Source organism: Parus major, chromosome 8, assembly GCF_001522545.3.
Source record: "Parus major isolate Abel chromosome 8, Parus_major1.1, whole genome shotgun sequence".
Lineage (NCBI taxonomy): Eukaryota > Metazoa > Chordata > Aves > Passeriformes > Paridae > Parus > Parus major.
This window is the reverse complement of record NC_031777.1, coordinates 31,148,060-31,209,007: the sequence shown is the minus strand read 5'-3', so window position 1 is coordinate 31,209,007 and position 60,948 is coordinate 31,148,060. Positions and strand designations below refer to the sequence as shown.

General features: G+C 43.9%; 1 protein-coding gene across 1 annotated transcript; it reads right to left on the bottom strand.

Moving 5' to 3' along the window:
• Positions 1-670: 670 nt before the first annotated feature.
• LHX8 (LIM homeobox 8) lies at positions 671-13,083 on the bottom strand. Its single transcript, XM_033516406.1, has 9 exons — positions 12,968-13,083; positions 12,321-12,483; positions 11,954-12,112; positions 9,130-9,251; positions 7,485-7,705; positions 6,883-6,986; positions 4,131-4,226; positions 2,923-3,106; positions 671-2,217 (listed from the first exon to the last, which is right to left on the bottom strand). Exons 2-9 carry the CDS (start codon positions 12,399-12,401, stop codon positions 2,141-2,143), a joined length of 1,044 nt encoding a protein of 347 aa, XP_033372297.1. The 5' UTR covers positions 12,402-12,483; positions 12,968-13,083; the 3' UTR covers positions 671-2,140.
• Positions 13,084-60,948: the final 47,865 nt, after the last annotated feature.

Below are 60,948 nucleotides of genomic sequence, written 5' to 3'. Positions count from 1 at the left end.
TTTAAATGCAGTCTGCATTTTCCCAGCCCCACCTGTAAATATCTGCTCGTGCAGTCAATCATAGCAAAAGATGAATGTCCGTGCTTCCATTTTCATAGGAAAATAGGAAAATCGCTCCCCATGTACTTTAATCGTGTTCTGACTTTGGAACTGCACCAAAAGAGGCATTTCATAAATAAGCTTAAACTTGTTTTTGTTTAAGGCAACTTGAAGCTACTCAGTTCTTCAAATAGGAGAGAAGTTTTCCTTAAAGGGGCTCAGTGCAAGCCAAATTGCATTTTAAATTACCAATTTATGTTAACATCTAAATTAACATTACTTAGCATTTAACTGGTAAAACTTCAACATATCAGACAAATGAACAAAAACTAGTTTGTCTACTGCTGTACATGCACTGTGGTAGCATGCAGATACATGAAACTAGCTTAGGTACGGAAAATGGCATCTGGAATTCTATCCAGGGCATTTAAGTTAAAATAAATTAACTCAAATAAAATGTAAGGTCAGTCAAGTTTCACTACAGCCCCCATCTTGAGTGTTTTGTGAAAAAAGAGAAAAAAGGGCAGGATAATAAAAGCCTTGACAAACCTCTGTGCCAGTGCAAGGAAATTGCTTTGGATACTCTGATTAGCTCAGATACCTATAAGCAGCATTTAAAACACAGCCAGCATTAAACTTATAGAACTTTATTAATTCAGAGCTTGCCATCAAAGTTCTGCTCACAAAAGTCATCAACAGAGAACACTACCTTTTCTAAATTGAAATGGTTTGACCAGCACCATTAAGGAATTTCACAGAATATTTTCTCCTCATAAAAACATTATCAGCTGTAGCAAGAACAATTTACCAAGTTCTAACCGATAGTTGGGAGAGAAAAGAAAAGGGATAGGGACACACACACACCCTTCTGAAGTAGGGTTTCCTTCTGATGCAAATAAAGTTCAAATGAGCAAGGGAATCTAACTGTCTTAAGTCATTGAAGAAAACTAGTCTTTGAAGACAAAAATTAGCTGAGTTTATAGTAACCTTTGTGCATCCAATTGGTGTATCAAAACTTGCTCTACTAGTAAGTCTTAGAACAACAACAGCTCTAAACACAGTAGACTGTGGTACATTTAACTGAATTTCAGTCATTGTTCATATGCAGTTTGATATTGGTCAGTTAAAATGCCAAACTAGATTTTACTTTTAAAAAGCAGACTTTTTAGGTATTGCCTCTTATTTATTATCCTACCTAACAAAATCACAAGATAAAAGCACAGAAAAAAATGAAAGCTGAAGTAAGAAAGATCCAAAATGTTAAAGCAGATGTGACTTCAGGTTCTTCCCACTTGCCAAGTCCTGTCCTTCACATCCCCAGTTTCCCTTCTCCTAGGTGTGCACCCTCAGGAGCAGCAGTGCTTTGCATGTACCCACCCACTTGTATAGCACATATCTGGAGTGTTTCAAGACCCATCTAAGTCCATTAAATGATTTTTACTACCAATGGAAACAGGTGAGAGCCCTCCTGAAAGATTTCAGTGTAATATTCCTCAGTATACAAGGGACCATCTCTTAAAACTGAATATTCAAGTTAAGCACTTGAAATGAGCACAGTTCAGCCATAAACAAACATTTTTTGCTTGGCATGCTACAGCAGAAACTTTATTCAGGTCTTTTTGAAAATATTTGCAACCAAAACTAATTTTTGTAAATTCACAGAAATAAGCTTTAACATATAGGCTGTATACAACTCAAATACAGGTAATACTTTCAGCAATAACTTACAGATACAAACTAATGATAAACTACAGTTTCACAAAGAATTGTAAACATTTTGCACAATTGTCAGTCCTTTCTTTTAGGCAAAGTGCTCTTTTGATGACAAATAAATTAACACACACATAACTAGAGCAGACTACTTCCAGACAATACAAAAAGATGTTTAATAAGGCTTGTAAACAACATAATAGTTACTTATGCAGAATCCATAAAAGTGTCTTGCAGGTTAAATAGATGTACATACCTGGGCAAAAATTATCTTGGAATGCTTTGGGTGTTAAATAAAAAGTTCACATTAATATATTTCCAATTATATTTTCAATGCTACTAATACCTTAAGGTTACATCTTTAATAGTTTAGATCCCTGATGAAAAGGAATTAGGTGTGACTTAGTGGCAGTTGTGTCATTGAATGGGGTATCAAAGGCTGAAGTCCAAGAGCTGTAGGTGAATGAGCTACAAAAACAGAAATATTTGCCAGTCAACTTCATTGAAAATAGCAAAAGATTATAAGTCAGTAAATTCCACTGGGTAATGACAGTTCACTGTCCCAAACCTGCAGCATCATGTTCTGTTTTTCCTAACCCAGCATTTGCACTTCCACCCACAGCCTACCTTAACACCACTTCTCTGGAGGAAAACAAGCACAGGCCACACATGCAACTCAGCCTGGTTCTCCCAAAACCTTCACAGTCCCTCCTAACCACAAATAGGAGCCAAATTTGTTGACTTGCTGGGTCAGAAGACAAACAAATCCTGAAGTACTTTGGACCATCTGACTCGCCCCTCCAGCCCACTGTGTGTTACTGTGAGGGAAGCTGAAGCTCTCTGAGAATTTGCTGGATTGAGCATAGTCACAGTCCATGAGATAAAAGCAAGGGAGCAGGTGACAGTTTTATTAAAATTATGTATTACTAAAATATGTGAGGTAGATGTTTAAGTATTTAATTTCTTATTCTTGTTTTAACAGTCTAGAAGAAGCACAAATAGCTTTCAGCCATACTATTGCAGTGAAGGGCTACTGCTTTCTTAATGAGGTGTAGACAGCAAGTACAGTATTGATATATCATCAGGTTTCTTTAATCAGAACTTGGTAAACTGTTCTTGCTACAGCTGATAATGTTTTTGTGAGGAGAAAAATAGCAAAGCTGTTATACCTACCATCCATGTAGCTGTGCAGAGCAGATAGCATAGTCCCATCCTGGGGTACATAGGCAGAGTATGCCATTTCTTCTAACATGGGTGGAGACAACCTGGAGGGCTGAACTGCTGTGACAGGAGCAGTAGATGAATGATTAGGACTAACATGTTTCTTATGACGTGCTCTGCAATTCTGAAACCACACCTGAAAAGGAGGGAAACGTACATCACATGGATAGAACGCATTCAATACTACCACAACAACAACCTTAGAGCTTATCTTAAGCTGAGTTTACATAGTTAATTGGGCCTTTGACACAATGCTGACAGTCCAAATGGAGAAATATCCATTCTAAACCTACAAGTGTGGTCAGGTCAGGAATGTGTCCTCAGTACCAAGCAGCCCACCAAGGACAGGGACAGGCACAGTGAGGGGCTGGGCATCTCCCAGAGCTGGTGTCCCCCCAGGCCAAGCAACATCACCTGCAGCCCACCTCAGCTCAGCCCAGACACAGGGTTCTCCCTGCCTGGAGCTTCTGACAGCAAAGCATACTTTTCATATGATACCCACTTGCCTTTTCACATGGAAAAGCACGCAAGATTTCTTTTTGTTTAAGAATTATTGCAGACAGATACCTCATTTCCATAGAAACACTGTCAATCTTCCAGACTAAAATGAGCCAAGGCAACTCAATTTATTTTTATTTATATTAACATATAAATATATCATTTGTATTACATTTTAAAATCACATTTACATATAAAAATGCATCCATATGTGTGCTGAGAGACATCTTCAAGAAAAGATTCCAAGTTTTTGTTTTAAAATATATACCCGTGCCAATCAAAATTAACTCTGCTTTCTAGAACAAATGCCTAGATATTCACTTGCCCCTTATGTCATACCACAACATGTTTTCCAAAAGAGTGAAGGTCTTAAAAAACAGACTACTACAGTCAGAAATACATACTTGACCAATTTCTGTGCTATTTATGCTGAGAAGTTTCTTCCTAGAAAACTTAATCCTCTACGCAAAGTGCAAGAGGAATACAGCAAGTTTTCCAAATTATGATGCTTGTTCTAGACCTATTCCTGACTAAATGTGTTGTCTGAAGTTAAAACAGATTAAGATCTTTTTCCATGTTAGAATAAGCTCAGAGAAAATTGTGACTGAGCATTTCCAATGGGTGAGTACCAGACTGCGGGTCAAGTAACTTCTTGCCGTTACCTGTATAACACGCCTGCTCAAGCCTGTTCTTTCTGCCAGTTTCTGAAGTGTTTGTGCATCTGGATTGTTGTCCTGAGCAAATTGTGCTTGCATAACCTGAAAAGGTAAGATATGAAATTGCAGGAGCATTTGTGTTGAAAGCCACATTTGACAGTCTTCTCAGGCTATGGTACTACTCCTTGCCTGTGTTCAGGAAATCAGGGGTTTTTTGTGATCACTAGTCCCTAGAAAGTACCCAATAAATTTAAAATAAATAAATAAAATTTACGTTTTAACAAATTAATAAATCATTATTAAATTATATTTTATTAAATATATAATATGAATATAATGTTAGAAACATAGTATATATTATTGAATTATCTATTTAAATTATTATTAAAATATAATTTATTTAATAAAAATAAATAAAAATTTTACAAAAAAAAAAATCTCACACAGCCAAAGTACAAGTCCTAGTTGTGACATTTTCCAGAACTAAAAGAAATGCATTCTGCTTGGCAGTAAAAACTGGAAGAGGTCCTCTGTAAAATCGCATTAGAAGAACTGTAGGAGAAAATTCACTGCAAAGCAACTCAAATATGCCCAATAAACACCTATAGCAGCAGACCACAGCATAAAAATAAGACATGAGCCACGATCCACCACTCTGAACTAGTCAGTCGCTATGTGCACCCAATGTTACGTGGAGTAATTGACCTTTTCATCTCCATGGAAGATGCTGGAAGACTCTGTGTTTCCTTTGTCTTTCACCAACCCAAGAAACAGAGGCTCCACCTTGGCTGACCTGACCTTTTTGATGGTTTGGTTACAAGTCAGCACTTCTCTTAAGGATATAAATTACACTCTTTTTGAGGAAGTAAATGTCAATTTGGCCTGCATCCTGAGGACTTCCACTGGCTTTAAGGATTTTCCCCATTTATGAAAGTAGTGCTTTGTGGATTTTTGCAGGGTATGTTCAGCAATTTCAAAGCATTATTTCCTTTTTTTTTGGATTTTTGACTCATCAAACTTTGCCTGGCTTCATCTTTGAAGATTCAGACTACTACTTTCCACATTCAGAAACTATTTACTTTTGTAATTTTTCATAGAATCACAGACTGGTTTGGGTTGAAAGGGACCTTAAAAGCTTATATTGTTCCAACCCTATGCCATGGGCAGGGACAGCTCCCACTGTCCCAGGCTGCTCCAAACCCATCCAGCCTGGCCTTGGGCACTGCCAGGGATCCAGGGACAGCCCCAGCTGCTCTGGGCACCTGGGCCAGGGCCTCAGCAGCTTCAAAGGGAAGAATGTCTTCCCAATGTCCCATCTCTCCCTGCCCTCTGTCAGTGGAAAGCCATTCACCCTTGCCCTGTCACTCCAGGCCCTTGTCCAAACTTGCCTCTCCAGCTCTCTTAGAGCCCCTTTAGGTCCTGGAAGGTGCTACAGAACAAAATCAAAAAAGCATGGACACTCGTTTGTACAAGTACTTTGTGTGGTAACTGCGTGCTGCCTCTCTGACGGTGTACTTATCCCTACAATGTTTCTCTTGTTGGAAGTAAAGTCTTATATGGGCAGCCTGGAGGATAGGTACTGAGGTGCAACAAGCAGATAGGAAACATCACTAAATAACAAGATGCTACAAGACCTCAAACACGGGCTAAAGTATGTCACAATCTACTTTAAAATGTTACAATCTAAATAGAAAAAAAAAATATTATGTGGACGTTTCAGCAGGATGTGGCAGCATCTGGGAAAGAAGCCCTGAATACAGTTCCCATCCTAATGGCTGGTCCTATCTCCCTTTCAGCTTCTGCTGGGGAAAAGTTCCCTTCTGCTGAAGCTCAAGCTGAATGTCCAGAGCCCTTGCCCTGTGCAACTGGTTGCATTATTTCTTACATGATTGTTTTGTGTTAACACCACCTCCAGTCATGACTATAATAGGAACCCAAGCTTTAAACAACCCTATGTCCTTTTATATAGCACTGCTTTAACACCTCACATGTTATTACACCTCAAGATGAGTTTCTCAACTGCTCTCATTATGAATAAGAGGACAGACCAACAAAACAGAACTCACTCTGTGACCAGAAATTCAAAGACCTGTTAAACTGAAGGCAAGGATGTACAGCCAGGATTAAGTAGAAAGTCACAGCTTCCTTCTCAATAGAGGTTAAAACTTCTAAATCTTGTCTCACTATCCCCTTTCATTGGAAACTGGCCTATCTTAGTCTTAGTGTTTTTCCCTAGAAAGCTAATTTAAGTGAAGTGAAATAGAAATAGAATGAAATAGAATTTGAAATAGCTCTGGACTGTCTCAGAAGTTAACCCTTGTCAAGACAATAAAAAGACAAGAAGTCTGGAAAGCAGAGGAGATGCAGGCATTACAACTTCCAACCTATTAATGTCTTGAAGTCACATGCAGTACTCATCTTTGGTACAACTTAACACATTACATAATCTAAAAACTATTTTGTCTTTATTATGCCTGGTGATGTAAATGGCTGATTAAATAGATTTCATCAAGCAGTCAGAATAGAACCATGTTGGTTTTTTTTCTCCACTCTTCAGAATTACGATCTGCCCCCAGGGAAATAAAGAGCTTGAATAGTTTCATGTTAAACCTCCAGAAACATGCTGTGTCTTGATAGTTTATTAAACAGTTTAAAAGTATTCAAGCTCTTCTTTCCCCCTGTATGCATGAAACCTATCAGTTCAGTGCCCACATCTGGAATAAACCTGAGTTACACAAGTTTTTAGCACTGTCTCTACCTGGAGTTGATCAGCTGTGAAGCTGGTCCGAGCTCTTTTTGCTGGTTTTGGATGATTAACATCTTGTTCTGTTAGTAATGCTCCTTCCACACTAATTCCATTACCTGAAACATTAAAAAGAAAACAATACTGCCTTCTAAACATTCACATTGATGTTTTAAAGTCAGACTGTTCTACAACAATAACCAACAGCAGCTGGTCAACTGAATTTCAGCATAAAAAAAACATTCTATTCAAAGTTAAATTGATCTAGCACCATAACACATTATGCCCTAAGCAACTTCCTTGCAAGTGAGGGAAGAAATAAATCTAACATGATATTTTATCAACGGGATATGCTGTTACTTTCTTTTCCTTAGGATACAACACAAGTTCTACAGACTGAAAAAAAAAACCACACCAAACAAAACAAAACAACAAAAACAAACCAAACAAAATCCCCCAAATGTGAAATAACTTACCATTTTTTTGGTTCAAGAACCTGTGCTGCCAGTCTTAGTAAAACCAGTCAATTATCTCTCTGTATGGAAAACGAAGTAAACCCCAACAATTTAATTAAATCTGAACCACAAACATAGTTCTTAGGACAAGCAGTGTGTTACCATTTTCAACTTCTCTTTTCAGATTATCCAACATGCAGTCATAATGTACTCTGCAAAGGACTTTCTCCTCCACCAAGGCGAACTCCTCTCCAGTTGAGAGCTGTCTCTTGCAGGAGAAGCAGGCGAAGCACGCCAGGTGATAGACGTTGCCCTTCGCCCGCCGGACCCAGTCGGTGGAGTGGATGTGCCGCCCGCAGCGGGAGCAGCGAGTGCCGTAGCGCCTGCAACGAGAAGGGCAACGGGGGGGCTCAGACACCGCCTCGGCCAAAGCCGGGTTCCCGCAGGGCTGGAGGAGACGGGGCTGCACAGCTGAAACCCACGCTATGGCTGTGTTGGCATCGCAAAAAAAAAAATAAAAAAAAGAAATCAGCAAATTTCTATATGATAGCTTGAGGCAAGACACTACTGAAGTACAGAGGTTAGTACTTTCAGAAGGCAAAGAGCAAAACGGGCATCTTAACTGCTACACGAATTCATAGCTCATCATCCTTTTGTAAAGAAAATTACTCTTAAAAGCTGCAAGATGGAAACAGCAGACTGTTCGAAGTTCTTCCAATTTTTCAAATGTATTTGATATTACCCTAGTGGTAGTCTAAGCTAATATTTAGTTACATTACCCCTTTACTAAACTTTCAGCATCTTCAGGAGAAGGGGGTAAACCTGTAATTTCCTCAATTCGCATCACATTATGATTTTTAAATAAACTAAAAAATTTGCACTTACGTTATTACATTGGAAAATTTCTCTTTGAAGAGGAAACTAGCCACCAAATTATGCTGATTATTTAGATCAGAATTTGAACATCTTTGCCAACCAAATTTTTTTTCAAGGCACACAAAATTTAGTTTTTTCAGAAGATTACAGCACTCAGCTTGCCCCCTCCCACTTTGTGTCAAACTTGACTTGCTGGATATGATCTATTCACTGCACAGCTGAGAATCCCAGAAGTAGTTTGGTCTAGCAATCAAACTAGAGAAGTACTAGCAATCACATCAAAATTAACAGCAACCATTTTTTGCTGCTTTCTGGATCAAACACTTTGCATCCTGAATACTACATCACCAACACAAATAATATTCTTTCTTTCAAGATTAGCCTATAATTTTGAAAGAATCACATTCTAAATCAAACTGATCACAGAAAGGTAGGACTGATGAAAGATTCTTTTAAATATCATGGGATTTATTCTGGGTTGATTTTGCAGCTCCTTGTGATGCCTTAAGCTGGATGCCAGTGAAACACTACTCCAAACAGATAATCTCAATTTTACATTGCATTCTCAGCCAGCATTACCCAAAGATGATTCTTTGGACATACAATGGCTTTACAACCATACAACATACAACCATAAGGCAGGGACTCCGACTTTTTTCCCCCTTGGTGCATACACAAGTAAGTGTATGGTATAAATACAGCAGCTATGCATGACAGGGGAAGGGCAGAAGGGAGACTTAGCAGATCTCATTACACAGATTTAGGGTCCCCCCAAATCCCTCCTCAAGAAAAGTCAGAGTTTAAACTGCTGAAAATAAACCTAACGAGTGAAAAAGAAAGAGCCTCTAGTGAATTTCAGATGTGGCTGAAGTGAAAAGTAACAAGCAAGTATAACAAGTTATCTGATAAATTATATTCCTGGATGAGATACCTGAAATAATCAAGTTTGCAGAAGATATCTTTGTCTTTGATGTAGCAGCTGGTGTGCCTTCCCAGGGACGTTCTGCAAACACTACATGAGAGGCAGCGCACATGCCAGCAGAGGTCATTTACCTGCCAAAACCCAACAGAAAAATACCCCTCAATACTTTTACTACCAATATTGCATTTTATATTTTACAAACCCTGATTTTTCCTCACATAAAAGTTATCTTGAATGCAGAACATTTTCCTTATAGAACTGTATGCATATTGAAGGTTAACTAATTTGATTCAGGTCTTCAGAATAAGCTTTCATGGATTTGTAATTAAAAGCAGTAGAAGAGGAAGAAACAGATACAAGTTCTATGCAGATATTTTGTGCCCAGTTTGGTTCCCATAGCATTAGAGTAAGACAGCAAATTTTGGCCTTACGTGACCTTGGCAAGGCAACTAACTTACATATCTTTCCTAGTCTGCATGAATTCCTGCCTAACCAAAAGCAAACATTACAAAGTTATTTAAAATTTTAAAATGTGAGTATTGAAAGGGAAAAAAAATAAGTCTGTCAAATAGAAACCCACCATGAACCACTCCTCCATTTGCTACGTTTCTGTTAAAGCAAAATTGGTGAATGGTATCCGAGTTTCAAAACAGCATCAGGTGTTTTAATAGAAAATTCAATATTTCTTTACTATGTCCATAGCAAAACTAAACATACTCATTGAATGCAGTAGAAATCAGCATTTTGAAAACTCATATATAATTTTGGGGCATATAAAATAAATAAAATGAAAGCAATTATTTTAATTTCTGCTTTCCTATCAAAAGAACTCTTGATAGACATTGTGTATCACCTCAATAAATCATTTGACAACCCAAGACTCCCAATGACCACAAAAATTAAGTAATAACCCTCTGTATAATCCCATACTGTACAGGAGGAATTCTGATAACCAAACAATGATTAAATTTAGATATTTTTTTTTTCCCCCACTGAGCCAATTTCTCATCTCATACCAAACAGTCCATATATTACCTATGAGAAAGCTGATTTGAGGCAATTCAGGATATGCCTTTCATCAGAGCATGACCAGACAAACCACAGAGAAGGTAAAGCATGGACTTCAACACTCATGCTGGGGTCACTTGTTTCAGTCATTCTCCAGGCTGTAATATTGCAGTTTGCCCAATGCTTTTCCAGCCCTTATCCTTGTTGGCAGCCACCTTCCTATGCTGACAAGTAACACCACAATATATGAAACTGTTGATGATAACAGTTGATAGCTGTCACTAAACTTACCCTCCTCCCAACCATCTCTTAGAAAGGCTGCAAAGTGGAGGGGCAGCTCTGAGCCAGACTGAGCCTGCCCCGCAACCAGTCCTGCCGTGCCAGGGCTCCCTGGGCCTCCCCAGGTCCGCAGCAAGCTCCGGCACGCAGCTCTGCACAACGTGAGCTGACATCCCAGCCACGCAGAGCCCACTGTGTGATCTTCAGAGATCAACGCACTTCCAAAGAGCAGGACACCAGCAGCTTCCCTAGTTGTCCCGTTTGATGTCATTTGTCGGTGTTCCTCCTTGTCAATTGATGGGGCTGAATGTGGAAGGTGTGCTGCTGCTGGACAATAGCATACCAGCATCGATTCTCCTCTGCCTACACAAGAAGCAGTAACAGCTAACTTAAACTCAAGGCTAAATAATTCATAAGTATTTTGCTCCAAGTTCCGTTATCCTGGTGTTTCAGACAGGAGACAGCAGTGATCAGTAAACTATAAATGAGCTGCCAAAACACCACGGGAGTTCACAGAACCGAAACGGACTTCAAGTCAGTTCTGTTCTTTGTTCACCCGCCCATTCTGTGCCAGCCCAGGCTACTGCAAGGGGGATGGGGTCACCCGAACCAGGGATGTGTGGCACTTCCCGCAACAACTCCATTTTAACTGATCACCAGCCCCCTCTGACATTTTCCTTGGACCTCTACACCTCAACAAGGCCTAAGTGGATGGTTTAATAACACCACAGATATGCTTCCAGAGGTGTCACCCACTATCCCTTTGCAAGCATACAGTAACTTCGTTTAAAGCTGATGGAATCAACCGACTTCTGCCATGATAGCTACTCTCACTTTTGAAAGGAAAAACGGCAAAAATCTGACCCAGAGTGATTTTAACGGCTATAATACAAAAGACAAATAAACTCCCCCCTTGTCGTCTCCCCTGCAGTAACACTTCATGTTTAAAGCCACTGAGTCTTGTTTGTTAGTTTTTAAATTATTTTACTCGGTCCTGATTGCAAAGACAAGAAAACTGCCCTGCACACAACTCAATATTCCTTCAAATATATTAGTTGACTACCTTTTGCAGGAATAACTTATTTCCACATTCTTCGATAGACACTTTTGGCTTTGAGACTCACGACATTCTCCCAAACCTATTTCAGAACAACGCGGGTCGCGCCGCCGTCACTGACCAAGAGCGCGCGGCAGTCACGGCGGTCGGGACCGCCCGTTCCCGTTCCCTTCCCCGCTTCTCCCAGCGGCTCAGGAACACTCAGCCGAGCACAAGTAGCGTCACCTGAAACACCGACAGCATGTAGGGTTCCCTCACTGACCCGAACACGGCGAACACGCTGGAATTCTGCACTCCCGTGTCCGCGGCAGCTCCTCGCCGTCCGGGAAGGGGAGGGTTGTACCTTCGGATCCCACCGGGCCCTGTTTCCCGAGGCTCTCCGGGCACTGCCGGCGGCCCGGGTAGACTCTCCCTCAGTGGGCCGCCTATCCGGCCTCAGCGGTGGGAAAAGTCGCCAGATGAAGGGGTCTCCCGATCGGGCGCCCTTACCTTGAGCAGGTACTTGTCCACAATCTCCAGGCCGCAGCTACTGCACACGCACTTGCCGGGGCCGCAGCCCGAGCCTGAGGCCATGGACCGCGGCGATGAGGAGGGCGACAGGGCAGCGGAGGAAGAGCAGGAGTCCTCGTCAGCTGCTGGGGGGCTGGCCTGCGGGAGCGCGGGGAGACGGCGATCAGCGCCCGGCCACGCCCAGGAACCCCGCGCCGACCCGGTCTGGCCCACCAGTACCTGCGTACCCCGCCGGGACCCACGGACCCCGTGGCCACAGCCAGGGTCCCGGGGGGAGCGCCACCGCGGCCGCCAGACCCGCCGAGCTGCGCCAGGGCCCGAGCCCAGCCGCCCCCAGCCCGCGCACCTTCTCCGCCGAGCCGCCGAGCGCGGGCAGGTCCTTGTCCTCCAGCCTGCAGACGAACATCGGGTCACTCTTCCAATACATGGCCCTATCCTACCACATACCAGCTCCCGGCGGGCGGCGAGCCGGCTCCGGGGACCCCGCGCCGGTCTCTGCTTCTCAGCGCCTGCAAGAAAAAAGTTTTGTTTTCAAGTGGGTGGACCTGCCCCGCTGGCCTCACCTCCTGCACAGAACCCGCCTTCCAGCGCGGCGGGGCCGTTATCTCCATTAGCGAGCCCGTGCGGTTTTAGTGAGGGGAGGAGGCAAAGAACACCCCCCACACACACGCACATATCATCATCAACAACAAAAAAAACAGCAAAGCACCCCCCTCCCGCCCCCGAGAGAGCCCCCTCGCTTGTCTTTATCTTCTGCCACAGCTTCCCCCCACCACCCCTGTCTAAGCACACGTTCCTGTTACACCTCCCTGTGAGCGAAGGAAACAAACACGAAGGAAAGCTAAAGTCCGTGTGACGGGAGCGATTTTCCCACACTCCTGAACCCTAAAGCCCAAGCGAATCCCGTAGCTCATACACATTTCCGTCCCCCCCTCTCCTTCACCTCCGAAATCCCGTAATAAAACCTTTCTCATTTAGCTAAAATAGAAGGACCTGAGCTGCGTAAGAGTTCCTCCTGCTCTGAGCGCTCACAGGTGCTGCTGATTAACCCTGGTGGCACCGCGACCACAGGGTGCGGAGGATGGCTGGCCCTCACTACCTGCAGAACCAGCCTTCGTCTCTTCATGTAAAGTCTGTGGGTTACGGGCACCCCTTCTCCACGATCACGAATCTTATCGGCAGAGTTCCCTCACACACTAGTGGTGCTCTCGAGACATTAGAGGAGAATACAACAGTAGCTTTTCCTTCGCAGGTGAGGTAAATAACCGGATATCTGCTTCTAGGCACACGTTTAACCAGCCAGCTGCTTTTAATTAAACTTGTCGTTTAGTTTCCATCTTTCCACTCACCTCTGTGGTTCAGCCTCTCCTCACCATGGATGCAGGACGCGTTGTTGAGCCTCGGTAAAGCGATCTGACAGAATTGTCCCTAAGTTTATAAACATGCTAGATTTGATAAAAGGGAATTCTGCGTTTGAGGAGATGTGTGAAAGGAGAAACCCCCTATTGTTCTCTCTCTAAAAAAGATGATCGTTGTTTCAAATTCCGGGACCCGATCTTGCGGAACCGTAACTCGGCTGCGCTGAACACCGGTAAGCCGGGACGTCCCGTCAATTACTCGTTTGTCCAGCGGTTTTAACCGATCTAACCGTGGACCGAATCTCGCTGACCATCAGTCTCGATGACCCTAACACCGCTGCCTCAGCGAGGCAAGCGGAGCTTTGGGGTTTGTGATGGCCTTGACGTGGCTCGACGCAGCGAGACCGACGCCTGGCCCGGAGCCCCGAGCGGCGACAGGGAACACGGACAACACCGGCCCCTAAGGAGCCCCGGCCCAGCTCCGGCCAACACCTACGCTGGCCCGGAGCCGGCTTTCTGGCGTCTCCCCCGAGGGTCCGGCGTGTGCTTGCTCAACTTCCGACCCAAATGTGGCCCCCGACCCTGCCCGAGCACCCGCCCCGCAGGAGATGGGCTGCGGCCCCACAGAGCGTCCGGTAACGGCACCTCGCCGCCGCGCTCTGGGGCCCCCCCGCAGCAGGATTCCCCCTTGGGCTCCGCTCCCGGGCCGCAGCGGTGAAGGTCCGGGCTCCGAGTGGTCGGGCGGCCCTGCGGGTCGCGGCGGGGCGGAGAGGAGCGTTCGGCTCGGACAGGACCAGCGCGGATCCTGCCGATCTCCCATCCTGCCCCCCCACGCGGATCTCCCCATCCGTGACTGACAGAGACACGACAGAACTACTGTAGTCTGTCGCGGCTAACACGACAGAAAATAAGCACCTGGCGGGGGGCTCCGAGGGATGCGTTGCGGCGGGGCCGGGCCACAGTGACGAGAGCCCGTGGTGAGCCCGGGCGCGGCGGATCGGGCACGGCCGGGAGCAGCGTCGAGGCTGCTGATCGTCGGTGCTTTTCCTGCGTCTTCAACGAGATAATTAATGAGGTTGGTGCACGCTCCGAGGAGGGCTGTGGGTTAGATTTCTATGAAATAACCCTCTTCCTATGTGCCTTTTCTCTCTGAAAATACAGCGGTAGGAATCAGCAAAATGAGTCTGTGCGCGGTTTCCCGCGGAGATCGTGAGATTACGGGCAGCTGTAATTCACACTGCGGTGTTGGAGGAAACGCAGCGCTCGGGAGATCCCCATGTTTCGTACCGTGTCGGGAGCCTGGCTCCGCCAGGTGACGAACGGACGCGGCTGCACTGGCCGCCCCGGTCTCTCCGCCCGCCCCGAAGCTTCGGAGCCCCGCGCCGCGAGGGTCCCGGCGGAGGCGGGGCAGGGGACGCGCTGCGGGGTGCGGCGCTTGGTGGGGTTCGCCCAGGGCCTCTCCGATGGCTGCGCGGAGCCGCAGGCTGGGTCGGCCGTCCCGGGGCGCGGGAGGTTCGGGGACTCAGGAGGAAAACGCGCCGAGAGAACAGTCCTTCAGCAGATCCGGATTATTGTTATGCCCGGAGGGGCTTCGCGACAGGTGAGCTGTTTTGCCGAGGTAACTGGAGAGAGGCGTTATTTCCGAGAAGCGGTCAGAAACGCGATAATGTGTACACGGTGGACGTGGAAAGTATATGGGCTTGGTTATCCAGGATACACCTTGCCCCATGCGCCTTTATCACCCATCTCTCCGAAGTCCAGTCTAAACTTCATCGCTTAAATTACACGTCTTCGATATTTTAGTGCATATTCCCTGCATCGTTTTCTGAGGACATGGAAACAGGCAGACACGCAGGCTCTAGAGAATTCCCGACTCTTGCGCACTCTGCTCTCCCACTGCCGTCTCTGTGCACATCGGAAGGATGTGTCCCCTTTTGGGGCGCCGAGCAGGACCCCGCGGCGGGTCATCGCGGTCTCGGCAGAGACGGGAGGGAAGGGGAACCTGCCGAGGGGAGGGCAGTGTGGCCCTGGCGTGATTCTGCTGAGGCTGAGAGAGGAGAACAGCAAGGGACTCCGGCGGGACCCTCCGACGGGGACTGTGGTTCTGATTCCTCTCTTTCTCAAGAATTATACCAGGATGTATGTAGGTGGGAGCGCTGACCAGTTGCACATAGGAGAGATCTATTAAATATTTGACGATACGATACAGCACCAAAAAAAAAATACTGAACGCGGAGAATTAGGGCTGTTTTAACGAGAGGGTGTTTGCTTACGGACTCCTTCATCAGAGACTGCACCGTGCTGCAAGGATATGCGGCTGGGTGCTTCTCTCTGGAGTCTTCTTCAGCGACACCGGTTCTGCCGTTAAAACAAGTTCTGTAGGGAATTAATACCGCCACTGTGATCAGCTTACGAAAAACGGGGCACCGAGCCCAGGTCCGCGGTGAGCTGGGCGCCCACCCCCAGCCGGAGCCGCTGAGCACGGCGCTGTCGGTGCCCGAGCGGAGCATCCCAGCGCCCGCCCGGCGGGTCCCTCCGCGCTGCCGGCGGGACGGGCGTGTCGCATGCCTGGGGGATCGCGGGGACCCGCCGTCCCCTCAGCGGAGCGCCACCCCATCTCCCCCCAGCAGCTGCTGGCAGGAGAGCTCGAAGAGGCGCGACGGCTCAGAGACACCCGTGCGGGATTAGGTTCACTTCCCCGGAAGCTCCCCTCTCTTGTCTCAACCATCTCTTTGCATTACTTGCGTGTTTGTACCCTACAAGTATCCAGAGGTTTTCATCTGTAGATCGCCGTGTCTTGGGCTGTGGAGCCTCTGTGGGCTGTGGAAGAAAGAACCGAGCCAGCGCCCTCAGGCTTGCTCTCTGTGAGTTCGCTCCCCACTGATTCCAGCCAGCGGTAAAAGATGCAGGGTTTGGACAAGCCCTGAATAATTGACTCTGGGCTGAATTAACGGGAAGGAAACGAAACCAGTCTCTTACCAATGACTCGTTTTCCAAATCAATGCAATGTACTTTCCTTGGGTCAGACTGTCTGTCTCCGCTTGGCTGGTCTAGGATCTTTGAGGACTGCAGGCACGTAGATTTTGTTCATGGCTCTTCCAGTGCAGAGCTCTGTGTTAGTTGTGACTGACAAGATCAGTCAAAGGGAAAAATTCCTGTTTCCGAGCTGGATTCCAGAGTCTATGATTCCCCCACCAAGACCAAGAATTTGATGCAATTTGCTTTTCTTTTTTTATTATTTTTATTTTTTCCTTTTCTTGCTTTTTTTATTTTATTTTATTTTTTTTTCCCTTCGAGATCGGGCTGAGGTGGGAAGGCAGATGGCAAGAAGGGAAGAGGGGAGTCAGTGAGATGCAACCCTGCATGTTTTTAGAGTGCTGTCCGTTGCGCTGTGAGGAGAAGTACAAGTAGTAATTTTGACATCACAGTGTGGAACTTCTTCATTTATTTCAACTTATGGTCGCTGTAGTCTGAACATGCTATCTGGATGAAAGCCGTGCCTGTTCAAATCAAGTGTTGCACCTCTGCGTTCCTGAAACCTCTGTGAACACTTGATGGAGAAGTTGACTTTTTGAGCATCTGTGCTAATTGTGTCACGCTGTTACTCGGTTAAGGAAAGTGCTGGGGACAGAGGAAATTAGAGCAGCGATCAGATTATGTAAAAGAGCATTTTTCCCTTAACGTAATAGAAGGCAAAGCCAAGCTGGAAGCCATGGTGGGTTGTTTATAAATACATAGACACAACGTTGTAAGGATGTCCTGCTTTCGGCGAGCATGGTAACTTCGTGATGGAGGGCCCGAAAGATATCGTGTCTGCCTGCCTGATTCCTTTCGCTTCTGTTCGTGCAATGAAAAATCCCTCTCTGGCAGGAGACCCGGGCTGTCAAGCGGGATAGCCTGTGAGGGGGAGGCGGGGGCCGGGAGGCTTGGAAGGTTTTCGGCTCCTTCGGCCGTCGTCAATGCGGACAGGGCACAGTCGGAAGCGCCTCCCTGGACGGGCTATGGGAAACACCCGAGGCGGGCGGCAGTAGAAGAGTTTCCCTAGGAGTTATCTTTGCCCCCCGCAGGCTGTCCAGCTGCTCCGAAGCCCCCTTCATCGGGGCCGCGCCCGGCTGGTGCCACCGACGGCCGTGCGGGCCGGCTGCCCGTCCCGCAGATTGCTCTGCAGGATCCCGCGCAGCCCGGGGAAAGGGGGAGGTTGACCCGCGCAGGTATCGTGAAAAGCCTGTACTCTCCCAGCTGCCCCGTGGAACCCTTTCCCGGTGGGTCCGGGCTCGCTCCCGGGACCCGCCGCAGTTGCGGGAGCGGCAGCCCCGAGCCCGGGCGGCCGAAGCGGGCCGCACTCTGCTCCTGGCCGCGCTGGCGATTGTCCCCGAGAGCAAGGACTCGAGCCGGCCCGGGGTTTGGCAAAGGCGGGCGGCAGCTGGGCAGAGCCGCAGACTGCAAATCTCTCGGAGAAGGCTCCCTTAGGAGGTGCCACAGCTCCCTTCCCCACGGAACGGCAAATACTTTTCAGAGAAAAATCAGAGTTTCAGGGCAGATTCATCTTTCAAATTCTTCCCCAGCCAATTTGTGACTGCGTGTTTATCCAGTGTTAACTGTGTGTATTATAGTGAAAATATCTGTTAAAGATCGAGCACATTTGGGACTAGCGAGCTAGAGATGTTTTTTCAGTAAGCAGGAAAATTGGGAAGGGAGCTCATGAAGGAAAGGTGATTCATTCATACCAGGTCTGAAAAACTCAGAGAGACTCCAAAAACGAGATCCTGGTTTTCTGCCCGCAGGGTCCAATGGAAGAAATGTTTGCATGTGTCTACAAGTAAATCAAGATTTACAGTTTTGTAACTGGTGTTTACAAAGTGCTACTGTAATGCTCCAAAATAAAATAAATTTCTTTGGAAAGTGCAGAAGCTGCAGGTTTCAAGTAGCAAGAAGTGCAGTGTTCTAAGTAGAAATGAGAAATCTTATTCTTCTTGGTGCTTATAATTTTTAAACTGATATGGTAACATTAACTCTTGACTGACACTTACAGAACTGAGTGGGGAAATTTTAGCTGGTACCAGAGTGATGTTGGTCTGGAGGAGAATGAAGTGCTTGAAGAGCATATGTTTTTTTTTCTCAGACATCTTTTATTGCACTTAGTGCATGAAAGCAGTCCAGTGCTTTTGGGCAGGTGACAAAATGGGGGAAATGTCATATTAAGTTTAACACAACTCCTTTTGTCCACCTGCTTGGTTTGAGCTGTTTTCTGAGTTTAACTAACCTGTCCACACAGGAAAAGACACTGGTAGGGATTTAAAATCCATCTTTGATCTGTGAGCACCTGGTGGATGTAGGAAAAATCATTGTTCTGTGGTACCTTGGTTATAATTATGGAAATCTGGATCCAGTCCTAGTCCTGCTGCAATAGTCAGTAGTGCCCCAGCTATCATGTCTTTGCTTTTGAAGGACAGCAAGGATAAGTTTCACCATATGTAAAAAAACAAAACAAAACCAAAAACCTGAAGAGGCTGATTATTTAAGCAGCTTGTTAACAACACAGTCTTGTGCACCCCCACTGTTCTACACAAAACTACTCATCCATTTTTGAGGCCCAGGAGATGCTGTGTTCTCATTATGCACTCTGAGTACTCTTTATATTCCACAACAAAAGTCAAAAGAAAATGAACTTTTTTACTGGTCGTCTAAGAAAACCTTCTGCTTGTTGCTTCAGCTTGAGATTGCAGAAGGACAAGAGAGTGACAGAAGGAACCACTAATTTTAAAAGCAAATATTTGTTTTAATATGTACAAGGAAACACTCAAAGATGAGTCAGCTCTGTCTGATTACCTGGAAAAAGATTTATATACACCAGCACTTCATTGTTTAATGTTTTGCTGTTCCTTGGTACTAATCTGAATGTTGGTGAATATTGAGCAGGAGAAAAGTTATTTCACCAGCTCTCAGGGAAAGAAGATTTGATGGATTAGAATTCAGTGAAACACTGACTTACCATCAGGGTTATATAGACTATAATATTGTGATTCTACTGCACTATTATAAATATCCAAACACTTAGATCCCCTTTAATCAGCCCCTGGTAACACTGAGAGGTAGATTTACAAAACAAAGAATGCAACGGGCCTGTGCTCAGCATTTTGTGGCTCAGTGTCACAAAAATGAAGTCCTTGCACTGCCATGCTCCTGTCCACTGAAAGTCTCCCAGTGTGTGGAGCCCAGTCAGACTGGAGCCCAGAATTCTAGCAAGAAGAAAGACAATTCTGTGAATGCCTGCTGGCTCTGTGCTTGTCACAGCAGCAGCTGTGAGGTCATCAGGGTCTGTCTGGTTTTGCCTCCTAGGTGGCTGCAAGCAGAGTGGGAGACAGGGCCCCTCTCTGCTGTTTTTTTCCTGGTTATATTTTGCAATGTATTTTCCTATATTTCTACTGTTACTGTGGAAATCTGCACTTTCTAGTGAGACAAAGTCATAGAGAGCTCAGAAATGGAAATTATATTTATCCTGTTTTCGCTGCAGTTCATACCAGTGTTTTGGGGGATTTTCATACTGGTGTTTCATTGTTCCCCATGTTCTCATGATGCTGCTTTATGTCTGAATGTTGTTATAAAATGGGATATGCATGATCCCATAGCAAGTATTTGAGACAGCTAAATCTCTGCAGGGGTACAAGAGGAGAACATATGGATTCTATTCAGTGCTAGAGGCTATGAATGTGCTATTCAGCTATGATATGTGTGACTAGATGATATATACAAGAAGAATGGAGTCTGACCAGACAGCTATTACATCTAAAGACCAAAGAAGGTGTTGTTATAATGAAGGACTCCTTCCCATACTAAATGAACAGTGAATGTAGGTTAAGAATGTAGATTGGTAGAGCAGAGAAATGCAAATGTCAAATGTGCAGTGCCCATCTAACCACAAATACATCTCCTGGAGCAGACAGAGGCACTAGTTAGGACTCATCCCTACAGAAAGAGGGGAGCTGGTGTAGTCTATGAGGATGCTTCTTGAGGGGGCACAGTTCACTGATATGCTTGCCAAACTGACAGATGAGGTACTTTCCTCATTGTTTGCTGCCCTGGGAATAGCTAAGAGCTCTCTCTGCAAAGTTTAATTTAGGCTGGTTTTTTGCCTTGTGGAGAATTTGTGGTTAGTGCCAGTTGTATCTTTGGTGCATTCCAGGGGAACAACACTTTCTCCCTGGTGCTCAGACTGCCTGAAAATCAACAGCTATATTGATTCTCTTTCTTGAACTTCCCATTTGTGCTGCACACAGCTGCAAGCTCTGGCTCTCATCAGGCTTTGGGAGCAGCCCAACAGTGCAGGGTCACATTTGCCATCTTCAGGGGAGAGGTTTGTCCAGTACGGAAGAAGTCTGGGCACCACTTGGAGAAAAATGAAATGAGAAGGGGGATCCACAAACTGCATCAAGGTGGTGGGAGAGCAGCTGGACCATCCAACAAATCATCTGCTTCATGTTATATTTCTTTTGTGCTTTGTGGCAGGGTTACCAACTTCTGCGCCAGGAGATACCTCATGAGTGTTAATGGGCATTGGTGGGACATGTGTACGTCTGTGGGCAGGTAGTGTCTCTGTGTGTGCATAGGTGGGCTAATTTAGAACACCCAAAAAGGGTCAATAACTCTTGGACCTCTACTTGTCACATGCACATGATATGGTATGTGGGATGGGAAGAAATGTGAGGCTCTGTCTTCGGTGCTGTCAGGTTGCCAGCAGCTCACATTGCACTGGGGGTGTGCACACCTTTCCTGTGTTTCTGCTGGTGCTGCAGCTCTGGCCCTGTCACACAGGCAGAACCTGTGTGAGCACAGCCAGCAGCCCTTGCTGTGGCAGTGCTGGGCACTGTGCCCCAGCCCCGCTGCTCTGCTCATGTCACGCTCACATCTGTCGGGTGTCAGCTGAGTGAGGGCTTTGACCCTCAAATGGGGTCTGCGCGCAGTGTGTCTGAACGGTACCTGGGTGTGTGCAATGACTTAGCTAGAGACATAAGTCTGGGTTCTATCTGGGTGCTTAAAAAAGAACAAAGCAGGCTGCCCGGGGGTGAGGTGCATGCAGAAATGTCAGTACAGAACATGAGGGAGGTATCAGTGCAAGTCAACAAACCGTTTCTGTCTTTCTCTATTTTAGCAAGTGTCAGACCTTCCCCTTCCTCAGGCTAATGTCTGTCTGTATATTGTACACTGTAATTAAAGCTTCCTTGCACTAATTATTCCAGGTAGCAGATTCTGTGTAATCATGTTTGTACAGTCCTGAAATTGTTAAGCAACTTTTTAGCCAGAAATCGTAAGAAGGAGCTGAAGTATTTATCTTGGAGTCAGTGGAGATTGTGCACTTTACACACTTCTCAGCTCATAACAAATTAAAAGCTTTGTTTTGGCTTGGTTTTATCTAGATGTGGCAATTTTTGATCAGGATTTAAAGAGAGGACTTAATATTACTTAATTGTGTTTTGTGTACCTCTTACTTAACACTGTGAGCAAAATAAATCAGAATGGGATTAATTCATTTTAATTTGTTGCTGCTGCTAATTATATCATTAAGACCTCAAATACAGAAACACTTTTATTTGAGTAGAAAAAAAATGTTTTAAAATAGGTATGTAGGAGAAATGGAATTTATTTTCAGGGTCAGTCTTAATAAATCATATTACATATATTCCTGGATCCTGCTTTCTCTGAAGTTCATATCACTAAAGATTTCTGCTTGGTGCAGCTGAAGCATCCCTTCTTTCTAGCTCTGCTGTCTTTTAAGGTTTGTAGGAACTTTGTTTTTACTATAAGAGAAAATTAAGAACCAAGTATGTTTTCACCAGTTTGATTTGGCAAATGAATTTACTTTTACCCACTGTGTATAAGCACCAGTTGCATTTTGATATCAAGAGTAGTTAAGATAGGGCAGCCCACTCTCCAAGTGCATCTTTGTGGTTTCATTGGCCAAAACATCTCTCATTTTCTCACAGGGAATGAGGCAAGAGATTCCTTCTGCCTCACTTTGAGAGAACAGTTAAACACCTTCTGGCAACAAGAAGTTCATCATTTTGAGGCTCAGTTGAGATCATCTGCTCCTACAAAATGTGTTCCTCAGGGTTTATGTCAGTCTTTATCCAGGTGCACATCATGGTGTGCCAGGACGCTCTTTCCAGTTTGGTCCAGCAGAGAGAACAGCTCTCACCTCCTTCAGGGTCACCTGAGGAACTGTCCTCCTATGCTGAGTGCCCATGGGTCACATTGGTGCAGGATTTGTCTCTTTACAACCCTCTTTCTCTTGTTTTAGGTGTGAGGTAATGTCTGGGCATAAGCATGCCATGGATCTAATGCAAAAGACTTTAAAGTCCATGGTCAGGAATGGAGAAGGAAACAGAATTTGAACAGCTCCGTGCATAAGAAATGATGGTTTAAATATATTCTGCACTACATATATACACCTCCTTCTATTTAAGTTCCCTAATAAAACCAGTTATTTTAGGAAAGCATTGGAAGAATGATGGATGCAGTTAGGGGTGTAATATCTTCCTCTGCAAATGGGATACTGGAGGAAATGTAACATTCTGTAAAAGTGACATATTGTTTCCCTAAATTGTTTCACTTGTGACATGCTGATTTTTGAAGTACTTGTCTATCAGAATTTTTTTGACTGGTGCTGGTGTAAAGTCACAATTTTATTTTTTTTTTGTGAGATGAAGCTGAAGCTCTCTAACCAGTTAACTGAATTTTGCCTGTGTCAAGTCCCATTTTTCTCAACAGGTGTGGAAAGCAGCTGTGTTGTGGAGGACTGGATGGGATGTTTGTGCCAATGCAGGAGAGGACTGTGACCAGGACACAGTCCCCTGGCATCTCTGCCTCGGCAGATGGCCAGGTCAGAGCTGCTCGCCAGCTGGGTTGCCTGCACTGCCACAGCCGAGACACACACTGAACAAATTTTACCAGATATTTTCAAAGTAATTGCTTCTGGAAGGATTATCAGATTAAGTGCCAGTCATTCTAGCTTTAGCTAATTTCATCTGTTACACTGTAAAAATATTTTCCTATTAAATATCAGGGATCAGGCTGCCTTCTGAAATCAAGGGCATTTTTCTGTTCAGCTGAGTAGATAAGCTGTCCCACTGTGCGTCTCAGAAGAGAAGCAGCTTCACATTTTCTCAGATCTGAGAATGTGCAAAGCAACACCTCAAGGTCAGAGAGCAGGTGTGGGCCAAAGTGTTGAACACCCAGTGTGTGCAGTTTATTGGGGTCAAAGGAGCTGGTGGCTGCAGGGCTGGCAGGGCTGCCCATGCGATGGGTGCTCACCCCAGCCCTGTGTCTTGGTGCCCCCTCCTGCCTGTGCCACAAGGGACTCCTCCAGACCTGAGGATGCACAGGGGATGGGAGAGCTAGATGCTAAATCCTGTGTGTACCTCGGGTGCCTTGCAAGGATAACAGTGCTTGTTTTTGGCAGATGATGCTGCCCTTCAGCAACTCAAGGCATTATCAGTCTTGATTCAAAGCCTTGGCAGCCTCTGGAACAAGCACTTAAAGCAATGCAGTGTCTTATTTATTTGCTTGCTTGATAGAAGAGTGCAAATGAATGACAGTTGTTCAAATACCTCCAAATTACTGGCTCTTGAGCATCAATCTACCATCTCCCTTTGGTATTTTTGTTTTCCCTTGGGAGGCTGCATTTTGGGAGGAGGGATGAGTCTTGACTTCACCTGGACTTTAAGGCTGACATACGCCGAAAAGGGTGTTTGAAATCCCTGAGAGCTTTCCAACAATATGCCACAAGAGATGCTCTCCCACTCAGACAAACCCAGCCTATAGCCTTTCTTCCTGCAGAAAGAGACCCTCACAGCATTCCCCTCAGACCTTAATGAGTTTAGTCTGCAGGATTTCCTCTTCCGGTGACATTATCAGGAGAAATTACCCTGTACCATTACCTGTGGCCAATGAAGGCTGACAGGCCTCTCCCAGACTGTGTCTGTTGCCCCCAGGACAGGAAAGTATTGTCTGGACTTAACCCTTTGAGGTTTCTCTCACCTCCACCTTGCAGCTTGCTGGAGTGGCAGTGCTGGGGTTCCCTGTCCCTTGTTCCTGGGGGCTGTGGGTGCTGCCATGGTTTTTACAGTTGCCTATGGTGGGGCTGCTCCATAGGAGCCCAGGGGAGAGGCTGGAGGGCATTTTTGTGGTCATGTGGCATCCAGGCACACAGGATTATAGCCAAACACCACTTTTTTCTTCAGTCTTTTCCTTTCCCTCTGATGTTACTTTGCATGGATATATCATCCATTACGACAATCTGAGAAGGAAGCACCTCAGGAGTGTTCAGGATCCTGATGGCTTCACTTTACACCTTTTGGCTATGTCCACAGCCAGGTGCTATCCAGCCTATGCTATGTGACTCAGAACAGTGTTGGTTTATATCCACTATACCATTCTATATCTTCCACAAAATTACTGCACACAGAAATTCAGGCCTCTGTACTACTGGAGTAAGTGAAGATCCTCTCTGCATGACCTGCAAGGGTATTCCATGAGTGCCAAACCCTTGGCTAAAAATGTCTACCTAGAAAAGGACAGGGAAACATTTTTGCGAGGTGGCTTTCCTCAATTCTTCTCTGATAATTTTGGGTAACAAAGGGTGATGTTCTGTGGCGTCAGCCTGGGAAGGATGAAGCAAGGCTCAGGAAAGCATTCATATTCCGTGCCTTGTGGCTTCAGTGCTGGGCTCACAAGACTCTGCAGGGAGGACTCCTGGGAAAAAGGCAGTGTTAGCTTGCTTGAAGGCTTCCTTCTTCCCAATCCTAACTTCACCCCGCTTTGCTGACCCTCTGAGGGGATACAGTCTGCAGGGGAGGATTTATTGTGGGTATTAGTAGCAGTAATTCTGTCTGGTGCTGCTTTCCCCTCTGGCCCAAATGCTGGATTGCTGGGGAGCTTCCCGTGCCCATGCCAGCTCAGTGTCGAGCTGCTCTGCAGGGAGGTAACCTGGCACAGCTCCACAACTCTTACCTGGACATGGAGGATGGAAGGGGGATTAGTGCTTCTTGTGGATCATTTTGGTTTGTGACTGCCTTCTTTCCTGGGGAACAGAGGGCCTTTCCTTCTCCTATGAGGCAGCAAGTGTTAAACCCTGCCTGGGGGCCCTGCTAAGGATTTGCATTTCTATCTCTGCTTCTGATTCCTCAGCTTTTCCAGGGCTCCATTAGCCCAATCACTAGTTTCACTGCTTGGAGAATTATTCTGTTTTTTTGTTAATGCCAGGCCTTCATGTAAAGCTTGAACTTGGTTTCTCAGTCAGTTTGGTAATTTTTATTGGGCCTCAAAAAGTATTCCATGGCTGGAGGATATGCTCTATGTAAAACTCACAGCTTCATCTGGTAGTGATTTGTCATTTACCAGGCTTTGGGCTTGCTGCCAGCTCAGCTGTTGCCAAACAAAATGAAGACAAGGGAGTAAAATGGTTATCAGAAAAGAGATTAGAAATATTGCAAATGAAATTAACTAAGAATAGCTTAAAACTAAGATGAGAACATAAATAATCAATCACAAAAATCATGGGGACAGGCAGCAAGGGAGTTCAGGTTTTCCCTAGACTAGGGTCTTCTTTACACTGAAAATGTTTCTGTATTGTCCTTCGGTACGTGGGATTTAGGGGACCACCAAGACAAAATTTCCTGTGAGCCTGGAAAAATGGACTTGTCTCTGTTTCATGTCCTTTGCCTGCAGAACAGTTGGAAGTCCGTTTTCAAATGGACTGCCTAAATCCATAGAAACTTGGAAAAAGTTTCAGTTTATGAAATTTTTGGGTTGAAGGACAGAACACAACAGCTGAAAAATTTTGTGTTACATACATCAACTTCAAATTATCATATTTAATTTGTATAAGGCTTTATTGTTCCTTTACCCTACCACTCCTGGGTTTTTGTTAAATGTGCACGTTTAGGCAGAAGTTGTAACTTGATGTTAGAAATCAGAGGCCAAAAGATAACACGTATTCAACAAATACTTTATTCAAATAACAGGCACTTATAGGGCTTGTAAACTGTTTAAGATACAGTTCCACAGCTCTGGCAGCAGACAGTGGTGAAGGGAATTCTCCACAACTTTTAATAAGCTAATTTAATTTTTCTTCTCGACTGTGTAAGATAAGTCAGTAAAATTTAATGGAGGCAGAAACAGAGGTGTAGGGAGATTAATGACTTGCCTGGGGTCCTAGAGGATTTGGGTCTGCTAGCATGGTGTTACCCCAGCAGCACATGGTACAGTGGGTACACACAGCTGGTGTGGTGTTAGCATGTTGTCATTAGCTGGGCACCATCATGCAGAACTCTACAGGCAAGAAAGAGGTGCCCTGTGTGGAAGCAGTCGTGCCAAACATGGGTCACAAGGTTGGAGGGACAACCAGGGAGACAGCCTCATCTGGGCTGGGTTTGGGGACAAACATGCTGGGCCAGAAGTAGGTCCTGTTTATTCACCCTAGCAAGGCATTCGCAGCTGAGTGATGAAGTCAGTTCTCAGTGGGAGCCACAGCTCTGCAATCCAGCTGGCATGCAGGCTTCTTAAAGGTGTTTCACCTTTTGGTAGAAAGCAGCTGAACAAAGAAACAGCTGTTCTTGTAGACTTGCACTTGTCTAGTCTCCAACCCTGCTTGTGATGTCCCAGTTTTCTCAGTCCAGGCATCCTATACCCTAGCAAACTGCAAGGACTAGATTTTCTCCACTTTATCCACTGCCCTTGCCACGGTTATCCTTCCCATGCTTACTGCTACTGCTTTCATCCTTTACTCACCCTTCCAAAGCCACTCTTCTTCTTCCTGCCTTTAATTTGTCTCCTGCTTTGAGATGCATATTGCTTGAGCTACTTTTCTCCTGCTGTGCTAAATTGGCCCTTGAGGAAGGCAATGCCTTCCATCATAACGTATCATTGCTGATTTTCCCTTCTAGAGAGGAATGGCTGCTGTTGAGGGTGTCCTGGCCTTGATGATATAGGTGGCTTGATGTCTGTTGTGGTTGTAGTCTTCAAATACATGAGCAGCAAAAATTTCCTTCTCTTATGGCCTTTTTATTCTTTCTTGAATGTGCACTGAGAATAAGGAACTTGAAATGAGCTGACAGTGGCTGAATAGCAGCACAGTGGAATACATTGCTGTCTGGTTCAGAGGAGGCAGAATGCTGCTGCTCTTGATAGGAGATGTGCCTCTGCCTCCCGTGTGCCCCCACCCAGAGCCTCCACCAACATTTAGTATTTGCATGATTTTAATGGTGGTGAAAAAAGTGAGGGTCTATCTCCTTGATATAGTTGATGAAGCTATTAAATAGTGAGCTGAATGGAGAAATTTTTTATTTCAACCTTTAAGTCTGATTTTCTTGGTAGTACAGTAAGCTGTGCCATGTACAAACCTAACTTCAGAAGTGTTAATGTGAGCTGATACCTGTAGGGACAGCACACTCAAACAAATGCCTGTTTATTGTACCTGAACCACTGCTTAGCAAAGGACAGGATCCATTTAGAGAAGAAGATGGGTAAAGGAAGATAGCTATAATGCTAAATAGACATAGGAAAGCAATAATAATTTAGAAATGTATTTATATTACGTATCTGTAGAGCAGTGACATATATACATTTTGATATTTGGTAAATGTCAATTTCTTTTCCATGCTGTGTTCTAATAAAAGCATGGATCTAGTTTTTCTAACCATGAAGATATAGATGGTCACCATACTGAAATCTCTTCATCTGCATGTTTTGGTCACCTGTTATCCTATTTCCAATTATTTGGCGTCATTTGAATTAAACCACATCTGTAAATATGATACAGTTCTGGCAAGTGTGAGCAATTTGGAAGATAGGTCAATTCCGAATTCTGAAAAGATTTTTGGTATGTCTTGATGCATTGTTTGAGGGTGTATAAGAAGTAAAACAGGTAATATAGCTCATCCTGTTTTTTTCTACACTGGGGTCCATCATGATTGCTGTGGTTTAATCTTGGTAGCAGCCAAGCCCCCCACAGCCACTTGCTGAGAGTCTGAGGTGTTCTCAGTGTGCCCCCACTGGATCCCTCCCACAGGGGCTGGCTGGTCAGCAGCTTATGCCAGCTGTTAATGAATATGTGTGTTTGCCTCTTGTTTGGTTTATTGCTGAAAGTTTGTGTAACTGTGGGTCACAGAGGTTCACACACAGCTGCTTTGTTGGAAAGATTGAGCAGCGCAGGTAGATAATGTGGTGGCTCCTGCCATCTTTGGAGACACTCAAACCTCATCTGCTTTCAGAGTGTCCTTGCTTTGAGTACAGGTCCCTAGATCATCCTCTAAGGTTCCTTCCAATCAAAATTATTAAATGATTTGTGGTAAGAGGAATTTACAGAAAAATTTGATTTACTCATTTATCATGTCTAGGTATTTCTTCAGCATATTTTTGTTTCCTACTGCACTTCTCTGAGAATACCCCATTTTTATTAACTCTCTGGACACATTTTTTGATCATTTAATGATATGTTTATTACTTATTCATGGTCTCCCCAGATGAGAGTCAAAATCCAGGCTAGGTGACTGGCTATGAGTTCCACACCCAATCTTAAAATTGACACCCATTCATTTTCTTAATCTGAACCATGGGACCTATGTAATACTTTTGTCCTCTCAAAACAAGTGACAATGCCATTTCTAAGATTTTCTTAGTAGAACAGAGGTAATTTCCTTGAAAACAGGAAAGACAAAAATAAAATGTTTACATTTCTGAACAAAATATCCATTCAAGCAGGTTATTGGTCTTAGAAGGATGGAGGGAATGCCTGTGAGACCACACCAGATAAGAACATCAGGGAAGGTGACAACTGTACGTCTGTCTCCAAACTGAGAAAATATAGTGTCAAGTTCTTCACTGCACTGTAAGCAGTTAATAGAATAAGCACAAATTAAATGGGAATCCAGTAAGACTTTGAAGGCACATTCATTTTTTTTATGCTAACAAACAATCTTGCTGGTACTTTCACAGAGCCACAGATGATGGCTGTGGTTGGAGACTGCCTGCTCTCATGGAGAAAATGTTCACTCTCACACAGGCTGAGGTCTGAGTATCTCCACAGCCTCTCTGGGCAGCCTACCCCAGTGCCAAATATTCAACAAACCTTCTCACTTAAGATGCAAAAAGCAATCTTGATTTAAAACAAACACATAAATCTCCATTTTTTCTGGTTTTCTCATGCTGTTATTCTCACTGTGTAATCTGAGCATAAAGGAAAGACCGCTGCTGAACTTTTTGAAGCCTTCATTTAGCATCTGTATGAAAAACATTAAAAGAAATAATACAAACAAGTTGAATGTATATAAGGAGTCTTAGAAGATTGTATCACAGATAAGGAAAATGCTTAGAATTTTCTTTTTGTATGTGTAATGCCTTTGCAACCTACTCGCAACATTGTTCCCTGCATGAGGGCCCCCTAATTATTTCATCATGCAGCAGGAAATTCTGGTAGGTTATATATAAACAGCCCGAGGCAGGGACCTCTTCATCAGTTAGAGCGTGACATCTGACATCTGTGCAGCCTGCTGCTTGCATGGCACCATCACCCCGGCAGCCCGAGCGAGGAGGAACGCGGGAGCAATGGGGAGCACGGGATAACTGGAGGTGCCAAACTGTTCCTCTAATCCAAGGCTAAAACTTCGTCTCTTCCCTTTCTGGCGGCCACATCCCACCTCTCTGCAGCAGCAGGTGTGGTGACGGTGCGCCAGCAGCCGGGACAAGGGCTGGGCTCCCGGCCCTGTGCCCAGAGTGGTTCTTGGCACTGTGTCCAGGGTGGTTCCCCTGTGCCCAGGGTGGTTTCCCCTGTGCCCAGGGTGGTTCTTGGCCCTGTGCCCAGGGTGGTTTCCCTGGTGCCCAGGGTGGTTCTCGGCCCTGTGCCCAGGGTGGTTTCCCCTGTGCCCAGGGTGGTTCTTGGCCCTGTGTCCAGGGTGGTTCTTGGCCCTGTGTCCAGGGTGGTTCTTGGCCCTGTGCCCGGGGTGGTTCTTGGCCCTGTGCCCAGGGTGGTTCCCCGGTGCCCAGGGTGGTTTCCCTGGTGTCCAGGGTGGTTCTCGGCCCTGTGCCCAGGGTGGTTCCCCTGTGCCCGGGCTGATGCTGATGCTGCCCCTGTCCCCGCGTGTCCCCAGGAGGAGCCGGGCTCTGCAGTGGCAGGGCCACCAACAGGCTGCATGTCTCCTCATCCAGCCCATGCTCGGAGACCTCCTGGCACCGGGGGCATTCTCCGAGCGCCTCCTGGCACCTGCACACCCGCAGAAGGGCAGCAGCTCCCCGCGCTGCCTGGGGAGCCCGAGATGCCGTGTGAGGACTGGCTGGAGGCTGGAGACAGTCAAACCCACAAAGTGGTTGTGGTGGATTAGGGCTTTGTGTCAGACACAATGTGTGACTGCCTTCTTTTTTCTTATTTCACCTTTTTTGATGGTTCCCAACAAAAAGGCAGATTATTTTCTCTTAAATGGGTAGGTGGTGTTTCTACTTAGCCGGCAGTGTTTCCTTGGTACAGAAAATTGCTTCTTAGGGAAGATGTTGAAAGTAACAGGCTAAGAGGAGTTTGAGCAGTGTAGGGAAAGCAGCCCCCACTCTGCCCTCCAGCATTTCTAACCTGAAATTCCTCCCTGTGGTGGTTGCCCAGGCCATGATGTGTGTCCAGAATAGCAGTGCTTGCTCTAACACTTGGCGAGCTTGTCCCTTTCTTGCATGAAAGACATAGACTGGCTGAAAAGCAAGGGGAAATTCTCTGAAGGAATGTTTTAGGGAAGCTGCAGCTCCCTGTTGTGATGTGAATTTTCCCCTCTCATGTATATTTCCACTGTCTTCAAATATACAGCTCTGTTTCCTTACAAATGTTATTGTTTGGACTACTGCTTTCTGCTCTCATGTGTCATGGCTGTTTTGAATCAAACAAGAAAGTTTTTTTTTGTATATTTTTTTATTTTGGTTTTAACTTTAAGCCCAGTCCCAGAAAAACCTGTGTTCAGCAGTTTTCTGAACTCTGTCCAAATCTGTTTACACAGGAAAATATTCTTTCTGTTGCTGCATCTAAGGCCATGATAAATTCCACAAGTTTTAGGAAATTGAGGATAGTAGCGGTATTTGGAGGCAGACTTTTGATCTTAATACCAGACTACTGAGGCTTAAACTCTGCTGAATCTCCCACTACAAAATCTTCAAGTGTTTCATATCAGTCCTTTGTCAAATTTCAGTAAATCAGTAATGCTAAGGATTTCCTGAAAAGTCAGCTTCTTTTTTTTTTTTTTTCCTCATTGGTAAGTGACCGAATCAGGTTGAGTTTGTTTGCTGGAATCAGCTGTTTTTAAATCAAAATGTGTCACAGACTGGAATTGTTTCCTATTTTCTTCTGATATACTCTTTACATTAGTTACATTTTTAATCAGACAATTCCTTATTAAGCCTTTTCTCTAATCTACCATTTCTTTATTGCATCCTCATAAACATCAGTATGCACCCATTCACTTTAAATTTGAAGACTAACATATAATATATTTTTGTACTTAGTAGAAGATTGAAATCTAGTCTCTGAAGTGGACTGTCTCCAAGCTCCATCTATATTCTTAAAATTCTCAGATGATCCTGACCTTGTGTACTTGTGTTTACTCCTGACTTGGGTGATGCTTCTTATCATCCCTTTGTTTCAGGATTAATAAAATGAAATGTCTGTCCTTAAGGGTAGACTTAAGTCTTTTAGTATTTTAGTATCTGACATATGTATGTACTGTTTTAAACTGTCCTTATAGGGGATTCGAATTTCCCAAATGTTTAGTCTGATTTGTTAAAAAACAGAGCTGAAATCTGGGTCCACATTTCCCATTTCCTGTGTGGGTGGAATTCAGGAGATGGCCAATGATAAAAACATTTTTCTTTGCTTGCTGTTTCTAGTTCTATCAGGTACCATTTGAAAAACATACATTTGGTCAGAGGTTTGTGTCTGCCTGGTACTTGAGAGACTTTCCATTAAAACAGAACAGGCTTTTGGGGGTCTTCAGGAGGAATCAGGGCTCTGGCTATAGGTAAGGAAAAACATGCAATTTCAGGTAAGGGAAATGCAGATCCAGGCTAGATGTGAACACAGCAGACTTTTTTTTTTCCCAGAAAGAGGGTGAGGCTGTTGCTGATGTGTGGTGCCACAGTCTGGAAAGCCTCTATGGAAAGGTTCTTGGATGCATACTTGGCAACACTGGTCTTCTTGAACCCAAGCACCCAGCAAATCTTGGACTGATTACTGCTGGAGTACTTAGCATGCTGGGAGGATTTCAGGGCTGGCAGTTTGGCCACGTGTTTTATACATGGCTATTTATTAGGACATGCTCTACTCTGAGGCTCTGCCTATTCTAGGTTCAGGGGACTTCTCCACAAGGCAGCATGACATTTTAATTAAATTTTACTACTTCTTTCAAGTATATAAGCAATTAGCTATGTCCAAGGCCAAATTCTGAATAATCTGTCCTGGGTTTCTGGAAAAAAAAGGTATTCCCCTCAGATATTTGACTAGCAGGTGTTGCTGCAGGTTGGTGACTCTCACAGTCAGCAGTGAGGTGGTCTTTCCTAAAGCAGGACCTTTTGTGTGATCAGCTTGGTGTCTGAAATGTGCTGTGTAAGTCTCTTGTATCAATGTGCTGCAAATGTAGATGTGTCAAGCTCAGGTGGCTTGGTGTCCTTGACTCTGTCTTAGTAGCATGTGGTTCTGCTTATGAAAAAAGAGAGAAACATATGGCTTAAATGAAGCCTTGGGTGATGTAGCTCACATATTTGGTACGTTTTTGGGCAAGCATATGATGGAGTAAAAGGATGATTATCACTCTGTCTCTTATCTTTAGGAACCTCTGAAATCCAACAGCCTAGGAAATCTATGACACCCAGTGGAGTGGGTGAAAATGAAATTTGGTGTCATGGCATCTGGGCAGTCCTGGTGAAGATCTGTCTCAATCTGGGCTTGATGCTGCTAACCTATGCCTTTAAAAATCCTTCACTAATAAATGTTAAAATTTAATCATTAGTAATTATATCATTACCTCCATCTATTGGAAATAGCTGAGACTTAAGATGCTGAAGATTTTTAAGTAATTTTGCCCTTCTGCACCAGATAGTATGAGTAACAAATACCTCCAGTTGCCTTAAAGATCTTTATGTTCTCTTAATATTTCTTCTCCATCACTGCATCGAAGTCCTATATTTACTGCTACAGAGGAAATGAGAATTCTCTGTTCTTTACTAGACATTATGTGAAAGACATTACATGAAAGAGAATGATAGAGGAAGAAACTGTGTTCTTGTTTAAGTGGTCTAAAGATACATAAGTTGGAAGTAAATCCTAAAATAAAAGTCTTTGATATGGATGGAAATTTCATGAATGAATTTCTTTTCCTTTCCCCTTCCTCTTAATGAAGAACACAAGTAAAATTGCAGATTCAAACACTTGAGTACTGAGGCAGGCAGGGGGTTGATTAGAGTTCTTTAATTATAACTAATGACAGAAACAACATGGGCTCCTGTTTTGCCTGGATGGCATAGGAATTGAGCCACTCATACAAATACAGCATGTCTCCCCTGATTCTCTTTATGGCAGATGATACAAAACTGATTCAATAAACCAAACCGCTGTCTGAAGTTCTCAAGAACAAGACCCTCAGTCTGTGCCCAGCTCTGTTCACTGGGTTCCTGGTGAACATGGAAGGGCATCAACAGGAATGAAGCAGCAGGTACTGGAGATCACAGCTGTTCTGCTCTACTTGCTCTCATTTTGGCTGCAGTCAGTTATGGGGCTGAGATGGGCATCTTGCTTAGGGCTCCAGTTACTGTGACTTGGGCACTGCGGTTCTTCCATATGTTAGCATACTGTTAGCATACTGTTAGCAGTGAAATTCCTCTGACTGGATTGGAAATGATGCTGCTCTTGTGCTATGCTGAGAATCCCAGTGTGCATTTCAGTATTTACTCATACTCCAGTCTGTGTGGAATCTCCTAGGAAGGACAGGATAGGAAAAATGGCTCTTTGGTTAAATATAGTCAGAATAAGATACTTAGGAATGCATTTATTGCCCTGCACCTGCCCCAGTAAGCTCCCACCAAGCTTCATTCAGTTAGCAGAGCTGTAAGTTCCTCCAGTGCAGCGCTGCATGGAGCCAGGCACTGCCTGCTTCCCCAGGGCAGGGACCGTGCTCTGCTAAGGCTCTCCCTGGGCCTCAGTGTCAGCGGGACAGCTTCTAAATCAGGGCATGTACCACTGATCCTGTTTAAAAACTGATCTTCTAACCCTGTTTGTTTTGCCTACTAAGGAACGGATTCACTAAAACAGGCACCTTATGTCCTGAAGCAAAATTGCAGTGTTGAGGGAAACAGAAATGATAAATATTTTTGTTAAGTATATTTCTCTGTCAATATTTATACAGCCCGAGTCCCGGGGTAACTGTGGGTGAAATTACAGAGGGGGAAAAAGAATCGTCCAGTTTCTACCTGACTCCAAGGGAAGCAGCCTTTATTTATTATATTTATAATTTATTAAGAATTAGTTTCTATAATTTCCAGCCTGCGTGCAGCTGTATGGAAGGGAAGCGCAGGATGGGTGAGTGCAGGTGAGGAGCAGCGTGCAGGCCCTGGGGGCTGTGCTGTGGGAGCTGTTGTTGCCTGCGGTGTGTGAGGGCTGTGCTGGGGCAGAGCCCACCCTGGCTCTCAGCGCTGGCCCAGCGCCCTGCCAAGGCCTGGGACCCTTGCTCTGTGTGCCCTTGGCTGTGCTGGCCCCGGGGCACCCCAAGGGCTCGGCTGGCCCTGCCAGCGGTTCCTGGCCTTCTCCCCAGCTGATCCTGGGGCTGCTGCCCCCGCGGGAGCTGCTGGAGCCAGCGGGACATGCGGCATCCAGCTGCAGAGAGGGGCAGAAGGGCTGCCCATCTATTGGAGTAAACACTGTGGGAATGGCGAGATGGAGTAACAGGGTGGAAGCACAGAAACAATCTGGCATGCAGATCGCAATGACTCCTCTCTTTTTTAATTTTGTATTTCCCCAGGGAGTCGCATGTTTATTAAAATGGTAACATTTATTGTCTCACACTTCCTTTAAGCTAATCCCAGAATTTGTTAGAAAAATCCTTTCTTTAGAGCATACATTATAAATCTGTTTTGTTTAAATAGGGTTCTCAGTAGAACTTTGTGAATGTCAGCATTCAAGCTTAGCATTTGTGGGTCTATATGAATAACATGGCTTAGCCCAAAATGAGAATATCCATGCACACACGCTGTGTACTTCCTTAAAGCTCAGGAGAAAATGAGTATGTGCAATATATGTGGTTAAGTGTGACTGTGGAAATGTGGCCTGATAGCTGACTAAAGTTGACATCCTCTAATAAACCACAGTTACCTCAGTGGTCTCCTTTACAGTGATTAGAGAGTAGATTTAATACATTAAAACAAATAGTAAGGCAGTTCAGGTAGAGGAGATACTGACAAGGGAAAGAGCTACTGAATTTTAGAAGAGTCTGAATCTTGAAAGAAGCTTAGAACATGAAATGTGCCTTTAATTTAATTCTTCTGTCTCTTTCACATTAAGAAAATACAGAATCTGCTCACTCATTATAGTCAGAGTGTTTAAACTCCATACCTTTCCTGGGTGATTTAGCTAATAACGGCTGTGAAATGACTCTTTTAGTCAGTGAAATAATTGTTTTTTTAAAGGCTCCTGATTTGATTATCAAGATGGGATGAATTGCATTTCTGCTTCAGTGGTCAGAGGAATTTCAGAGGTATGTATCTTCATTAAAAATTATGTGTTTAACACCTTTCTATCAAGGAGATATGTTTATTTACAATTTATATTTATAATTTTTATTTACTTCTATTACCTTTATAACTTTTTTTATATTAGACCAGTCTATCAAATAAACTGGTGTGCTTTTGGGTCCTCCTGCCATATAAAATATCACATCAATGACTCTGGGGATGTGACACATTTCACTCCTGATGCAACCCATACAATTTGAATAAATGATGCATCGGATACATCTGGTCCAAAATATTTCAGTTTGCTGCCAATGAAACAATGCATTTCTCCAGTGCTTTCACCAGCAGCATCTTCTTCCATTTCCATATTATGATTAGACAGGGCTCCTGTCTGCAACAAACCAGAATATTTCCATAATAGGGTAACTTTGTAAGTAGAGATAAGACTGGCAGAAAACCTCTGCTAAACACTGAAGCGATCCCAACCCTGCTCACAGGTCCCATAAATAATAAAAATATAAATTGATATATTATATGTTATATGTTATATGTTATATGTTATATATTATATATTATATATTATATATTATGTATTATGTATTATATATTATCTATTATATGTTATGTTATTATTATTATTAATAATAATAACAATAGTAATAGTAATAATAGTAATAGTAATTACAAAATAGTAGTAGTAAAACCCTCAGGGACCTTGAGGGTTTTGCACTGGTGTGATTTGGCCAGCACAGGTGTTGCAATGCCTGCTGGAGGGAAGTATAATCTCGAGCAGGGGACCCTCCTGTTCATCCACTCCTTATATTCTCTCCTGGAGTCTGGCCTTGAAGTCAGTATTTCCAGGGGTGGGGAAGCAGGTTGCAGAAGCCTGGGAGCAGCAGGCAGGGGCTGTGGGATGATGTGTAGCAGGTTCCCTTCCCCTGGGAGTGGGTGTGCATGTGCTCAAGGGGACAGGCTGCACACAAATGGCCTGGCCACAATGGCTCATGTGTACAGGGTTAGGCTGAGCTGAAACAATTTTGAGAAAGGATGGTACAAGGGGCTTTAGTAAGGTAGTGCCAAGTATCCAGCAGTCACTCAGGGATGGATTTGGAAGTGAAGAGAGATCAAAATTTTTTTGGGAGGGAAATTTATTTCTTCCATTTTTTCCTCTGTGGAAGTGCAAGTTTGCACAGGGACAGTCACAGTTAAGTTCTGGGGACATTACCACTAAGTGTAAAATTATTTCTCAAATGATTGAAAGATGCAATGTCTTATCCTTGCATATTTCAAAGAGAATCACAAAGCTATTGAAGAAAAATGCTCAAAAACAATAAAAAGATTGTCACTTTTGTAATTTCCCCCTCCCTGGGGACTGTGTACAGCATCTGGGTAGCTATGGGTCCCTGCTCCGGCTGCCAGCTCTTCCCAGGAGCATAGCCTTGAGCAGTACAGTTACAGAATTCTCCAAAACCAGATGGTGACATTGGAGCCGAAATTACTCACAACTGAAACGCTTTAGTCCTAAATTCCTCCCTGATGTTGCTCCATCAAAGCCAATTACTTTGGCCTCCTCAGCCAGCATCCTTCTGAACTTTGCCAAACCTTTTAGACTTGTTCCTGTTGCTTGCAAATGGTTTTAGAACAGTCCTCTTCCCATCCCACAGAGAGCATGGTCAGTGGGCAAAGGCGTGTTCCTAGGAAAAACCTGTCCCCTGCCTATGGGTTTGCACTTGACCTGAAACAATTACGTATGATGTATTAACAGTGGGTCTAATAAAGCTGGAAGGTTTTTAGAATTTGTTATTTATTGCTTGCATCAAATTCTGCCAGCTGTTAGAAATGCTCTCTTCTCCAGAGAATGTAAAATAGTACAAGGTAGAAATGAATAATCTCGTTCATTGGAGACCACAAACACTTGGCAGTTAAGCTGCTGCTCAGTTTAAGAAGCAGCTCAGCAGACAAAAGCTTGACAAGGTCCCTTCTTTCCTGGTCACAAGTTCAGATCCAGAGCAGGTTGATAACCCCCAGCTGCTCTGTGATGGAGCTGCCCAATGTAAGCCAAGAGCTGCTGGAGAATGAGTGGTCCTTCTTCCACCAGCCTCCCCTGCTGCTATGCTGGTCTTCAGCCACAAAGGTGAGGTCATGGGTTGGAAAGTAAGTGAGCTGAGAAAATAATGGGGAGGATGAGACATGTCAGAGTAGGTCTGGAAACTCTCCCTGCCAGTGGGGCTCTTTGAGTTTATTATTTCCTTGTAGATGCTTTGGTACGTACCAGTTTCCCATGGACAGTGTGCTGTGTGCAGTGTTGTCTTACAAGCAGAGGCAGGAACACAGAAACTGTTTCCCCTCACCTTTCTTGCTTCCCAATCAGACATAACTAGAGTGAATTTCCTGGAGTTACTCCAGTTTAAAAATGGAGAAATGGGGGAGTGTTTGCTTAACACAGTTCTTCAGAAATGATGTTTCCTGTGGTTTATGAAATCTCACAGTGCCACATGGATCATGTCACAGTGCTGTAGCACTGCATTGGTTGGGAATGTTTCCAACACTGCAGTGCTAAAGCCATAGTGAAGGGGAAGAGAACACAATTGTCTGGACTCTCAGTTTGTTTTTGGCGAGGCATGTATGGAATGGGAGTGTTTGTCTTTGAGCCAAATGTTTCTTTCCATAGGATTCAGTTTGATTGTACTTACAATTTAAGGGGCTTCAGTTCCCTGCCAGGCATTTCAGGTGCCTTTTCCCTCTGTTCCAGGAAGGAATATAAACACACAGCATCACTGAAGAAATAAATAGTGGACCAAAAGGTTTTGTCAAGGAATCATCCTTCCGTTGAGATAGCCAGGGTACATGGTGGGGGGTCTAGTCTCTGCTGACCATGGTGCTCCTCATGCTGTTCTGTAATGCAATGCTGCATTTTCCTTGTGTGGGGGGGGAACACTGCTATATCTGGTAATGATGTTATACTTATTGCATTTGTGTGTTGCACTGCTGTATGGACCTTGGAAACATACAGCCAGCCATCTGATCCAGCCTTTTCTTGACTCTATGCATTCACTTACTCATCAGCTCTGAGGCATATTGACTTAATTCCCTCTGTTTTCTAATGCTGTGTGTGGTTTAATCACATCCCCAGGAAGAGGTGTAATTATTAAACCACAGGAAAGTTAATGACTGGTATTTGCTCTTCAGCGTAACCCATTTCGGTGTCTGGGGTTTGGCATGTCATCCAATGGGAAAACCAGCTCTGAGACATAATCCTCAAAGCACACATGATTTAACAGTGATTTATGCATCTTTTATTTTACACATCTCAGTTTTAACAATAGCTTTGCTGGTTATTTCAGAAAACTGTGTTTTCTTGATCAAGATCATTGTGCTTGAAATTCTTCCTTGAAATTATACCATTTTTTATTTGGGGGATGGGTACTACACCATATGCAAACTGTATTTTACATGACATTTGGAGACTTGTGAAATGTTGCCTACAATACTTGTCCTTACACAAATGCGTATTTCAGGGTTTTTTGTTAAATCAAGAGCTCCTAATATACTTTGCTTATTATATATAAATTTTCTAGGGAACTGGCTAACAAATGCTGAACATCTTCTTTACTGAAAGGATTTCCTGGTAGTCTCTCCATAGCAGTTGTATATAAGTAGCTCTTTGTATGTCTTATGAATTCTGTTTGACTCATGATCCACTAAACTATAGCAAATTTTATATTGGTCAGAAGGAAGGGAATAGAACCCATCAGAAAACAGCATTTCTGCATTTGGTTGGTACTTGATTTAGGAAATTATGATCTGAAATAAAATTTCTGCTTTTTTGTCTATAAGGTTCATGAAAAGATAACAACAACAACAACAACAACAACAATAATAATAATAATAATAATAATAATATCTTAGAAACAGGGCTAGTTTAATCCTCTTTGTTAGTCTCCAGACAAAGTTTGCAAACCAAACAAGAAATCTGTTAGCCATGGGCAGTTGAGGAGTCAGCATTCTCAGAGGAATTTAAAAGCCATGTGGATGTGGTATTTGGGGCCATGTATTAGTGGCCTTGGCAGTGCTAGGAAATGCTGGGACTCAATGGTCCTGGAGGGCTTTTCCAAACCAAATGATTCTGTGATTATCTGCTGTCTGCATCCCTTGCTCTTTGCACATGCCTGCCCCTGCCCTTGCTCTGTTACCCAGGCATCCCTAAATCAGACACCAGAGAGATTTTATTAGGGAATTGCTAGTTTGGTCTAGGGGTGAAAGAGACTGGTGCAAGGACTGTGCTTTGTTTACCATGTTTCAAGTCCTAAGGTGGGGCAGGATACCAGTGCTAGATAGTTCAGGAAATAATTGTGTGATACCAGGTAAAATAGAATACCATGGAATAGAGTGCTGCTTTGTGTGAGCAAAGGTAACAGAACTGCAATGAGTAAACTTGAAATAACCATGTCTATTTTAATAAACTGGTTAATAGCTCTGGAAATGGAGGGCTAGCAATATTTTCTGAAGTGGAGATGACCATGGTTTACTTTGTGTTTCACAGAGATGAATAAATCAGAATTGAGTATTACTCAATTGCACTTTGATAGCTTTGCTTCCCAAACATTTGTGAGACTTCAAGTCTTACCATGCAGGAAATTTACTTTCCCCCCCTTTCAAATGTATAGTCTGAGCTTTATTTGGGGCTGCTCTTAAAAACTACAAAAACCATAAAGGGTTGGTTCTGGTTTTATGCACAAACTCAACACTAGTGGTGTTTTGCTACATTCACTTTCAAGACTGTTTCTGATTTTATAGATTTCAGTTCAAGAATGTCAGAACTCCTAATTTAAACTGGCCTTGAGGTAAAAACCAGACTTTTGTTTAGGTATTTGCAGACATTTGCACATTAAAGTGGGTATCAAGGCCTTCCACAGCACTGCAGCCCACTCCACCTGGGTCTAAGGACTGTATGTGGCCCAGGGAAGCAAGCTTTGGGATAGAAATTCATCATCTCTCATCCCAAATACCTTGGCTACCTCCTCAACTTGGCAGCTGAGTGAAGACAGGAGAAGTGTCCCCATCACCATCAAAATCTCCTGGCTCTGTAGGTACAGGTGAGTTATGCCAGTGAAGGTGACCCTCAAAGCAGGTCCTTTCTGCACACCCCCTTTGGTGGGCTGATAGAGGTGGCACACGGGGGAGCTGGCTGCCTGCTGCCATAGCTGTGTGGCTATGCAGAATCTTAACTGGAGAAAATCAAATGATTTCTTAATGAAAATGTCCATGGTATGAGAATTGTTTTCATGTTTCAAGATGAAATCTAGGAAAGTGCTTTTGTTTTTGTGCAAGTAGAGGTCAAAAAGAAGAATGTCACTAGGGAGAAGGGAGGCAGTTGTTCACTTAGAAAGTTTGAAACTTGCTTTTGAAGCAAGAGAACATATTGCTATTTTTTCCCCCCACTCTATAAATAACTCTTGGCAGGCAGAAACAACCTTGATTGCATGAGATGAAGTAGAGCAACCAGCAGGCTCTACAGCAGAATAAATGGCACAGTGCCAAGAGCTTCATCAAATGAATAATAGCTTCCACTTGACAATCAGTAAAGTGCCTCTTCTCCTGTGGATTTAGTTTTTAATGATGATTAGAGAGGATGGGCCCCTAAAATTTCTCTGGTAGAAATGACCTCCTATTAATTTCTGTTACTTGAAATGCTGAATTCAAAGCTATTTTACAGCTGCAAAACCAAAGGCACTGACATAAAGGAACTATTATCTTTGTAATTGTAGCAACAAGTACTAAATTCACCATTGATTAAGAGAGACTTTTAAACTTTATGATTCTTCTGTTGTCGATGTCCCTTACATAATGTTCTGGGCTACCCAGATTGCTGTCCTTTGGAAGTAAAATGTTTGTTAACGCATGAAAGCTTATCTTGTGTATTAGGAACCCTTTCTATAGTACTGCCTTTGTTTAATTTAATTCCTTCACGTGTTTTTTTGTGACATTTGGTACTGATGGTTGTGGGAAGCCAAGGGCACGTTTCAGTAAGTGGAGTGTGGGAGAGCCCTTCCCAGGTGTGTGGTCAGGGTGGGAGGAGTGCTTTGGCAGTGGGGTGCCTCAAAATGGGAACAGATAAGTAAATCCCAGTCATCACTTTCCCTTTGAACAGAGATTTTCTCTGCTCTGTTGAGTAAAAAAACTCTGCGGATTTTAAAGCAGAAGGATTTAATTGCCTTGAAAACTGAGACCTGCAACACATATCCCGTGCAACTTTCACTTTTTGTTTTGTTTAAAATAAAACTGTAAAAAGAAACTTTGGAGAATGCTGTTAGACCCTCCATGGAATTATTTTAGCGGAAAAGCTAAAAGGGAAAGGCTGATTAGGAGTTAGTTCTTGATTAAAATGTAGAACCAAATTGTAGTCTCCTCAAGGCTTCAGTCCTTGGCTTGCTGCTGCTGGTGGTGGCTCAGGACAATACGCACCACACAGTGTTTAATCACTCAGCGCAAGGTTACGGAGGTATGAATTACTTTGTGTGATCAGCTCTGTGATGACGGTCTCAGAGGTGCCTGTCTCCTCTCTAGCGAGCTCCGAAAGACAGCAAAAGGCTGCGCTGATGGAGCCTCTTTCAGCCCTGCCGGGGGCTCTCAGCGGCCGCGGGCCCTGCAGGGGCCGCCTCGGGACAGAGAGACTCCCCCTGGCCTCAGGAGCCCGGCTGGCCCAGGCTAGGCCCGGCTGGCCCCGGCTGGCCCCGGCTGGCCCCGGCTGGCCCCGGCTAGGCCCGGCTGGCCCGGCTGGCCCCGGCTAGGCCCGGCTAGGCCCGGCCGGCCCGGCTGGCCCAGCGCGCTCGCCGCGCGAAGGAGAGAAGGGATAGAGCAAGCCAAGAAAGGAGACACTATTCATTAATGATCGTTGGCACATGGCTGTGAGTGAGCAAAATGAGTACTTGGGGTAAGTAAAATAAGCTCCTAAATGAATTTTAGAGCCAAAGGTCGTTTCAGAGGGCTGCCACGCTGTGATGGAGCATCAGCAGAGGGTGAGTAGGGAACGCTGTAATGAGAAATATTCATCGGAGCCGGTCCTCAAACTTGTTACTCATGGGGCTGCAGCTGCCTCAGTGTGTTGGACTTTACTCCCTGCAAAGTGAGCCCTCTGCATCGCTCTGAATCCTGCTGAGAGGAAGCTTTGGCATCTATGGATAGTATTTAGAGGGATGCTTCAGGAAAAAAATAATGAGAAAAGACTCAAGACCACGATGCAAGATTACTGCATGGACCATTAAGATGTGAGGAAGAGCTGAAAATACAAAAATTAAGGGATCCAGTTGTAACTGCTTGCTTAGAGTATTTTGTTCTGAATTTATTTTTATGCTTTTCTTTCATATTATATTTTTGAAATTTGTGAAAAAATGATCAGTTTTTCAAAATAAAAGACTGACTTTGATTAAAAACTTGGAGCTGTTAATTTAGGCTTTTGAAATTGGATTTTCAATTGGATATTGAAATTGTCAGTTTCTCATAACTGACCTTTTTCCCTACATACAAAATTACTGTTGATGAATCAGCACATTTTTTTATATAAACGTTTCTCTAAAAACACTTGGCAGGCAATATAGGTATAGAGAGCATGTGTGCAGAGATAGAAATTTATTTCTGGACCTGGTGTGTGTACTGTGGGAGTTGGGATTTTCTTCAGTTTTCCATGAGTGAAAATTATTTTGCAAATCTTTTCTGTAGATACTTCTTTTGGCTTCTTTAGTGTGTTGTGTTGTATTTTGTTGGGTTTTTTTGCCATGTCAACGAAAACCGAAATGAGCACTTTGAAGTGAGACTTTTGTCTCACTTCGGATGCTGGGTGCTGTGCCCCTGGCTTAACGCTGGCAGAGAAGGTGCTCTGTGCATGTTCCCAGCTGCTGTGGAATTGCACAGTGCCTTGGTGGAACGCTGGCTGGAGAGCAGAGCCAGAGGAGAGAGAGGTGCTGGTGCTCCTGCAAGGAGAGGCTGAGGGGGATTCTGGTTCTTGCTGGTTTTCCTCCTTTTTCCCTGCTAGGATTTGCATTAAACACTTGCACAATCATGCTATATGGTTATTGGCAGAAGTTGGCTTTCATTTAGCAAGGAGTGCCCTATCACTTAATCTGGGGTTCTCACAAATGATGTGTGATCAGCTAACAGTGTTTAAACTACTTTTCTCTGCCATCAGACGTGTACTTCAGGGAATTTTCACTGAAACTATTGGAGCTCTTTTCAAGGTTTGGAGAATACAGTAGAATATCCAATGCTGACAACAATTAATGGCTTTTGTGAGATGCCACAACACTTAAAAAATCATCTCCTGCTTTAAATTCAGGGGACTGTGGGTCTATTTGGGCCACTGTTGTTAGTGAGCACTTCTGTGATAGTGACCTGTGTGTGACCAAGGCAACATTGAGCCTGGAATGTAAACCTGGCTTGTGGTTTAGGGATTGGAGGGGCAGAGGGGTGTCCAGAACATCAGGTTACACTGTGAGGATTCATTTTCTCCCCTGGCAGAGGCTGTGCACCATACCCTGTAGACCTTCAAAGTTCATACTCAAACTACATGGTGGTAAGAAGGGTTCTTTTGCAAAGTCCCTCCTACTGACTTTGGCCTTTGCACAGTCACACAGCTTCAAGAAAATCCAGCAACTTAACAATTGATGACCCATTTGTCCTTCCTTTTTGCACCTTCCTTCATCACAGGAAAACATCCCAATGTTTACTCTGGGGTTTCAGTGTAAATGCTGGCAGTATGGGCACCCTTTGTAAGGCTGTGGCAGCCCAATATTTGTGTTTTAATGTAAATTTAAATATATCTGGACTATTTCAGAGGCACCAGCATTGTCTATGGAGCTCTAAGTTGTTGCACATCTGTGAAAACAAAGTAAGGTACTGGGTAATACCTTACCAGGGATGTTGCCAGGACATTGAGTCAAATTCAATTCACATATGTTAAAAGTTTGAGTATATTGTTTCAAATTAATGAGTATAGCTTTAACTCAAGACAAAAACAAGAGCTGAAACCAGGTAAATATGGCTTTGAACCACACAAGAATTTCCCTTGTGATTTTTTTTTTTTTTATCTTCAAGTTCAACTGAATAACATAATCAAAATACTTCATAAGAATGGTAAGCTTTAAAGTGTTTTATTCCAGTAGTGTGGCTTGGTCATTTTGTGGCAGCCTGTAACTGAGAAAGTAGTAAAAATAATTTAGGAATAAAAATGGGTTTAGAATAAAAATTATTTCGAAACCAACCCCTTGAGAAATTCTTGTGATTTTATCTTGTAGAAACTAATTGGACTCCTTTGGAAAGCTTTTTCACAGAGATGTATTTTGTAGGTAATCAAGTTTTAGAGAGAAGTAAGAATTTTCTATATGAAATGTAACCCTTCTATATATCTTCATATTTTTATAATCATTAAAAACAGCTGTAGTTGTTTTTTTCTGGAAGATTCTTCCCCATTTCAGCCTCCATTTTCTATCTACATGAAAGAAAAAAAAACCTGGCCAAGTGTTTCAAGGACTTGTTAAGCCCTGAAGCCTTCTGAAATCTAAACATGCAAGACAAAGGAAGTAAGACTGAAGCATCTCACAGCGATCCTCTGCCTCAGCTGGGAACAGAGATGCTCACAAGTCTTGTCCTGCTGTAAGCTGTGAGCTGTTTCCTGTGCTGCAAAACAGAATAACGGTCCTGAGATTCATTCTTGTCTTAGCTACAGTTGATTTTCCCATCATGGAGCAGATTCTTCTCACATAGATGGCCATGGTCCTCTTTTATCAGCTGGAGATCAGACCACAGAAATCTCAGAAAATCTGGGTGGAAGTGGAATCAAATCTATTGCTTTATTGTTTTGGGTTTAGTGTATTTTGTTCAGGTTTTATACATCTGAGCTGTATTTAGCAACCAAAGTGAGTCTTTTTCCTCAGGGAATGAAATATTTGTTAACAGATCACAAGAAAATGCTTCAGCACAGCCTCTGAGGCTCTAAAAGACTGCTTGATAACTTCTGATGCCTAACACTTTCTTATTCTTAATAGGCAGATTTTTAGCTTTGCAGTAGGCACAAGACCTTGAAATTAATAGAAATTCCACTAAGTAAAAATTGACTTTTGGGCAGCTCTTGAGGGGAGGGAGGGGGACTCTAATGTGCCTACAGTCCAGTGTCCACTTTTGCCTGGGAATTAGGCAGGAATCATAACAGAAAAGAAAGCCAAGTAATTTATGCAATGCCTCTACATCACTGTGCCAGAGACATTTCTGATGTGAACTAGAACCCTGGAGCACTGCCTTTGTGTGTGAGGTGGATGTGCCCTAAATTCACAGTGTCTGCTCCCTGAGTGGCCAGAGGCAAATCCTGCCCTCCAGTACTGCACAGGTGACGAAGATTTGGCTCCATCAGCTAAATGACAGCAAAACCTTGGTTCACTTCCAAAGGCTTTTAGTGGTGATACAGAATCTTTTACAAGACTGACTAGGAATCTTGGCTTCTCCAATGTGGTGTCCCTGAAAAAGTGCCTAAAAAACCACATAGACCCCATTGAAGATGGAGTTTAATCCTTTCTGCTCCCAAGTGATTACTTCTTGCTAGAGGAAAATTGGCTGAAATATTCTAATAGTTTCCTGAAGTCAGTATGAATTTGGCTTGAGCTGGTAAACTGCAGAGCTATAATATCTAAGAACTGGGATGGAACAATAGCTATTCCAATATTCCCTAGGAGCATGGGTAAAAAAATGAACATGTTCAGGGCTCTGCTTTGTTCATATGGGAGTAGTAATGGATGTGCATTGTGAAATTTAAGATCAGAACTTGTTGCCCTTGCTCTTGCTGCGGTAATCAAAATTATTATATTTTCCCAGTATCATCATACTGATCATCCAAAATGCAAAGGCAGAGCATGATGCAGTTCAGTGACTCACACCAAAGAAAACAATGCTTAATTATCTTTAATAAAAGCTGCATTTTTCAAGAAACTTAAGTCCCAGAACAGCCACGTTGAGGCAATCTGGTATTTATCAGTGAACACAGCCCCTTCATGGGACGTGTAAGTGCTTGCTACAACATATGGGGAAGAGCTGATGGATCTGTGAGTGTCCACAGCAGTGTGGGGGTTTGTCTCTGGAGGGTGCCCAGCCCTGGCCCACCCCAGTGCTGTAGGTCCCTAGCTTATTGTTTTTCTTTGCCCATATTTCATTTTGTATGTCAGTGAGAGGACAGGAATGAGCCGTTAGAAACCCTCACTCACCCCAAAAAGCTGCAAACACTCGAAGACCAAATTTAGGCTAATTATTTGATAAGCAATTGGATGGCAGAGGTACATTTCAGGAAAAAATTACATATCCAGAAGCAGCAGGGCTGTAACGAGCTGAATTCTGCTGGTTGTGTCTGTGACGTGCAAGCACCTCTGTGAAAGGCTGACTGGTACTGTAGCCAGTTCTATGGCTGCTCAGACCACTCTCAGAACCTGCTGCTCAGTCGCACCTTTGATTGTTTTGGTAGCTGCAATACTTTACCTCTTTCTGCTACAGATGAAGCTGATTGTCTCCTTCTCACAGTACAAAGCCAGCCCTCTTGCTCCTGGAACTGCCTTTTGCCCCTTCGTGTGCGACACCATCGTGATGGTCTGTAATGAGCTGCCTGAGTGAAAAATACAGTAAAAACATGGTTTTTTCCAAATAACAGAGAAGAAACTTGAATCACAGAATTGTAGAATTGTTAAGGCTGGAAAAAGCCTCTAAAATCAACAAGTCCAACCATCAACCCAGCATCAACCTCATGTTCACCACCAAACCATGTCCTTGAGTAATACAGCCACATGCTTTTTGAACTTACAGGAATGGTGATTCCACCACTGCCCTGGGCAGCTGTGCCAGGGCTTTACAACCTTCCATTAAGATTTTTTTCCTAATATCTAATCTAAACCTCACGTGGTGCAACCTGAGGTCATCTCCTCTCATCCTGTCAGTGGTTCTTGCAAGTTAGGTTCACTGGGAATAATATGGTCCCAATCTTCAAGCAGTAGGTGGTCCTTGCCCCTGAGCACTTTCGAGCTCCACTCAAGGCTTCTGGGCTGATGTAGTTTGTGATAAAAGCACAGTGAAGTGCTGAAGTGACACTTGTGGTGCTGCCCCTGAAGGACCATGGGGTGGATTTTGGTGCCGAGTTGTTCTGGCAGTGGCACATAACCTTGCTAACCCAGAGGGTGGCCAGGTGCTGGGATGAGAGCACACAGCTCGAAGCAAGGGAGGGAAGAGCAAAACCACATTGTTTCCCAAACCACTAAAATGATTCTCCTTGCTTTGGCACTGATTCCTCAGCTTCTCTCTTTGCTTCCATGGGACTTCAGTATGCGTTTAAGCACATGTTTGATTCCTCTCCTGGATTTGGAACCACTGAAAACAGATAAAGTGTCTTGTATAAGGGTATGCAAGCTAAAAGGATGGTTGGCACAGCAGCAGCTGAAAAATTTCCCCTGTGCAAGAAGCTAGAGTACCCTGAGCAGAGGAATGCTTGTCCCACCTTGCCTATCTGTCTGATGACTGCTGGGAAGCCCAGCCAGCATCTGGATCCTCTCGGCCACTCAAAGGTGGTCAGCCCTTACTCAAAGCTGGGTGACTGGATACAGACATCTTATTTTTTGGTCACTTTGCTCATCACTACATTGTACTTTTGAAATCTCCAAGTGGACCCAATTTAGCCTTCACTCAGGAATTTTTTGTGTAATTGTTCCTGCCTCTTAAGTCGTGTTTGATCATGCTTTTTTCTTCAGCCATAGACACATCCAGTGCAGCCTACACAGGTTGTCAAGAAGACCTCTGCAAACTGACACGTTTGCATGACTTTTGAACATATTGTCATGGGTACTTTGGTCTTGGCACAACAACATGCATAGAATCATTGAATATCCTGAGTTGAAACAGACCCATGAGAACCCTTGAGTCCAACTGCTGATTCCACACACAGCAACTGGAAAGTTAAACTATATATCTGAGAGCTTTGTCCAAAAAGTTCTAAAGTACTGGCAGGTTTCCGGCTAACTAATGAAGTTGTTATTTTTTGTTACTATAAGTAGCAAGTATGCAGTGTTCTGCGCTGGTACATAGGCAAATATGTTATAGGTAAGATTCTACTATTCAGGAGTATATAACCTAATTCCTGAGTTCAAGAACAGTTAGAAATAATTAGTAGTGATGAAGATGACTCTTTTGTTCAGCTGTTAACTTTTAACACTGAAGAGCAAATAGAGTCTTGACAGTCAAAATGCTGAGTAAGTTGAATTTTACAAGAGATGCCATGATGAGCAATGCTACTGTGACCTTGCTATTTACTGGGCTGGATTTGTAATACCACAGTGTTTTGAAAAAAATCATTTCCATATGAGCACTGGTGTGAGATTTTCCTTTCTGAACATACCTTCCTCAGCTTGTCATGGTTTTCACTGCCATGGAGCTGTGAGCAGGAACCTATCTGTTTTCAATTGGTTGCCAGAACATTCACATACTTAGACTGTGCAGTTAAAACTGATTTATATAGTGGATATGAAGTTGCAGTTACAAACTTTTATTGAATAATCATCATTGGTAAAGAAAAAGCTGAGACATGCTGCAGAGAGATGAAATACCTCTGAACCCATGGGCTTTCATCTGAATGGTGAAGTACAGAGCCATCTGCTATCATCCCAAGGGTTGAGAAGGGCCTGGAATGTTCCATCATCAGTCTGCTAGGAGATCTCAATTTGATACTGAGTACTATGGTGTATGTGGTAATGGATGTTGGAAGGAAAATCCCAAATAAGGTCAAACCTCCCTTTGCTTTTCTTGCCATAGTCCTGCCTCAGAGGGAGTTCTGCTGACACTAACCATGATACCACGCTGGGCATGAGGGCAGTCCATGCTGAACAATGTGTGGTTGCAGCCAGGTGACTTTAAACACCCAAAGCCTCTGCTGTTCTGTTGGTTCTTGCTGGATGGCACATGCCTTTGGGCATGGATTGGACACAGAGAGTGCACTTGTGCTTGGCAAAGAATCCAAAGACTCTGGACACGAAAATTCAGTCCCCTGCTGTGGCATGACATCTGTGTGCCCTTAGGTAAATTGCTCAGTCCCTTGGTATGCCTCCATTCATTTTCTGCAAAATGGCTCACAGCTGCATTTCCTAGGGGTTTTATAAAGGAAAATATACCCGAGATGGAGGTGCAGTTTCTACCTGAGCCTTGCAACCACACCAGTCCTCCCTGGGGTCCTTGAGTGTTTTGCTTCTGCCAGTCGTGGTGGGAATCCATGATCCCCCAGAGCAGAGGAAAGGTTTAGACTAACACTGTGTATTCCTTATACTCACATTCACCTGACAGCCTTGCTCAGTCTTCCAGCATGATTAAGTCATCCAGGAATGAGTTGAAAGGGTTTGCTTTGTAATTAAAATGGGAACACATGGCTTAGTTTCCTTTTACCTGTTGCAGAATGTGGAGCATGGGCACGTAAGACATGAAGCCAAGTTCCAAGAGGAACTGAGTAATCATCTTGGCAATACTGCTTGGGGCTCACTGGCTGCTTTTGATGCAGCTATAGGGTTACCAGAGGATTGCTCACATCCCTGTGACTGTTGGAATGCTGGGATTTTGATGACATTTCCTTTCACTGTCTGTATCTCTTCTATTCATTTGTAAGAGGTCGTAAGTTTTTAATTAGGTTAAAGGAGTCCTAGTCATGTTGTTCCCTCAGATTCTTTCTCAGGGAATCAAAACTGAAAAGAGCATAGTCTTGACAGAATTTTGGCTCTTGTCTTTGGCTGGTATTGAGTCAAAATGTGGTGTGAAAAGTGTAAGCTTACACAGTTTCCATCTGCAGTGAGTAATAATGGATTGCAGTATTTGGTTTGAGTATCAGTTGCCTGTGCAGCTCAAACCCAGCATTTGTGTGTCTGTCTGGGGGCTTTTCTGGGCTGGGTTCTGCACACAGATGCACAGGTCTGTGTGCAGGGGCACCCACGGGGCTCCATCACACCAGGGACACACACCACAGGCAGGGACACACACCACAGGCAGAGCCACCCTCAAACAAGACCGAAGCTTTGGCAGGCTTTGTAGCAGCTCAGCCTGTCTCAAAGACCCCCTTGACAAGTTTCAGTGGCTGATGCTTGCAGAGCAGCTGCCTGAGGCTCTGCTCTAGGTGCACCTTCACAGACCACTGGGCAGTGCAAGAGACATGTGTGAGACAAAGGTGTTTGTTACTGTGAGTTATCAGCAGGTACTTGTTAGTGTCAGACAAAAGATCTATAAGGTTTGGAAAAGAAATGTTTGTGAAATTTCCTCTGTTGGTTCTGCCTTTAATCCTTTTTCTGACCTAGGTCCAGGGCTGGTAGCAGCTGGTGCCAGGAGATCCTAGGTCCCCAGGCCTCCTCACCAGCTGTGCTGCAGGGGTGGGTTCTCTGGTTGTCCTGCAGCTGGAGAAGGATGTTAAACTCCCTGGGATACCCTGGGCCCGAGCTGGGTGACACCACTGTCACCTTGTCTGTGGCTGACACTGAGGTAGTAGGAACAAGGGCTTGTGCTCTGAAACAAATAGAACAGAAATTATTTGGCTGAGCACTTTTCACCCAGCTCTAATTTTAATATTTTAAGCTTGTATTAAAATGCAAACTGATGAACAGTCTTCTGGAGTGCCTCATCCATAGCTGTGAAGAAGATCCACATCTTTTCCACAGAGAGGTAGTGTTGTTGTGCCTGTCATTTTAGATTTGAATTCCGGTCTTTTAAAATGCCATATGATTTGTGTGCTACTTTAATTTTCTATTCTCTGCATACATAATAGTAATGATAATTCCAAACAATTATTATGATAATAGTATGAAGAACTGATGGGTACTATCAGCTGTAGGAAGAATCTGAGGCATGTCTGATATGAAACTCACTGAAAATAACATGATTTTATGTGATAACCAAATAAAACTGGGGACTTGGGATTCAGCTACATAAGCAGCAACCTGTGTTCAATTTCTTGTGATTTTTAATTTTCATTAAAAATGAAACATTTTTGGACATTATCTCATTTTACATTTTATATTTGCTTTGTAAAATAAATATATTTATATGAAAAATAATTTCATAATTTTATTTTCACCCTTGATACTTGTTTTTTGCTATTGAACTCTGCAGGAGATCAGTTTTTCACTTGGGTGTTCCTCCAGGCCCAGACTGTGCTGCCAGTGAAGGGAAGAGTCCCAGGAGGTGTCTGAATCAGACTGGGGACTGCTCAGTGTCTATTTTAAATTCACTTCAAACCTCAAGGGCAGTGGAGTTTTTTTGTTTTGTTACTGTTTTCTCCCCATGAGGGCTGAGTATCAGTTCACTGTGGCAGTTGTCCTGCCTATCCCTGTGTCTTGTGCTGCTGCTCCAAGCACAGGAGAAATGGTGTGGTGTTGGGAGTGATGCTTCCAGCCCTGGGGAGCTCCCAGCCTCTCCCTCACCCTTTTTGTTTTTGTTTTTTTAATGTGGAACAGTTACTCTTCTCAGGATCACAGCACTGTGCCACTGATTTCCTTGACATAATTTCTACCCAAGGTTAATGATATTGCATCTTTTTTGTTGAAAACTACTAAAAGCATTCCCAGAGTGCACAGGGACTTGAATATCTGAATTGCAATGTCAGGAGCCTTGGGTGTTTCACTTCTGTGGCGTGAGCTGCTGTTACCAGAACCCAAATTACTCCTTTGCCTCTGCTTCTGCTCAGATCTCTCTTGTGCTGCCTTCCTTGAAAACCAATTTGCTTGTCCTTTCCATGTTTCCTTAGAGCATGTTTCTGAAGCTAAAAAAACTGTGACAAAATCAAGAGATGCTCACACAACTGCTTCAGTTATTAATTAAAGTCCAATAAGTCAACTGAAGATAGTGAAGACAGAGAATTGCAGTCATCAGGCTGGTTTTCTTTCCAACCATTAGTTTCTGTCAATACTTGGCACTGAGACCCCTTTACTATGCAGTGGTAGAGCTGCCTGGCTTGATTTGGGCACAGCCAGGCTGTTCACTCCTCTTTAGCTCAGTTTTGGACACAGGATTCATATCTCCATGTGCCACTTTGATTGATTTAGCTTTACTCTCTGCCTCTTGATTTTTAAAAAAGTTTTCATCTTATCACTTCTGACCACAGAAAACACATGTTAGAAATTGTGCATGACTGAAAGCTCAAGCTCAGTCCAAAGATTTCTTCTTGGAAAGGGGCTGAGGAAGCAGCGTTTGCCATGTGCTCTGATCAACCAACGTGGATCCTCATCAGTCAGTGATAGATGATAACTCCAGAACCAGGGGGCTGAAACCTTCATCTTCTTTCCCAGAATACTTAAATTCAATGGCAGTGGACAACTGGATAGTGTGGAACTCCAGGATCTCTCAATGCCTGTGCTATAAAAGCCCCTAATTAGATTAAAATGACAGGAGGGATGAAGGAAGATGTGCAGGGAATCAGGCTGCCATGAGTCTGCTATTGACAGACTTACTTGAAAGGGCTGTGCTGTTTGGCTTCAGTGAATTATAACCTCAGCTGAGGGATTTATAGAGATATATACAAACATGTCTGGCACTTTAGGCTGTTTGAGATTTCTATCCTGAATTTTTAATTAATTCCAGTTCTAAAACAGTGCGAGCCATTTCTCTAACCCTCTGAACAGTCTTGATATGAAGTAGTAGTACATCCTATCCCTAAACAACTCTGAATGAATACTGTTTTCTAATTGATTTTGCAGATGTTGGAGAGCTCCACAATGATAACCCTTGCAGACCCTTGAAAATTGACCAAAGTGGGAAAAGATTGGTGTCTGCTTATGTTTTACCTTCCTGCAGACCAGTCAGCTTTTTGGGATCAGTAACCGCTGTTCATCTGATATTCTGAACTGTCTTGTTGAGTCACTTTTCCTCTCTGATTTTGCGTTGCTATTTCTTTTATTAAGCTCATGTTAACTCCAGTTGGCATTGCTTGCCACTACTTGTCATGTCAGAAGTTTATTTATCTCCTCACAGAAGTATGTTGTGACAGATTGATCATCAAAGAGCTCATTGTTTTCACCTGTTCTTGTCTTGACACTTCTCTGGCTGTTTGGAAACCTGTTTTCCAGCTGAGATTGTGGATGCTGCCAGAAGAGTTGGGGTATTTGGAGTGGAGTGCCGACAGTCTCAAGGTTGCCAGCTCTGGGCAGTGCCAAAGTCAAGCTTTCACATAAATGGGAAATGTGCTCGGTTTCACACATTAATATTAGCTGTATACACACATATTTACTTGCTGTTTTCAGATATTATTTATCAAAACTAGCAGTGATCAATACATTCAGTGGTACAAAATATAGGACTAAACTCTATTCGTGTTTAAGACTGGCTGAAAACAGCTCAAGGACAAACCAAGAGAGGACCACTAGCCTGACCATCTGGTGGGCTGGAGGTGATGCTCTGGTTCATGTTGCAGGCACAACTTTAAATCCTACAATTTCACTCAACTTGTTTAAGCCATGGAAAACTGATAAAAACTAGATAACATATAATACCTTTCATAGAGAGGTTTTGGAGTCACACTTTTTGTCTTCCCTCTTCTGGGCTGGATTGATGCAAATGGAATCCTCTCTGATGGGCACCTTCCTGGGCATCTCCTTTGGGAGAAGAAAGCTGTCTAGGGATCTGTTCTGTGTTCCACATTGCTCCCTTATGCTGCCTTATGCAGAATATGAACATTTTCTTGCAGCCAGACCCATGAAACAAAGATGGAAGGTTTTCCCTGAGGTCAGAGGTCCTGCCTTGTCCTTACCTGGGGTCGTGTCCAGTGCAGCATGTCAGCGGTGTGCTGTGTTATGAAGTTTGTTCTCTGTGCCAGCCACCTAATTTTGTGATGTGAGTCATCCCACCAGAAGCAGACCCCAAATGACCAAGAGTTCATTGCATTGTATCAGGAATAAAGTTTGGGCAGTATACAGGATTTTTTTGGCTTCCGCAGATGAAGTGACCCCCTAGTGAAAAGAATTTGAAATTTCAAGTGGAAATATGTGGAAGGAGGGAAGAATGTACAAATAATGCCAAGAAACAGGACAACTTCTCTGGCACAAAATATGAAGAAGACTTTCCAGCTGGTGGTGGGGGACCCAAAAGAAATGTGGTGATCAGAAGTGAAGATACTGAGTTGTCTTTTTATTCCTGTTAGTATAAGTAATTTTCAAGTAAGATGATAATATAAAATATGTTGTAAAATCCCTTTTGGGTGACAAGAGCGAGAACAAAAAGCAGATTCTGTGTTTTTTGGAGACATACATCCATGTTTCACTGGTGAAAACAAACAGAGCAGGCAGTGCATTGAAGTGGGGCTGTAGTTGTGTACAATGAGCTCATCTGGGTCCAGGTGCAGCCATCAAGGAGACATTAGATACTGTGAAGTTCCTTGAACTTCAGATGCTGGTATTTCTAGAAAGGGAGTTATGTAATGGAAGTGTAAGTACCAGGAAAGAAAGGGAGCTGCTTTTCATAGCTTGGGAAATCATGTACATTCTCAATATAAATACAATTAACCATTTCATACCTTTGTAGACCAGGAAAAGGTTTGATTAACCCTCTTTACTCTGTTGAAACTTGAAATGGTGACAGCATTGCCTATAGTTTTGCCAAAAACTAGACGTGAACTTCTGCCTACAAAACAGCCCTCACACCTCCTGCCCCAAACTGGAGGCTGTTCACAGCTGCTCTTTACAGACTCAGCTTGGTGATTTCCCTGCCTTCACACCCCTGGGCTCTTTCCTAGAACCAGCCTAGAAGGGTGTCCAGCCCATGGCATGTCAGAGGGGAACTGTGGCTGCCAGCCTGCCCAGGATGGAGGGTCCTGGCCGGGACCCAGGGGGCTGTGCCTGGGCAGGACTGGCCACCGCAGGGGCTGGGAGCAGCAGATTCCCACCAGCTGTTGGGTGTCTGTGTGTGCACCCCGTCTAAGAAAAGCTGATGGTTTTGTGTTCATGGATGTGTTGAGAACTGGACTTGGGTGAGGAAATTGCTTTGGGCTAAGCAAAACATTAAATTAATATTAGTAAGGAAGACAGGCCTCTGAATGCATTCCAAATTATTTTTTTTTCCACATCGGAGAGCAGGAATTTGTGGTTTTTTCACTCTTTTCCTCCTTTTAAAAAATATTTTTAAGCGGTCTTTCAAGTTGGTAAAGAAAAAAGACAGTAAATGGTCCCCTTTGTAATTTTTTTTAAGTGGGGGGGGGCATCAATGTAGTTTAACACATTAGGGAGGGAGTTAAATAAGAGTTGGTTAGCAAAACTTCAGGCCAAGCTCTACTGTCTGCAGCTGTTTATACTCCTAAATACAGATACCAAATATCTTCATTTTCTAAAGGCTGTTTTACACTTGTTTCTCAGTTTCTAGTACTAGAGACAACTCACGGGTATTTTCTAAAATTCTTGCATTTTGGCCTTCACTGGCATATTTAGATCCTGAAATGTATTGATCATACCTTTGTGCAGAACTAGAAGTAAATTACCCTGGGTCAAGTTCTGTTTATACAGTGGACTGCTCTTGCAGAATTACCTCCTTGACTTAATAACTTCCTTTTGGATGACATTTCTGCCAGAAAGAAGACAAATTGGCTAAGGTCAGCGTGCAGATCAGCTCAGCGTGTAGGAGGAAATTGCAGCAGATCAGCTAAATTGTGATGGGTGCACTGGGCAGCGTGGCTTGGCCGTGCCGGCACCGGGGGGCACGGCCCCCACAGCCAGCGGCTCTCCAGCAGGGTCGTGCTGCAGCGTGGCCAATTCCAGCCATTCTGGAGTCGAAGGAATTCAGCTGGAGCAGTGACTGTAAGTCAGATCAGCACAGGGATCCCTTTGGATCTACACTGAGTGTGCGGCAGCCTTTCACACTGCTTGTGTTAAATGCAGCATTACCTGGCTGTACCCAAAGGGCTCGTGGGTCTCTGCAGATGTCACACACTGAGATCCTCCTGCATGTTCCTCTCACTCATTCCTGCAACCTTCTTTGAAATTGTTGTCTTACACGTTGCTGGGAGCTGAAATCTTGCAGCTGAGCCTGTTCTCATCATCCACAACAGCAGGGGGGAGGATGCTGAATTTGCTTCCTGATGAGTGACATTGAGGCACAGGACTGAAGGATCGGATGCAGATCCCATGATCCCATTCCTGATGAGTACCTTGGTGCTGCTCTTTGTAGATCTGTGTGTTATAATAGAACACATTATGTTAAATAAAACGCGTTATGTTATACAGAACAGAACATGTATTTGTTATATATTTAACATTATTTATTTTACTTATACGTGTGAAGCCAAATAAATCTGAGTTGTGGAGGAACAGTTCTGCTGAAGTCAGTGGCTTTATACTGTATGAAATTGGTGTGAGAGAGCAGTGGAAGCTGCAGGCACTAGTCAGAGTGGCACCAAAACCTTTGCAGAGCCTTTACAGAGATGCTTGAGAAGTTGAGCTGCCCCTCGGCCCTCTGCCCATCTCACAACATGCCCTGTTCCCTGAGGCAGCGTGGGCCATGCTTGCAGTGCTGTTACTGCACCTCAGCCCCCTCCAAAGTGCACCCCCATAGCCCATGCACAGAGGGGAAAAGCCAACAGCCAAACTGAAAAATGTTTAAAATTGTGGCATTATATTTTCCCTTTACAAATTCTTGTAAGTCTTCTGTGTTCTACAACAGAAGAAATATAAAAGCCTCATTTTAATTAAGCTCTTTATCCTTTGAAGTTATTTTTGATTTTTTTTTTTTTGCATCGGTGATGTAATTTATGTAAATAATCATCTATCTATGAAAGGAGTGTGTCTGTCAAAAGCTGAAATAAAAAACATCCGTCATTTTGAAGCGATTAACATTCTCCAGATGTTTAAATCATCAGATTTCAGGAGTTTTCCTTTGTTGTGATAATGATATAGTATCCAGAACAAGAATGTTTACTTTTTTGTAGGGGTCAAACATAGATTTTTCACAATCCTATTAAAACAAGCAGTTTATTGTAATTGTATGTGCAGATGAAAGCATATGCAGTTATTATTATTTCCCTTAATTGTAAACTGCTGCTGGTAATTTTACTGTAAAGCTGAAACAAAAGGAACATACTTGAAAGGACCACCACTGCCCACTTATGTAATCAATTTATAGATGTCAAGTTTGTACCAAGATGGTTATCCCTCTCCCTCGAAGCCCCAGTGACAGGCTACCACCCTGCAGCGCAGTCTCTGCTTTGGGGGGGCTGCCAGGGAGGACAGGAGATGTAGCTGATAATGTTAAGTGACAGCTCTGAACCACTGCACTCCAAACATGCTCAGCTTCTGGCTGCAGGGAGGACGTGAGACACACATTCCTTCTTGCTGCTGGACCTCGTGGCTGACCAAGAGAATTTTGCCTGTCCTGCGCTGGTCAGCCCACTCTGGTGACTGGAACCACAGCAACTAGATGTAAGGAAAAGGAGGGGTATAATCTTGGAGAAAGGATATGTGTGAAAAATAGACCATTTGCTTTTGCTCCCATAGTCCTTGCACAGCAACACCCTTAAATTCATAAAGCTGGCCAACACACAAGATGTGTGGATGTGACAAGTCAATCTACTGACAAACTTCTCAGAGCTGACAAAATACAATTGGAGAGATCTCTGAGTGGACTGATGGGTAACAGCAACTGGCCAACCTTTTCCAGCATTTGTTTTTAACAGAACCTCTCCTGAAATACAAATTTAGGAAAAAAAAAAAAAGAAAAAAGAAAAAAAAAAAATCCCTGGAAAACTACTAGATAGTTTTTCCAGACAAATAACCACAATATCTACCCCAAGATTTCAACTGACCTGAAACTTTAACTAAGCATTGTTCAAAATATAACATTTTTTTTCAGTTGATGGAAGGTTCTTTCAGATGAGCAGATACACCCTGGGGGAATGTTGCCAAGACAGGGACAAGATGGCCCTGTGACCATTGCTGCTCTCTGTCCCCAGTTTCCCCTCAGGGGTGGTTTTGGCACCCATCCCCTCTCTGGCTCCAAATGGGCTGTTCTTAGAAAGAGAGACAACCAGTTGGAGAAATTTCTTCTGTGTCCTACCTAAGTGAATTGGTGATCATGAGATGTTAGTGATGCACTAGACCCTCCAAAATGATATTTTGAAAAACATGTCTGAGGAACAGGTGAGTTACAGACATGCACTAAATTCCTGATCTGCTGCATTTGCATTTTCTAGCACCAGGAAATATTAGTTCTGTTATTTTTCCACTGCCTGTTTTCTCACACAGTCAACAGCACTAACCTTTTAATGCAGCATCACATCACACTACATCACATCACATCACATCACATGGTATATGTTACATCAATTTACAAGGCATTAGATGGCATGACGTGGCCCCCGTGTTCCCATGGCCTATCACACCACTGTAGCTGGGGATTTGGTGCATTTCCATTCACCATGGTTGTAGGGATGTGCCAGTGGCCCATGGAAGTGTGTTTTACTGTGTTGGCTGACATAGGGTTCCTGCCTGCAAAAGGACTATGAGGCAAAACTCAGCTATTTCAGAGCAGTAGCAATTAAAGGAATGAGGCTGATGCCTGTGGCTTCCTGCAGATGTGCTGTGTTCCTGAGCCCAAAGTGCTGCCTCTGTGTTCTGTGGCTGGACTGGAGCAGGGTGGCCCTGGTGTGGCTCTGCTGCCTTTTCTGCACAGGCTTCGCTGGCTGCCACCAGGTATGGGCTGGGGGCCAGGGTGAACCCTGGGGTCTGCCAGGCACCAGCCCCCTCAGCTGTGCTTCACACCTCTAGAGATAGCTTGGGATGAACTCCAAAGTACAATATGTTAGTAAAACATAATTTCTGGAAATTGATGGTATAAATACAAATTCTTGGCTAAACTCTGAGTTTCAGGAAAACTAAAGTCAGCTCCAGCACTCAAACACCCATCAGTGTTTCTGGCTTACTTCAGTCCTTGAGCAAATTACTTCAATCCTATTTTTCATGTAACTGCAGATCTGATATGTACATGGAGCCAGATGACAACCAGCCAGCTTCAGCTGCCTTCTTTCAACTTCCTACTTGGAATTAAAGTTCACACAATATTTTCACAGACAGCCATTTGCCCCCCACCAAAAAAAAAAGAAGAAAAAAAAAAAACCCCCAAAAAAAAACCACCCCAAAAAAGCCATGAGGAAGGCAATGGGAGGATAAAAGAATAAAAGACAAGCACAAAATGCAGTTCACTTAAAATATCTCTGCTTGATGGAGGCTAAAAGGTGGCAGCTGTGCCAAAGTAGTGGACCCTAAATCACTGTGCAAAAACGAGCAGGGAGAGACTGATTGCTCCCAGTACTGTGGTGAATGTGTGCTCTCAGCCTCAAATCAAGCAAGCTTAAAAAAAAAAAAAAAAACCCAGAAAAAAAAGACTCAATCAAGGCAATAATGGCCTCCACTTCACAATCAGACAAGTGCTTCTACTTCAGAAATCCTACCATTTATGGCTGATTGCTAACCCTGGCCTCATTTCTAATCTAAAGGGCGAGTAATAATTTGGAAAAGGAATTATAACAACTTCCCAACCATTTGGTAAATCGTCATTACTTTAAAGGGGTGTTGGGGAGCTGTTGCTGTTTGTTAGATATTTTTTTCCTGCCACTACTCTCCTACTTCCACCACCCCTTTTCTCATTTATCTCTTACTGGAAGGGAAGTGATGTACTGTGGAAATGCAAGAAAGAAAAGTCTGGAGGGATCGCTGACTGTGGGACTCTGACATGTAGAAGTTTACATGAAGCACAGAGAGGTGAAATGGCTCTTGCCTTTGCTCCTGTACGGTACCCAGAGGTTTGTGCAGGGATCAGGGGTGCACTGAGCATTATTCCCAGCCCAGGGGCTCCTGCGTG

Excerpts from the sequence above, each read along its gene's own strand:
- LHX8 (XM_033516406.1), bottom strand. The coding sequence starts at position 12,401 with ATGTATTGGAAGAGTGACCCGATGTTCGTCTGCAGGCTGGAGGACAAG. Across the intron at positions 3,107-4,130 it reads TGAGCAGGCGTGTTATACAG|GTGTGGTTTCAGAATTGCAG; the intron begins GTAACGGCAAGA and ends CCTCCTTTTCAG. Across the intron at positions 2,218-2,922 it reads TCTGCACAGCTACATGGATG|CTCATTCACCTACAGCTCTT; the intron begins GTAGGTATAACA and ends CTGTTTTTGTAG.